Below are 53,976 nucleotides of genomic sequence, written 5' to 3' on the forward strand. Positions count from 1 at the left end.
TGCTGCGGTGCTCCGCTGAAATGGAGACCGTTTCCTGGGCCCAGCCCTAAAGTACTTAAGCGAGTCCTTTCTTCCGACCAATTCCGGAAAATCCCCAAGTGACAGTCCGCCGGAGAAGGTTCATCACGACTCTTCCAGGATGTAAAAAGTCCACTCAAGATCCGTCCTCGAGTCCTTCCCGATCTTCATCGCTGGTAAAAATGTGTCCAAAGGTAAAAAAAAAAAAAAAAAAAAGGCAAACATGATCGAGGGCCGACTCGCCCCATTATTAAGCCCCACTTTATTTCATTGGACACTCATGACCTTTACTATTTCATAAAAGGAAACCAAAAGGTAACCCTCAAACTCTGACGAATATATTCTCAAAATACCCATCTAACGTGGGCGTCGGAGAGGCTCTCGATCAACCAACCTGAAAGCCCTGCTTGCAAGTCGTGGAGCGACGGTCGGACACAAAAAAGAAGGACTCGAGAATCCTTCGTGATAGGGACAGGATTCCGATCGGAGCTTTTTTTTCCGCATCAATTAGAGTGGGAACATTAATTTGGGCTTAGGCAAAACAATGTTTGGCCCCATGGAGTAATTGAAAGATAACAAAATCGCAGAAAACATGTTGGCATTATAGAACGATGTTCATATGTTATCTATATATGTATGAATTGATGTAAGGCAAATCCTTAACTCCGTATTTGACTATTCCGATATAAAATTCAAAGAGTTCGGTCCACCTCTCTATATCAAGGGCGAGGAGTCTCCCAGACGTTCACTGTGTTCGGCCGGTCATTATGCAAGATAAAAAAAGTGATCTCTACCGGTCGAAATATCGGATATCGGACCACCAGTTGTCTGAACCTCCGATGTGAGGACCTGACCAGAGAATATACACACCTTGCTCCTTGAGAGCGCGTACAGTTGCCCCCCTTGACAATGGATCGATTGAAGGGAATCATCGTCTCTTGGGTCGACCGAAACCGAAATTCCAATTAGAAACCCAACTCAAGATGGGCTGCTGGTAATCCGCGATGCCTACATTCATGTGCTCGTCCATCAAGCAAATGTTGTTCCCCGACTCGTCCACTGCCGCATCTACAATCCTGTCCGGCTGTAAAAAGCTTTGCATGCGAAAGGTAGGTTTCTTCGCCCTATGATCTACTATGAACCAACTAAATAGTTGCTCTTTGGTATCAAAGACGAATCCCCACGAACAGATCGTTCAACTACACCATTGCAGCTTTTCCTACGATTCCGATCTACGCATCAATAGCACGTTGCAGCATCCCCGTTGACGGGTCTCAAAACTCTTACTCCAGTATCCTTTCCTGGGTCATTCGATGGAGCGCTAGAGAAAACCTCGTTATTCGAGTTCATACACAGAGCCTTGGAATTGACAGGCCGACTAGAAGACTGAAGTCTCTCCGAAACCCAATCGCCTGAATATTCCCTAGTTACCGAATTGAACAGTCCAATGTTCTTCGATGTTGATATCAGGATGTTCTGCGAATCATACCAAAGAATATCATGAACGCGGCTGTTGTTGTCGTGACGTATCGGAGGATACTCCACCATATTCCAGCCGTTGTATGTATGCACCATGTTGCCATGGGCAACACGGAAGCCCCCGATTGGGCTAGCACGAATTATATTCCCCTTTTCCGAGGCAGCTGGGCTCGTCACAAACGCAGAAAACTCCCGTCCAAATTCCCCCCTTACTGCCGCTCGGAGATGGCCCTCGAGGCCATAATATTCAGCTTCTTCATAGACCAAATCCTTCGGTATGCTATCTGGGATGTGAAGACGTCTGGTGCGGTGGAGATTTAGGAGGATACCAAAGCACACGGTAAATTCTATAATAATCTCAAAATAATCAAATCTAAATTTAAATCATAGGTAATAATAATACTCTAAGTCACAACTGACTATTGAATATCACAAGAAAGAAAAAATATTTACCATATTTTTCGACTGACTATTTTCCTTCCCGTATTCAATTCAAGTTTCTAAGTAAAATTAACAATAATTTTCTTTCTCGGCCCACTAATATCATTATGGGCCTCATCAGTTGGGCTTCGATCTGTCGATATGGCTGTATCCTAACCAGGAAACGTCGTCGTTTTCCCTTAAAAGGCGAACCGGATGCGGCCGGCCCCGGCTGCTCCGGTGGAACTATGAACAATTGATTGATTACGAGAGGGAAAACTCTGCATCTCTGAGATCTGCGAAGACGAAGATTGAAGACGACGCGTTGAGTCTCGTCTCGAATCCGCCCGCTCTCTGATCTGACTCGACTTCCGGCAATGGTTAGTGTCATCTCTCTGTTCATGAATTCTTCTTCCCGCCTGTGGCTCAAAGTTCCGTTCAAATGTTCGAGCTGTTCCGTCTCGTTTTCGCTTCATGTTGATAGCATTTCCTTGAGAATGTAACGGCAAAGTAGTTAGGCGTCTGATTTTGAGTTGAAAAGTGCCGAAAATCATGGAAGTTGAGATGCCTAGGCCTTTCAAATTTCGAAACTGCTTCCAAGTTGCTGTAGAATTACGAGATGGCGCTGCGTTGATCGTGATCTGATTCGTATTGGTAATTCTGAGCTTGGAAGATGCAAACGGTTGATCAGATCGTCTTGATCTCGTAGTGCTTTGATTCGTCGATCCGAGAAATGTGTGTCGTGATGCATTGTCGGCTTAGTTCGAAAGTAAGAGTCATTCGGCTGCGCATGATTGTGTTGCCTTTCTGCTTTTCTTGCAGATTCACTTCGTGCTTCTGATAAGTAGGCAGGGGAAAGTCAGGTTGACGAAATGGTATTCACCCTATTCCCAGAAGGAGCGTACCAAGGTACGTGTTGATGTTTCATCAATTGAGGAACAATATAATGCATCATGTGTGTGATTTGGGGTGACAAGACAATACTTCGTGTGTGCGTTTTAAGGAGAAAGATAATGGTTACCATTACTTCTATTAGCTCGTATAGATTAGGGGATGATTAGTTCAATAATTCAGTTGATATGAGATTATGATTATGAGTTGCTGGCTATCATCGAATGCGTGTTGTTTCACCGAGGGTACCTTTTCCTTTTAACTGATTACTTACTTGCATTGGCGAGTAATCTTCAGCTCATTTGGCCTAATGAGATTTCCTCAGTGGTCGTTCACGTTCTTGATATGCTTGGTGCTATTGGTTTTCAATGTTTTGTGGTGCTGCTTCTACATTGTCTGATTAGCTAATCATGGATTGTTATGCTTGAAACGAAAAGGTCATTCGGGAGCTTAGTGGTTTAATACTTACTCGAGGCCCCAAGCTTTGCAATTTTGTGGAATGGAGGGGATTGAAAGTTGTTTATAGAAGGTAAGATGGGACTCCACTGTTTTTTACTGGTGTGTTTGTCATTCATCTTCATAGAAGAGGCAATTACTTCTCATATCCAAGTATTTCTTGGAATCTTATGATTTTCACTACTCATCTTCTTCAATCATTAACATCTGCAGATATGCCAGCCTATACTTCTGCATGTGCATTGACCAGGATGACAATGAACTCGAGGTCCTCGAAATTATCCACCTCTTTGTTGAGATATTAGACCGCTACTTTGGAAGTGTGAGTTTTTCATGAGATAGCCATTAGCATTTCTGGTTACTTTGGTATCTGTTGCCCCCAGTTATTTCTACACAATACGCCAATTAATAATCTAATTTTGTCTCGGTTACAGGTTTGTGAGCTGGACTTGATCTTTAATTTCCATAAGGTACTTGAATCTAATTCACTGAAATGTTTCTTTCATGTTCCCAATGCGACGGTGTATAGTAGCTGGACATGTTTTTCCAAGAGTTGGCTGCAATGGTGTCCTGTAGCTGTTGAGACGTATCTTTAGTCCCGTACTGGCTCAGAAACTATTGACAACATTATTCGATTTCGATCATCCTGAACTAAGATCCCTTGCAATGCAAGGTTTAGTTGAATTTCCATCTGGTGCATCCTCGGTTGCCTCTTTCTTTTGAGTTTCAAATGATTCCTGACCCCAAAACCTGGAAATTTACAGGCTTATTACATATTGGATGAGCTATTGCTTGCTGGTGAACTCCAGGAGACAAGCAAGAAGACAGTTGGACGGCTTATCGCTGGACAAGTATGGACCATTCCCTTTTAAACATTAACAACATTATGAGACCAGGCGTACTAATAAATCTTGTCTGTATTGCAGGATGCGCTCGTGGAAACAGCTAAAGAGGAGGCTAATTCGATAAGCAATATGATTGCTCAGGCCACCAAATAGGAGAATTGAACCACCTGGAATCTCAATTTCATTTGTATTACTGATCTTGAGTCTTTTTGATTTGTATGTACTTGTATGTTCGATGACTGACAATTCAATTCTTATTGTATGTCAGCATTTATTATTTTTGTTACAGTGGTTGGAAGCAGATGGTTCTTTTTTTAATCGTTGTTTCTCTTGTAGAATTTTTATTGATCTTTCTAAACATCTGTTCAAGAATTATAGAGAGGTATGGCTTTACAATTATAGAATTTTAACTAAACAGATAACCGAACTGCAGTTATTTCCCAATCAATCGGAACTACATGCAACACGGAAGTTCTCAGAAAACTTCCCAAATTGCAGTGTATAAATTATGGACATGGCCAATGTCTGTGATGACATGCCGAAGCAGAAACAAAAGCGCCATCATCCAACAACGATCTGCTAAGACCCGAGCTCCGTTAATCTCTGCCTAATAGCATGAACAAGGCCCAGCTCGCCTTTAGAAGCCAAGCCCTCAACCAACATCTGCCTGACCTTGATGTACGGTATAAAGCCTCGATTAGTCATCCGCATCACGACCTTTGCAGCCAAGATGGGCTCCTTGCCCTCTAAGCAAGCTTCTGCAGCGATCTCATACACTTCAAACCCGACCGAGCATTCCTCCTTTTCCAAGAACCCAATCATATCGACACCTTTCCTGACTTCCCTGCTAGCCTTCAGCGCAGCTGCCACTTTCTCCACTGTCCCCTGCCTCGGCGTTAGCCCGGCCTTCACCATCTTCTTCAGCATCTCCAAGGCAGCAGAACACCTCCTAGCATCACACATCCTGCCGATTATCATCCCATAAGTGTCTGAATCGGGGATACACCCAGCCCCACCCATGCCCTTTAAGACCTTCATGGCCTCATCCAACCGATCAGCCGAGCTCAGAGACGATATGACATAATTGCACGTGCCAGTATCAGGACTATACCCGATCGACTTCATACCCAACATGATCTCAGCAACGGAACGAGAATCCCTGCAGTGCTTCAACCACGCTGCAGAGAGTAACACGCTTGCCTCGGGAAACGGGCTGCATCCCGAACGAAGGGAGCGTTGAACAATGGCGAGGGAGAGCGGGAAAGGGTTAGGACTTTGGAGGGTGTGGGAGAGGAGGCAGGAGTAGGCGGCCCGGTTTCGAGAGCGAGGTCTGAGAGGGATAAAAGCCTGCAGTATTTCATCGATGATATGGATCCGGGAGCTGTCAGGGAATTCTGCTAGAAACGAGAATAGGTTCGGGTTCGGGAAATGATCCCCGGCGAAGTTGAGAAGGTCGGGAATTTGCTGGTAGCTTCTGGTTCGGACTGTGACCGCCAATGCTTGCTGAAGATCTTGAAGCGAAGTGATGGAACAGCCCGAACAAGAGAACTTTCGGATGAAGAAGCGATCAGAAGGAACGGACCTTCCGAGTTTCAGTACCCGGCTGAACATCTGCTCCGTTGTTTTACAATTCAATGAGGAAATTCATCGAACAGGTTGTGCTCGTCGGAGCTGCAAGAGCAGGTACAACCACGACGAAAAGCTGAAATGCATCAGAGGATTGACGGGATCGCTCCATTGAAGAACAAGACGATCACCTTCACGAGCAATGTCAACTTGAACTTGAAGAGTTGATTTGAAGAGGATGACGCCTTCCTGCGCAGAGAGACAAAAGGCCCTGCCGTTATCTCAGACAGCTTCACGAACAGAGTCGGTGGATGTTCGCCGTCTTCTTCTAGCAGTTAAACCCTGTCTGTGGGGCCCCTGTTGACTTCAGAGAACTGACGGTTGGTGATCTCACGTGACCCGATCATATTAGTTGTTCATGTCGACCGTCCATTGAAGGTCGCTATCGCTGGCTGAATAAATGTGAATTTACCTCGAGTTAATAATTTATACCTCTCATGAACCTTCCATGGCTTGGAAAATAGCATTTTTCGATATGATTCCATCCAATGAAGAAGTCCAGAGAATGCATACCGACCCGATCAGACTGCTTCAATTAATAATTTATGTCAATCAACCTCTCATGAGCCATCCATGACTTGGAAAGTAGCATTTTTTGGTATGATTCCATCCGATGAAGAAGTCCCGAGAATGCATATCGATCAGACCACTCCAATAGTCTCGAAACTTTCCGCAAGTGAGTTCGAAACCTAAAAAATTTGACAATTCGAAAAGCTCAAAACAGTGCTAGAAGTTTACCCTGCCAACATATGAATGCGAGTGAATTTTCAGCATTACGAGTCAGGAGCCCATCCGAGGTTTCGGTACCCTATGCTTACGAGGAATTAGATACTCTTCGTGCAACAGAGACCACGAAATATTCTCATCACGACAACATGGCTGAATCTGTAAAATCGAGTGAGCCGAATATTAGCTGGGCCGAGGCTGATTGGTCCAGCTAAAGAGGCCCACCAAACCTCGACCACAAAAAGCCGCGCCATTTTGTTAACCGAAGCCGAGTGATTACGATTATGTGCGGCAGAAAAAGCCTGTCCAAGGGGAGCGCTGCGAGTACGTTAAAATATCTCGCGGGCTATTTCCTACTCGCGCTGCTGACCCCTCTGATCATCGTGCTCCTGCCCCAGTTTTCTTTGCTTTCTGGGCGGATCGCAGCGCGGTGGGCTTCGATGCAGTCCTCCACCGTCTTCTTCGCCGCCAAGCCTCTCTCTTCTCCCGCCCCGCCTGTCCGCGTGAGAGCGGTGTTCACGAACCCCACCACCGATCAAAACTCCATGGCCGCCGCTTCCGGCCCCAAGTGGGCTCAGAAGACCATCAAGCTGCCGCCCCTGAGGCGCGGCTGCCACCTCGTCACTTCGAAGGTATCGTAACAGCTCAACGCCTCCTCGTATTGATGATTCATTGTATCACTATGTGTTCTTATTTGATCGGAGCCTTCAGTGAATTTGCTCTGTTCGTCGCGAGCTCAATTTGAGCTTCTTTCTTACTTAAAGTCCCATTTTTTAAGTTTCCGACAATTCTCAGCTCTGTCGGTTTACCTGTCGGTCGGAGGTTCCGTACCCCGTTCTTGACACTGCCTGAATACCGCTGCTTACAGTGGAGAAATAATTGAAGAAAATGTCTGCAGTCACTTGTCGTCATGGGACGGATTTCTGCTGGAGCTGCCATTGTCAGCTAAATGGCGTAGTTTCATGGTATTAGAGCCATTGTTGTGCCCTCAGTTGTCGAGGAGTCTTGCCGAGTCAGAACAATTTGTCTTAAAGAAAAATGCCGTAAAATTCATCATGTTGAATGAATTTGATAGAGAAATGCTACTATGGGGTTGCACTCTGAAGCAGTTGTTCTTCGTGCCGCATATTGCTTTTTTTTTTTTGCATAATTTGAACCGCATTTGACGTGTTTCCTGGGCTATGTTGATCAGATAGTAAAGGAAATTGGAGAAGACTTGTCGGAGTTCAAGTGTGGGCTTGCACATCTGTTTCGTGAGTCTTTTGCTCTCGTTCAAGTGCTCTTTTGTGTATCATTTTACACTTAGGTTTTATTGACTGTTCAATTCTCCATGCTCCAGTCCATCACACAAGCGCTTCGCTCACTATCAATGAGAATTACGATTCAGATGTTAGGGATGATACAGAGACATTCCTCAACAAGATAGTCCCAGAGGTTAGATTTCTTTCAAATTCTTATTACTTATGGCAAGGCTCAATGCATTTTGGTGGTTGATGGATTGATTTATCCAATGACTGATTGTGTTTTCTCAGGGGAGATCTGCACCTTGGAAGCATACCCTTGAAGGTGAGAATTTTTGCTCCTACTCCTGAGCAATATTGTGATGAATCCAACTTCCATCTTCAGCTAATAACTCTTGTTTTCTTTTATTTCCTATTTGAAACTTTGGTAGCACTATTTGGGATGTCTAAATATTTATGGCATTTGCAAGAGTTAAGCTATTGACACAAGGTCAAGGTGGATAGCAATCTTGTAGAAACTTCATGCTTTCTGTTGAAACAGAGAGATAATCTTGTTATAATAAATTGGAGAAACTGCAAGTGCAAGACCAGGTGTGCCATGAAGGTATATGAACAGAACAAAGTCAAGTCATATGAGTTGGTATATTCATATGGTGTTTCCATTTCATTTTTCTTCCATTTCTTCCTACAAAATGAGTACTTAGTAGTCTACCAATTCATTGAAAAGAGACCCGTTATTTTGCCACTTGTGATGACAAAGAGAATCTCAACCCTTTGTAGTAAGATGCTGTGATTTGGAAGAATTCACGTCTTTTTTTCATTTTATCCAACTAAAATTGCAGTCTTTGGTGCATGTAGAATTTCATACCCCTTGTCATTCCTAGACACTTTTAACTGTTATTATGACAACTCCCGCTTGCCTTTGGATGTTAGCTAATGTTGAGTTTGGACCGTTTTAATTTCAGGCCCTGATGACATGCCAGCTCATATAAAATCTTCGATGTTTGGCTGCTCGCTCACGTACGATAGCTTCTGCTAGTAGTTATCATAAATATCTGTAGCCTTTTGGTTTAGCAAAATGATGAACCCTGTGTATCTTACAGGATCCCAATTACAGATGGGAAGCTCAACATGGGCACTTGGCAGGTATAAGGAGATAATGCAATTTCTTAATTTACAGATTCTTGGCTCTCATGAATTAGCCCTTTATGCTTCAAGAGATCATTGCACAATAAACGGTTTATACACGAACCTTTTAGTTGGGAAATTATGTATCTTAACAACTCGGGCCATAAGAGTTATTATTGTCCCTGAATTTATATACTCTGATTGATAGATTTGAACCAAATTGAAGAAAATATTTGGGTTCATAAGACTGTTTTTCGCCTTACAATAAGTGTATATGTGTGCACGTCCTACCTCATTTTTTCTTCAAATTGACCTTCGCCTCCCAAGGAACCGTACAGTTGCGAGATACTGACTTGAGCTGATCTGACTCCATGTAGGGAATATGGCTTTGTGAGCATCGGGATGTTGCTACATCACGAACTGTGGTGGTCACCATGAATGGAATATGACATGCGGATCATGGGAGGTGCTTCTGGCTGATTAACAGTTTCGTGAGGCAATAGCTTATGAAGCCGATTATATCTCGATATATATGTATGTCAACAGAAAGTTAAGCAAGATGCTTCATGGAATATGGCTCAACTCCAACCGGGGTGTCTCCATTTGCTTGCTTATAGTGTTAGATTTTCATAAACTGAAGGGATGGATGAAACTGCAACTATCTTGATTCTCATGCATGTACTTGTCGCTGTCTGCAATGCAGTCATTCTCCCTTTTCTTATGTTTCTCCAATGCAGTTCAGTTTCCTTGACACTGATGCTCGTGCAACCATACCAGTTCGTCATACAATACCTGTATAAGCACATTAGTATCTGGACATAGCGCTAGCCCCTATACTTTCATGTCAACTGAATATCTGATCATGAAAAGCTGTCGATGGAAGTGGTGGCAAGTGGCTGCACAGAAATGAGAAATTCCCCAAGGAAGTCTGGAATCACGACCTTCACCTAAGAGATGCAGTATAATAAGATCAGATTCATTCCTCCATCTAGCTTCTAATGCAAAAGGAAACATATCCTCAAGCACATTCCTTGACCAGAAAAATTTGTCCAGCGTTTGCCCCAAGACCACAGACATAGTAAGAAAGGGGGGAAGAAGAGAGACAAAGGGTTAAATACAGGTTAGATTTTGCCTCACCAATCAACTGATAACCCCCAAAAGACCAGAATATTAACAACCCAAAAGAAACAAGGAACATATTTTTTTATATGAACATATTGACTAGAGGCTACCATCTCTCTTGCTCTCGATCTCGACCACAACCTACCATCAGCAATTCCATGTGGATCGGCCTTTGCCTTCTCGCAAGCTTCTTCCTCTCCGATACTCAATCTCTGCGTCGGACATGGATGACTCGAGATGGTATCTTCGGCTGTTTCTGGAAGATTTCATTTTTGAGAATACATCTTCCTCTTCGTCTTCAGTCTGGACATGGATTCCAGGTGTGCTTGAACCTGAGACTTTCCCTGGTTGCCTCCATGGCTTAAGGTCTGGGACATTGAATCGCACAAAGAACAATCAATAACGGAAAGGATTTATTTCTGCGAGTATAGACATAAACAAGACTAAGCATCTGTGTATTCTATATCAGCATCCTTCCCACTTTTTCAGACACTTTTCGAATGCAAAACTATCAGAATATCAACTTTGTCGGCATCCAACAATAGAGGGAAATAAGTGAATTTCTTGGACTATAAAGAACAAGAAGCAGAAGAATGGACCTTGAAGACAGTCCTATTTTATCTAACAAAAAAAGTGAAATGGTATAGTCATTGTTACTCTCCATGACAGGAGTCTTTTCTGTTCCAAGACTCAAAATTGATTTCAAAAATGAAAACTCAGCGGCTTGAAGAACGAAAAAATTGGAAACATAAAGAGTTGTAACAATTACCTTTGTGATCATCATTGGAAGGAGGAACAGAATCAAGGCTTTTCGAAGAAACCAAACTCACAGGCTGCTTCTCTGCCTTTTCTCCTGCGCCAACCAGAGAATGTCCCCGACACTCTTCTTCTTCCAAGGGTGGGTTATTGTTAGAAGTAAAAGGTCTCATAGTGAAAGAATCCTCTGCAGCCACATTAGCAATTTCCACATACTGAGGGGTCGTGATGATCTCGTCGGCACTAAACCCGAAAGAAGCTCTATAAGCTTCTATTTCGTCTGGGTCTTGCTTGGGACTCTTGTTCTGGACCTGCCTGCTCTGGTTGCTCGTATAGACAATGTCGGAGTCCTTGGAAACACTTAACCTCCCACCAGTATGGGGAAATGGTGGGTTGTGATCCAAGTAGAATTCGGCAAAAGTGGCAGGGCAGAAGAAGTTTGTGTCATGGGACCCTCTGGTGGGACCATTACCGCTGTGTCCATATAACCTGCCTGAACCAGTTCTAGAAGACTTGTCACTCTGCGGAGAGGCAGCAGGATCCCAGTTAGGTGGGAAGTCACGCTCGGGGAAAGACGAAGATAAGCCATCGCCTGAGGCCCTTGAGATCGGTGATATGAGGCTGCTCGCAGGGCTTCCAGGGTAGAGTGAGTACGCTGAGTGGAGATCATTCGATGCCATATAATTGGTCTTATCAGCACCTTTGAGGTCCTTCGAAGAGGTTAGGAACTGAGCAAAGGGGACGTCCGGGGAAGAAGGGGTGGTCAAGTGGGCCAATTCAGGTGGTGGAGTGAAGGGTGCAGTGGAGGGCTCAGTGGTGAAAGTTGAGAAGACGGGAGGGGAGACAAGTTGGGTCTCATGTGCATATGGGCCTGTCGCAAACATTGTCGATGAAGGTCCGCCAGGTGAGTTGGCTGATAACGATAGGAAATTATTGGGAGACTGAGCAGTAGAAGGGAGAGCAGAGTGTGTGAAGGAAGCTGGTGAAGAGGGTGGTGCAAAGATGGATGGAGCAAGTGTCTGGCCCTGGTTGTGCCCATTGGGCAACCCACCTGCCTGAGGTCCATTTCTTTGGGGAACGGCAGCACTTCCATCGGGAAGTCGCGATGCGGGAACAATGCGCTTTCCGCCTTTCTGTGAACCGAAACAGGAGAAGGCGCCCCAACAGCCTCCCCATCTCTTTCGCTGTCAATGCCATTAACCAAATTAAGCTCCATGCTCTTAATATACCTCAACTAACATAATAAGGAATTAATTATAAATGAGAAAGAAACAGCCAATGCATGTCCGGGAATTCATATATTTATGTGTATATGCATGTTCCTCCCAGATCTTCCTAACTTTGAGAATCAATTGAAATGTCTTTCATATTTAAAAAGTGCAAATTCTCACTAACCCCAGGGTAATCAAGTGACTAAGTTCAAAAATTCCTATTTGACCAACTACAGGGTACTCCATCAATGTCCAGGCCACTGACAAGTAGTCGCAGATTGGAGCAACCACATTGCTGGTACGAATGATAACTTCCGTATATCGTGCACAATAAATCATGGAGAGAGCCTAAGTTTCTGATTTCCGGTCAGAGACTCCAATTTTTGCAACTTAGTCTTTACATTTCACTCTAGAAACTTGGACTTGATCACCATTTCACTTCAGGAGAACCACGAAGTAATTATGCCACTAAATATCTAAGCACCAGTGTAACCGGTTCTCTCCAATCCCATTATACAAAGATTGTTCACTAGTATTCACTCTGCCGAATTACATTACTTGACTTAACGTAGAATGCCATCAAACACTTGATTTCTGATATGCATGAAAAATCATATCTTCGGGCAGCCCATATGGTTCTCGGTTTTACATTATTTCACCCTGAACCCGAAGCAAAGATATCTTACTCTCATTTGAGTCAGATCCCTAGCACATGAAACTGAAGCTGAAGCATAATGTTTGCATTTATTTTGGGTTAAAAGGACCAGTTCCAATGATTTGCATTTCGTAGAGAACCAATTTGCATGGAAGATGAGGTATAACAGAAGCCTATACGATCTTTCGATTACTTTCCATACTCAGTCTAATGGCTGAAGTCGAAGACCAGATCTGACCCAAAATATAAAACCTTAGCCCCTATGCCAAAAAAGAAAAGGACAGAGACTAGCCCCTGAAAGCAATTCAGATCTGACCCAGTTAGCAGATAGTGGTTGAAATGTCAAGCAAAAACCCACAAAGGGCAAAGCAAATGAGCGAAACCCAACTCATGGAAACTGAGAGAGAAAACGACTGAAAGCAAAGCTCACCAGCTCCTGCCTCTGCTGCTGGGGGAATCTATTCTGCTCAGATCCCATTGCCCGCCACTCAGCTCCAACAAGCACGACTTGGGAAGATGAAAGCTCCTCCCTTTTTATCCTCTTTCAAGAAAAGGAAAGAAATTTAAGCCGCTGGCTGCTGCAAATCAAACACCATAAAGCCTTTTCCTTTCGGGCAAAAATTCACACCCAAGAAGATCTCTGCTTGAGCAGAGGCTGACAGCATGGGAAATTTTTTTTTGGGGGGGGGGGGGGGGGAGAAGATGATGCCTATGCTTCTAAATCTACTCTGCTTCTGCTGCTTCTTCTTCTCCTTCTCCTCCTTCTCCTTCTACCACTAATGCTGCTACTGCTACTGTATTTGTATGGAGTTTTGCATTGAATGAGATGCATTTATATTAGTGAAGAAAATAAAGAAATGTTTTGGGAGGGGGGGGAGAGAGGTATATTTTTTGCTTCAGGAGGACAAGGAAAGACAAAAGGGAAAAGGATTGAAGTGTGAGAGCGATTGAAAAAGAAAAAGAGACGGATAGAAAAGAGAGATATAGATAGATCTACACTTTTTTCTTTTTGTATACATATACATATATATTTCTTTTCCTATTATTGTCTATTTATTTATTATTATTTGCTTTTTCTATGATAACAATAAATATTCATAAATTTCAATAAATATTGGAAATAATTTTTTTCCAACGGAGTTATGATTAGATGCAAAGTCCTAGTTTTACAAGTCAGTCAGTCAGAAAACATGAAAAAACACCTTCTTGTTGGCAACCATAACGCACGCAAGACCGACCGAGTTAATGTCACATAATAATGTACTAAAGTACGTCTCTTTCATGAGAAACTAATATAATGAAATCTTAATAAATTCAACGATCTTATGGAATTAGTCGTAAACGAATTTTCAGAATTTCGATTTGACTCTTCTTTTTTTTTTTTTTTTGTGGCGGGATTTTCGTGAGTCCAAATAATATAATTGAAGTATATTTAATGCAAGGGTGGGGTCATGATCTCATGGGGTTTGGGGAAAGGGTGTGCTCTGAAAAGGGAAAGGGGTAATGCTAAAACAGAATTAAGAAAATATGGACTAGAGAGAGAGAGAGAGAGAGAGAGAGAGAGAGCATTAAAGTGAGAGCTGGGCCGGGGGGGTGGGGATGAGTACTAGATGTGGGCCGTGGGCCTCCGCATGGGACCATGGCATAGATGCTCCCAAAGCATGTGCAACTTTAGATTTTCACCTTTTTTATTATTATTTTTATTTAAAGTAATAAATGAAAATATAATTTTTATATCAATTTCTTATCGAGTGGCCCATACCATAAGTGAGGATAGTCCTTTCCACTGGATCAAAATTAGTACAATGACAGTATAATTTCAAAAAATCAGAAATTTTGATTTTCGTGTTATAGTGTCTTCTCAACGAGTCATGTTTTTCGGTATATAATGCAATGTCCTCCTCCCGATGACATCACACAAAAGATTCTCGTACTATGTTTTGTCTCCATCTCCATTTTCATTTCCGTACACGTCCTTATTGAGAAGAGAGGTGAAGTGAAGTGGAGCCCCTTATTAGTGATTTACCCCCTCCTGTACCTTTCATTAATTACCAAATAGCGCCTGAAGTCGTAAGCAATTAAGTTTTGCATGTATCTTATTAGAAAGTGCTTGATCTTCAGGGAAAGCGACAAATCAATACTACGGAGCAGAAACTAGGTACGATCCGGTTTGGCGGTCCGTATGATAAGAGTAATGGATGATATACGTACATCACGATTACACCATAGACATATCATATGATGAGCTTGGAGAGTCCACCTCGGCAGATATGGAACATCGGTGACGATAGGTAAAACTAATTTGATTTTTCTCCATCGAGCTTCATGCACCCGAACATTCAACTTCCCTCCGAGCCTATAACCCGAATCCGAATCAGCAGTCGCGTTGAAGGTCAGTAAAAGGCAATGAGATAACATCTTAAGTATTGGCCCAGATCGTATATTTGACAATGCAGTTTCTTCTCTCTTGGAAAAAAGGCACAAACGGGAACTGGCTGCTATGTATTTTGGTCTCTTGCTAAAATAACACCATACTATAGTCGAGTCAGTCCTTCGGCGATGACAATCGGTCTTCCGTACGCGATATCTGCTCCAGATACACTTCCAGAAGTTCAAGAGGTGTGACCACATCGGACGAGGATGATAAGCCTGCCACCTGCTCCAGCACAATGAAAGAGAGACTTGCGAGGGCATAGAGGAGACGTGAATGCATTTACTAGCAGAGAGGGATATGGCTGAATGGAAAACGGGCCTCAACTGTAGTGTTTTGGGTACAGAGTTTGCAGTACCAAGAGATCGGAAATCGCCTTATCACTTAGCATTGACAGGCTACGGATGCTGGAAACACTCGAGAAACAAACAGATCATCAGTAACCGCAGTGCCACTGGATAGGAGGTCAATTCTATCGAGTTTCCGACGAGAAAGCCTCCCCGTAAATTTGGCACAACACAAGAAGCAAGGGCCATTTGAACCATTTTGCAAGGAAGATGGCAGACACTATGCTAAGTGAGCATTTATACATGACATGTCCTTTATCACTTTTTTATTTTTATTTTTTTGGTCAGAATATGTGGTAATGTACTTTGTTTGGCAAATGGCAATTAAAACCCTCCTCCTTTGTCCGGGCTTGGGACCGGCTGTGTTTCAAAACATCAAACACAACACAGGCGGAGTTACTTGCAACTCTTCTTGTTCCCTAATCCAGCTCGAGTTCAGTATAGTTCGACATCTTCAGGTTATTCGGTCATTTAAGAACTCAGGAAGTCACAACCGAGATCGAACTGCAAAAAATACAAACCCGAATTAAACCCGAACAATCTGAGCATCCCAAACTGAATTGAATTTAACATGCATCACCTCCTCTCAACCGACACAGAAGGAAAGAATTGGCGAACAAAGCCATATGGTCATACCAAATGCCCAATTAAAACCCAATGTCATCTTGTAAATGCAACACTCGACCAACCACTTGCAAACCCAACACGTGGGAAGGGGCAGCACATTGGATAAAATTTGGAAATTAAAGGTTTTTCGTTTTTCTGCTTTTTTTTAATCCCCTTTTTTTTGTCCTGTTTAATTAATTAATTAATTTAAACCGCTAAAGCTTGAATTCCAAAAACAAGAACACTTCAAATTTGATCAAACTTTCTACACATAGTAAAGATCCAAGCTCCATCATATTTATACAACTTGACAGATATACATCAAATGACTCTATTCATTGGAGTGAAAAATTAGCTTAGAAGTCATGTAATAATACCCGATAATCATACTTTTGGGGCTTGGAAAATAATGGGGCCATCATCATACTTTCTACATCCCCAAAAGGACAAATATGCCATAACAAGTCCCATCTTGTAATGCAATCAAGAGATATGATTGAATCCTAATTTGTACTCGAGAATTTGCCTACTTTGCAATCCGACATGCGACATCTCAAGACCCCGCTCAAGCCTAGTTTCTAGAACTGACTCAATTATAACCATTGTTTGATAAAAGAGTTTTGACGACTTCTATGGTGATATTCTACATCTCACATGATTGGAGAAATGGCCATTGAAAAACTAAGGGTGGACTAATTAGAGAGCACGTCTTTCTCCTAAGCTAGAAATCCCACTCGAAAGGCCAAATTGTTAGGCCAACCCGCCAACTGCCAAGGAGTAAGGAGTCGAGAAGAGCACTACATAAATGCTGTCCACCCATAAATTTAAATCATACCATAGCCTATGGGAGCGATAGATGGCCAATTGGTCAATTCTTCGGTATATGTAAGAACACGATGGATGCGGTCGTGGACCTTTATTTGTGACACCTCTTAATCTCTCTCATCCGCAATGCTATCGGACATTGAAGGGAGATACAGCTCCGCCAAATGCCACAGGCTTGAGAAATTCTGACCGGGAACTGAGCACCACCATCTTTTCCAATTGGTATGCAGACCTTAAGCAATATGATACGACCTTAATTCCCAAGTTCAAAACTGACTAATGCCTCAAGAATGTAGTTAGATATGGCTGAAAGAACCTTGGAGATCAAAGCTTCGTTTTCTTTTACCCCCAATGTCTGGAAAGAGAAACCAAGATTTTTTCTTGTACGCGCAACCACTTTCGGCAGTTATCAAGCATCACCCGTCACTTTATGAGATGCCACCTTACAGATGGTTGGTTGCTTCAAAAGAGAATGTCAAAGAAAGGTGTGGATTAACGAGGATACATACCAGAAGGCCATCATCATCAATAGAAATGCAGCCCCTGCATTGAGGGGGAAAGTCCGTGTTGGTTCTAATATTTTCAAACCACCTGCAACCATTAAAGTTTAAAATAAAAAATAAATATAATTAAAGGATGCTCGTGAAATTCATTCTCGAAAGTATTGCTCAAAAATGAAAACTAAGATCCTGGTAGTGGGAATTTCAGAAAGAGGACAACTCTACACCCTTCAGCTGAAACGTCAAGTTAGAAGCCTCGTTGAAACCTTAAGCTTTGGCACTAGCCCAAAACTGAAGCTTTAGCATCATATCCGAGTTCCGCTACTAACAACATTCATGAATGTCCATGGGCACAAAGTCTCTCATCTAATCCTCAATCAATTGAAGCCCATAAGTAACGGAGATCATTCTAATTTTCAAATGCATGTCAAGTTAATCAACGGCCAATCAGGTTGCAGCCAACCCAGAACACGAAAAACAAAATATTTTTATAGCTTGCAGTTCATTCAACCCGCAAGACATCAAAAAAGCCGATAAAACATGTGGCCCAAAAATTCCACTTTTAAAATAACCGATGAATTTATGACCAAGAACAACCACAATCTTGTTATCTTCTTGTGACTAAATGCAAGGCACGGGCGCACAATCATCATATAGTTCAAAGGACAAAGGCGTCACATGATCATTGAAAATTTTCATTTCTCAGATAATTTTATATCATTTCTTGATAATTCTACATAAAGTAATGATCGCTATACAAAAGCTCATCTTTTCAAGGTCTCACGCAGGCGATAACATAAATGAATTTACAGAGTCAAAAAGGGAGAAACTCATCTGCAAAATAGATATCTACATGTATATATTTGAGAATCGGCGTGTCATCTCTATGAAAATCATAAGCAAGAATCTTGATCTGAAAATTCACCATAATCACGTCATTCGCACTTCCATTAGCAAGAGTGTCTGTGACCTGAGACAAAAAATCAGGTCAGTTTCCTTTACAGACATGCTAGAACATGAAAACTCCTTTTTATTTATTTTTTTCTTGGCTGGAATAATGGCCTATTCCACTTAACTGGTAAACTCCACCTACGGGTGTCGAGGATACCATCAGGGGCCATAAGCTGAAAGAATCATAAGCAAGCAGACAAGAAAGGAATTTCTCCATACCTATGGAATAAATTTTCCAACTCCACTCGCTTGAAGTCCAGAAAAAGCTGCAAAGTATACCAGACTTGCCAAAGAAATCCTAATTCAATGATCTGCGGCACCTGAAGAGAAGACAAGATAATCAAAGTTCAGTATTCATTATATTAGTAACTCAGAGGAGGGTCAGCATAAGACTGGAAATAGTCAATACTATTTCCATGCTTATCAACTTAAAATTAACTCATTTCATCAATCTCTTAAGCTGATAGAGGCAAGGCCTAAAAGATCTTAAGGTGAAAGCAAGCAACATATTCATAGAATGATGCTTGCATGCGAGTTTTGACTTACTTTTTGGAACCACAGTTGCAGGGTATCTTTTTATCCTCCAAAGGAAACTTGTAATTGTAAGTGATTTCTTCACCAACAGCTATGTGCCGTTTGGCATAGATGAAAATTTTCTTCTGACCGTCAACACTTATAATTTTCGTATAGCAATTAGGCTGCAAAAGATCATGGATACTAAGGTCAAACCAATGGAAATTCAAAGCTTTGAAATAATAAAAGAAAATCTGCAAAAGCAGCTACCTCGCAGGAATGGTTTATAAATCTGGCAATTCCACCACGCTTTGTAGCATCAACCTGAAATAGTAAAACAGAGCCCAAGTAAGCTCCTCTCCTTCATCTGATAGGGTAGACCACCTCAAACAATGGATGTTCTTAACATTGGATCAATTTTACTGACCACATAACCATCATCAAGTCTAAAAAGATAGCTGCTTCCAATTCCCATCTTCTCGTATTGGAGCTCACGAATATCAGATATCTGTATTATCAGAAATTCAACTACCTGTGTTGGATGACATGCAAAAGAAGAAAATCTCGAGGCACTCTGATCTAAAAACCAGATAAAAGACACAATTGCTGCAAATAGTAGCATTATTAAAAGCAATCAATTACCCGAGGACGAATCAATTCACCAACATATTCAATCACAAAATCTTCTGCCTCGATTGGCTCCTGAGCAACAAGACCCCAATCATGGATCTTGCTCCTCTGGAAACGCAGATGCTTCTTCCTAGCCTGGCAAATGCCGGCAGAAATATTAGAATCAAAGCCAGCATTTCCTTTAATCAACAAGCAAAGGCAGCATTAGAGTGCATTCAAAGAGGAATCACTATTCTCTTTTCTTTTCTTTTTTGATAACGAGGAGTTCATTCTCCCCGGGCCCATGAACACCCCCACAAGCCCAAAATCACTATTCATTTACCTTCAACTGGCTGCTCTTTAGCAGGTCAGCACCCTCGACAGCGGCCATGAGATTACGCATTTTCACCCGATTTGTCCTTGCAGATATACCCTTGTTGTTGGGCAATTGAAAACTATTGCTTTTGGAACCTGAATGATTAGACTGGATGTAGTTAATTCCCCTAGCGCGAGCTCTTTCAAGTGGACTTGCTGTCATCGACCACTTATGCCATTCCCACCCATCGATTGAGGACCGAGCGCAACCATCAGATTTAGGGCAAGCCATTGATGTCTTGAACTTAATGGACATGGGTTTTTTTGGCACAACCTTCTTACGAACTGACTTTTTGGAAAAACTAGTTGACACAGAAACATCTTCAGACACAGATGATCGCAGAGTTTCTTGGACCCCCTTCTTTTGCTTTGCCATCTTAGCTGCTGTTATAAAAGAACATATATGGTAACTAAATAGCAAGGTAACATATTCTTAAAGTCCACTGAATAAAAGAAACCAAAAGTCGGATGAACTACAATAAAAGAAGAAAAAGTTTATTACTTACATTTCACTATCTTCTTAGAGATACCCCCAGAGGACTCTTTCTGGAAATCAACGCCATCTCGATTTGCTCTTAATACCTTCTTCTCCACTTTTGCTTTCAAAAGCTTTGCTCTTTTTGGTCTTACATCATCGTCTATGACCTCATCACCATCATCTTGCTTCTCAACATTGCTGATATCAGCTTTTGCTTTTGAAAACTTTGCACTCTTTGGTCTGACAGCATCTTGTAAGTCCTCATTCCTAACTACTTGATTCTCCGTAGTGCTTAAGCGAGCTTTCCCTTTCAAAAGCTTTGGTCTCTTTGGTTTTACATCATCTTCTAAGGCTTCACCATCTAAGAAAATAAGAAACGATAGGATGATAAGAACATAATCAGCAAGAACTTAGAACTCCAAAAAACTAAACATCAACACATCATACTCTGTACTCTTTCAGATGCTCGTCTAACTTTTTGACCAATCGAGCTCTTTCGCGAGATGTTACTATCAGGTGAGACCCTTGCCATCACGGTTTGCCTTGACTTATCACTAACAGGCGATTTAATGTTGGGTTTAGTCAACTTTCTCTTCTTGGAAACTGATACAGCAGTTTTAACATTTGTAGGCTCAGATAAATCCTTAGAGGACTCCAGTCTTTTCAACTTCTCCAATCGCAAATTTTGTATCTTTGAGGCTGAAGGAATGCACTGAGGAGAACTGGACTTTCTTTTTTCGTTCTTTTTCTTCCGGAAATAAGTAACTTGAGCAGCATTGGCATGTCCATCACAAGAACGGACTGTGCAATCATCCTTTGAACATCCTTGAGACATAGGAACTGCACTGGATGCACCATGCTTACTGTTTGCAGTGGGCGATGAGTCCTGAAAATAGTAGAAAGATAGAATAAAGAGGAACTTCCCGTCCATAAGATAGAGAGAGATATTACCAATTTATAACATAAAATGTAACTTAAAAGCAGTAATTGGCCAAAAAATGTACAAGCTTGCATCAAATCTTGAAGCAAGTAAAGGCACATATATACATACCTTATTTTTTAATGAACGCCGTGATCTAACAAACTGATGTAGAGAATCATTAAGGAACAATGATGCCCATTCTTTAAGCACATCATCATGCAATCTCTGCCTGCACAATGCCATAGCAACATATGCTCCAATCTTGGGTATACGCTCGTCGGACCGTAAAGGTCGGAACTTACATTTACTAGGCTGAGAAAAGGTCTTATTACAGTCTTCCAATCCGGGGGGTGGAGGCTCATCATTTACTTCATCAACAAGCACATCACCAATCCCTCTATACAGCTTTTTGAATGCAGTAGCCAATATGTTAGATCCGGAGAGTTTAGTGGCGGAATGACGAACAAGCTCCATTGTTTCTGTTGTAGTTTGAGATGTATCTTCTGCTGTTTCTGCAACTTGACTTTTGTTTGGATCGGCTCCTGAATCATTAGGCAAGTTTGAAGAATTGTGTATGTGACCAGAGTCAGCACACCATGACTCGCTGTTTATCTGCATCACAAGTCCATTTTCCATAATAAGTAAGATGTAATAAAGGGACTACGTAATAACAAGAAGACACTTATTTAAAGGCTACCTTCCATTGCATGCATTATAAATAAGAGATATCACTTTACCAAGAAAGCTAGATATTTCCTAAACTGACCTCATTTAACAGATCAGAATTCAGAAATCTGACCACTTTGTCTACTTCCTCCCTTACAAAAGATTTGACATAATCTGCCAAAGAAGCCTCAGCAGACATATATAGCTCCTCTTCCACACTTTCGTGGATATGATTCATGGCATCAGATGTCACATTAAGAGATGATGCTCGATTCTTTTCAGGACTTCCCTCTGGGAAAGCAGAAGGCAATACAAGAGAAGACTCCACCCTTTTAGCTTTGCACCTGCTACTCAGGGGCATAAAATTAGCTTGACCAGACCAGATCTTTTGACTCCTCCATGAAGTACTGTAATCTGCTATCACATCATAAAATACAGCATTCCAAGTGACCTGCATGCAAAATTCATAGAGCATTCTGCAGACAGCTGAGTATGAAGCCCAATAGCTGTCAATGCTTCCAATAGTTTTGGTAACAGCAAGAGCTTGTACAGGAGCAGCATTTTTAGGTGCATCATTAGTATCTTTCTTGGAAGTTCCCATCACAAATTCAGATTCGGTAGAAGATTTACTCTGACTGGAAGCTTCAGGCTGCCAAAGTAATATTTCAAAGATTATCACTGGATATAAGAGGTTCAGTCAACAGTCAATTCAAAATTTCTGTGTGGTACCTGGCTGACATCTAGGTTACAGATCCCACTGGTCTGAGCAGCCGATTCAGGTTTTAGATGTCTCTGAGCTCTCCTGGAAGAAGCAGCCTCTGTCATGAGATTACTTATGATTTCATCAAGCAGAACCTTGCGTGCAGCTTTCATGATGCCACCATGCAATTGGCAAGAAACTACTTCAGAAATTTCAGATACAAATCCATCAGAAGTTCTGGAAACATTGCAGCTTGCATTAGCTGCAGTATCATCTCTTCTCCATTCATTTATCACTGAGAGCAATGAAAATGCTCCGAACTTGTTTTCAGAGTGATATATCTGACAACAAAACAAAAATTCAGAAGAAAAACATAATAGTCAAATAGGTGATAATTTAGTTTCGGATTATCTTCATCTATTCAAGATTGGAACAGGAAGGGAAAAAGAAAAGGTGGAGCCAAGTTTAAAATATCATTTTTTGAAAAGTCAACTTGCTCTGCATTCTGTGCCTCATCCTACGTACTTTGTCCCCAAAGCAATATTAACAATCTATGCTGACACGCTAGCACAACATATTGACTGTTCTTCTGATTAGAAGTTAATATGTATATATACGTGTGTGTGTATATATATATATATATATATACACATGTAAAAAAAAATTAAACAATGAAGATTAGACATACAACCGCCACTCTATATCCCACAAAGAAAGTACTGCCTTGCATGTCTCATGACCCAATAACACCAAATGTGACACTCCAAACACAAAATGCCAGTATTGACCTGATAGACCCACATCCAAAAAGAGAACCTGAGATTTAAACCACTTGCCACTAATAAGAGCTAAAACCCTACCGACAAGTAATATCATATGGGGCACAAAATCCTTTTGGAAGGTCCTACCGAAGTTAACTTCAATTTCAATGAGAGAGATTTCCTTTCGCACATCACAATGATAAATTTCCTACAATAAAGGGAAATTGTTCCAACCATGATAAAAACACTCATACAGCGTCGCCCATATGACGGCTAAAGTAAAGAACTTCAGCTTGCAATTAGTGTTCTCTATTACAAACGGCGTCTGCTTTATATTATTTCTAATTAGATATAACAATTTATCAACAGGAGTCTACTCCCTCGCAAACTTAAAGTCTAAGCTACAAGGATTTAGTTCAACATGCTAACAGCTAATCCAACATGATAATATCCCCCCTCAATCTCAAAGAGTGGCAATAATTTCAACTTAATCATGGCTGTTCATCGACCGTCCAGTATTTTAAATCTCATTGTTTTATTCTACTGGATTTCAGAGAAGGTAAATTAAGCCTGTAGCAATCAGCCAATTTCCAAATAAAGGAGGACAAGTTAGCACGAGGCAGCGAGAGGACCAAATGATGGGAATCCACTTCAACTTCAGATCAGCATGATGACTCAATGATAAGCAAACTAAAGCTTTTCCACCCCTGTTCCACGTGAGAATGCCTTATTAAGAGAAGAAAGAACTCTGCTAAGGATGATTTGCACCCTCTCATTCATATATATAGTCTTTCATAACCTAATCATTAAAAGTACCAAGTCAAGTTTCCATTTTCTCGTGAACATTCAATGAAACAGCATTCACAGCCATGAAATCCCCCCTCTAAGTATGACAAACGATAACAGCTAAGATGCATCTTATAGCATGTAGCACAACACCTGAGAAGGCATAAGCCTATTGAATCATCATGCTCAGTATACTCGTTGGATCAAGGGGGCAGCACGTTCAGTGGATAGGCAAATAAAGCAGCAATGTTTAGATGTGGTACAGCCAGCTAAAAGCTGTGCTTTTAAAAGGTCATACATGCACACTTAAGATGAATCCACTCTCATCTGCCAAATCTAGCAATGCTTCAGAATAATAAGATGCTAAAAAGGAAAGATATATCAAGATCACAAATTGTCAAGAGTAATCCTCCAATTAAGTGAAATTGAATCTTGTTATAGCGCAATCTCATTTATTACCAAGAACAAGATATGCAATCACCATTCTGATTATTCGTAATGATTTTTGCTACTCATAATAGAATATAAAGTATGGGTAGGAAAAAAAGAAATTAATTGTGCAACCGTGAAAGAGTCTAACCATTATGGTATCCCGTAAATAGCCATAACAATGCCAGGAGTATATCTCCCAAAGAGAATGCGGCCCTTGTTTCTTCCCATGATCATCTTCAAACAACCAACAAGCCTCACCTTTATCCTGAAAAGAAAGAGTAAAGACATAAACTAGCAATATACCCACTTCAAGCATGAAAATGACTAGAAAATGAATTACTCATCATCATGTGTTTGAACCAAACTTCAAAAAAAAAAAAAATATATATATATATATATATATATATATATATTACCAGCTGCGAGAATGCCATCTGGCCAGCTGCTCCATAGCTTGCTCCGACCTGATGGTTATATGCACTATAGTTGGGACCAGCCTGGGATGCAGCCTGTGAACTTTGATTGGGAGCAAATGAATGTGATTCTGTGTGCAATCTTGACTCAGTGCTAGGATAGATTGTCGAATTTGCTGGCATAGTCGTGCATAAGGTAGTTGTGGATAGGTACACAAAGCCAGTAGCAACATGGTCAGGGAACTGCTTGAAATACTTCAATGGTACAGGGTTAAGATATGATCCATTATTTATGGGGTACACAGGAAGCTCATCAGGCAAGAAGCCAGAAGATAGTCCTTCATATAACTGTTGCTGGAGGTAAGGTCCACACATTTGTCCTTGCTCATTTATGTACATCCATCCGCTTACAAAAGAAACTTGAGGATGCCCAGAATAACTCTTATCTTGGTACAGAGAACCGGCAGTAGTACAGGGTTCTGTAGCATCACCATTGCCATTCGATTGGCAGGTAGCATCGGATATTGAGGTCGGACCCATTCGTTCCTCGATATTGCAGCAACATGACATAAGAGGACCACTATCAGAGCACCTACAGAGCAGTACCAAGGCGAAGAAATTGATTTGGCATCAAAGAACCAAAATAAACATGCAACTAACTAACATAAAAGACAACTTCGGTCAGACTCCAGCTGTGATCACTTAGGTAAAGCAATGATGTGCAACGCTTGGAACACGAATTGTTCTATGTAAAGGGTAAGAGGCCATACTCGTGAGAAGTGGAGCAAGTTTCTGTCTTGTGCTGGTTGGGATAGGCGAAATCGCCGTAATTGCCTATACAAACTTCAAAAGCAGCACGCATCTCCTCTACTTTTGCCCTTCTCCTGAGGAAACCACGGCCATACGTCTCATCGAGGTAACCGGAAGAAGAAACCATAATTCAACTCAGCAGCTGAAACCAACCCGAACAGCAACCAGGTCAGCTGAACAAGCAGACAGCTCGCAGCTACAATGATTAGTGCAATGCCGAAAGCTTCAGGGGGAATTGGCAGCTGAGTAACGCAATCAGGGGTGCAAAGGATCTCAATCCATCAAAAAATTATCAAGAACAGCGAGCAATAGTAGTCATGCAATGCGTGCATTCAACAAATTCGGCAGCTTCATACATGAAACCTATGCGGAGCAACTGAGTTCGCCCACGGAATCAGCAAGATTTTACTACGGTCTGCGAATCCATTCGATGGGTAACTCAGGTGTTCCGGGAAGCGCGATCGGTGCTCAAAGGGTCGGAGAGGAGATAGATTAGGTTACCTAAGCAAGGACGGAGGTGCAGAGAGTCGACGGCATGCCGGTGAGGACGACAACGGCGGCGACAGGAGCGGAGAAGAAGGATTCTTCTTCGCTCTCCCTTTACTCCTCTTCAAGTCGGATAGGACACGAAAGTTTCAGCCTTGAGGCCTTTTTCAGTAATTTACTATATTTTATTTTATTTCATTAATTAATTATTAATTATATTTATATTTATTTGTATGTTAATTAAATTAAATTTTAATTAACCTAACTTTATTTCTTCTCAAATTCAATAAAATAATCATTGTTTTTTTTATTTTTTCTTTAAATTCTTTCTCATACGTTTTTTATTATTTAAATAAATTTTTATATTAAATTCTCCTAACTATTCAATATTTTTACTCAATTCAACGACATAATTATTACTCTTTTATATTTAATTTTTTTTTATATTTTTTCTAACTACTTTTATCTACATCTCCTCTAATCAAACGAAATTAAATTAAATCGGATTTAATTTCTCTACCAAACGCAATGTAAGTATGGTGATTGTCCGAATGTATATTTGTGTTGCAACTAGACTTTCGTAATTGATGATTGATCAGGTTTGCAATCTTCACTAACGAAACAATAATAATAAACAAATCATGTGAATACAATGATACGAGAAAACCATCGCCTTTCCCAAACCAATCAGTCCATTTATAAAACCAATTTGAGCATGATCGGGTTTTCGCAATTGAACACATTCACATGTAAGTAGTGGGTGGAATAGCACCGGTTTTGGACTAATGATGCCAAATTAAACCGATCCGCGTGAGCACTGACCCGAACTGATTCCAGAACGAGTCCCCACGACTACAAGGGAACCCCCTCGAGCACAGACGAGAGTCGTGCGTGAGGCAAGTCCGCTCGTCGAGCTAACGGGTTCAATGTCCGGTTCGGCTGCGAGGACCGGCTTGAGACCTCCTGGCTTCTTTTTCAAAATCTTCCAACCCTACTTTCCCTCAAAGCTGAACAGTGTCTCTCTCTCTCTCTCTTGCCTCTCACCGTCGCGCCACTCAGACACCGCACTTTGCGTCACTGACTAGCTCTGACCGCCACCGCCTCCGCATCTCCGCCGTTTTCACCGCCTTCCGCCGCCAAAGTTTCAACCTTTTTCCGTATCCTGCAATACTGTCCCCGCCGGCGGCCGCCCTGCACGATCACCAGGTATACCAACTCGAAGGTTGTCCATTTGAGTTGTCTATGCTTTCCATTCGTCTGCCGTTCCTGCTTCTGATGTATTAACCGAAGTCTGATGAGGCATAGCAATCAAAACTGTTGGTCGAAGAGCTTTGATTCGACAAATTTGTTATTCGTATTAAGTTGCGTAGTGAAAAGCTAGCAATTCTGTGGAAGTGTTGATTGTTCTGATAGGAGCTTCATAGCTGCAATGGCCACTTCGTGCTCATTCTCCGCGTGTAAGTTAACGGAGCTTCAGTACCCCCAGAAAGCTGCGAATTCCCTTCAGAGCTCATTCTCGAATAGGTTCTTTCCTGCCAAGTCAGCTCCTTTATCCTCTGGCCTGATGAAATGTATGCCAACATTGACCGGAAACCGGGGGTGTAGTGTCCGCTGCTCTGTGCTCGAGACCCGCAATCCCGTTTCAATTTCGGCGGGAAAGAACTTTCAGCTCGAAGATGTGATCGAGGCTCAGCAGTTCAACCGGGATATTCTCAGTGCTACATTCGAGGTGGCACGAGAGATGGAGAACATCGAGAAGAACTCGCTGGGTAGCCAAGTTCTCAAGGGCTATCTGATGGCTACCCTCTTCTACGAGCCCTCCACGCGAACTAGGCTCTCATTCGAGTCTGCTATGAAACGGCTGGGTGGTGAAGTGTTGACTACCGAGAATGCAAGAGAGTTTTCATCGGCTGCAAAGGGAGAAACACTTGAAGGTTCTTTTCTGATCTATCTTTCAGGAAGTAATTGGTAGATGAGATTGCCTATTTCACTTTTGCGTGATTCGGTGCCACGATTGACAGATACAATAAGAACTGTGGAGGGATACTCCGATATCATTGTTATGCGGCATTTTGAAAGTGGCGCTGCCAAAAGAGCGGCGGCTACTGCAGGAATCCCGATTATTAATGCAGGGGATGGTCCTGGGCAGCATCCAACTCAGGTAAAATGAAATAGGTACCAGGCCGTGGAGATTACTGTTCATTGCTTTTCAACATATGTCTGCAACGTTTGATGTCCGGGAAAAGGCACCAGCAATTTTGTTTGTCAATTGATGAAGTGCTTTTGTACATATGGCAAGTTAGTTCTACTCTGTTGTAATGACCAACTTTGCTTGATCCTTTGTCTTTGAATGAAATGAGTGTGAACTTTTCTCAGCCCGTATCTCAAAGCTTGCTTCTGATTATGAACTTGTGAATCAGGCTCTGCTAGATGTGTACACAATTGAAAGGGAGATCGGGCAACTAGATGGTATTAAAGTTGCACTGGTAGGAGATCTTGCTAATGGTAGGACAGTCCGCTCGCTTGCCTATTTGCTTGCCAAGTACAAGGATGTAAAGATATATTTCGTCTCTCCTGATGTTGTCAAAATGAAGGTCAGTTGTATACAACTATTCTCCTTGAGTTCATCGGCCTTCAATTGTTCAAGGGTCTTCTATCTAGTGCCCGCAACAGATCTAGAATGATCATCTCATTGTTTACGAAGTCACAATGTTATTGTTTAGGATGATATAAAAGATTATTTGACATCAATGGGAGTGGAATGGGAAGAGAGCTCTGACCTACTTGAGGTGGCTTCTAAGTGTGATGTTGTTTATCAAACTCGAATTCAACGGGAACGATTTGCAGAGAGGCCTAACCTTTATGAGGCTGCTCGGGGCAAGTATATCGTAGACAGGGGTGTTCTCAATGCAATGCAGAAGCATGCAGTGGTTATGCACCCGCTCCCAAGGCTTGACGAGGTAAAAATATTCTGTTGTTTCGTCTTGTAATCTATGCTGCTTATAACTTAGATCGTGTTCAGTAAGGAAGAAAATCCGACTCTTGCATTGGGATTGCCATTCATTTAGGTGGAGACTTCTCCCACTGCTGTGTATGAACATGATATTTTCGGTATGATGCATCCATGAGAAAATCCAAATGGACCCTTTAAGCGTACTTGGAACTTTCTGGTCTTTGATGGTACCCCATGCATATATTTACCCGTGCTGTTTTGCGATATTTTGGTAGATCACTGTGGACGTAGATGCAGACCCAAGGGCAGCCTATTTCAGACAAGCAAAGAATGGTCTGTACATAAGGATGGCTCTACTGAAGCTTCTCCTCATCGGCTGGTGAAGTATTGAATATTCGATCCATTCGAAATTTCGTCATCGATATATTCTGGAAATGGTTCTGACTATCTTTTTTTTTGCTGAATGGCTCTGACCATCTAAATATTTGTAATTGAGGCCTACTGCTAGAACTCCTGTCATATGTCAGGGAACGTCATGGAATTATTATTATTATTTATTTTATTATCATTTTTTTGCACATTTCAGACCAAACTGGATGGGCTGAGTCTGTGTAAAGCAATTTTTGATGCCCAAAGAGGCCAGTTACTTGTTTATTAAGTTTCCAAACGGGCCAAAATATGCATGAGATTGCACATCCACAATCTTATACATCGGGCCTTGGGCCATCCCCGATGGTTCAAAAGCTTGCATCGTGAGTCGAAATAGTCATAGTTTGATTTGTGAAGTTTCATCTTAGCGGACATACTACGAGGTAATGGAGCGATTCTGCTCATGAATATGCAAGTATTAATAGGAGGTCGGTGACTGAGGTCATTGCTCTCGACCTATTAAGAATGTTGCTACATTATCGTATACGTTGAACATGCGGGTCCTGGCCATTTACACCGGTGCTGTGTGGTGGTGGGCCGGTGGCAACGGCCCTATATGCAAGCGGAAGACACAGAGTCAGACGCCCATACCAGATGGCCCCGCCTTGAACTCCTTTAATTATTGCCGCTGCCTGCCCTTCTTCATGATGATGTGTGTTCCCATCAGGAAGCAATGTCTCTTCGGTTCTCCTGCCATGGAAATGCCCATTCCTTCGGAAATGGGCCATCGGGTGGGCGCAATTCGGGCCACACAACTCCGAGATTCAGGGCTCTATGTTGAATCTTCTGTGCTCTCCAGCTCTCCGGTCCCATCCTACATGAGGGGGTGTACTGTCCCCTCCTGCACGTAAGAAGATGCTGAGCTCGTATTATGACTTTTCTAAAAGTTTTATGCCTAAGAAGTATAATTAATCTAAAAAGAATGAAAATGCTTGTGCCCATAATGCGCGAGGCTTCGACTCGGACAGGTTAAGCCGTATGAGGCCAGGCGTGGCCTTAACATGGCCGAGGCTAGCCCTCCTGGACCAAATGTCTAGCAACGTGAGGCGAAAATTGACTTCCACTTGACAGATTGCGGATCCATGCAGCTTCTGCAGCCTACACTCGCCCGAAAAAATCGGAGTCAGTCGGGACGATACTTTTTGCCAAAACTATCCACATACTCAAACGTGTGCATAGAGATCTCAGATTCCTTTAGAAAGTCGATGTGTTGTAATTGATAGTACAGATACTTGGTGGTCTAATCGCATCAAATAAATCAGATACAAGGTATCCTCGATCAATAATTTCTTCGATTTAGAGTGAGGGTAACAAGTCCAAGGAACACGAGGAAGTGTCGGCAGGGCATCTTCTACTATTTCCTCCTGGGGTCTACCAAGGCTGCTACATATGCAACATCATCGACATTAAATTTTCAGCAACAAGAAAATCAAAAAGAAAAAGAGAGAGAGAGAGAGAGAATAAATTAAATGTTAACATCCAATGATAAAAAATGATTAAATGTGGCCGGCGATATAAAGGAAATCCTCCCAAATCCCTCAATTATTCATTAATATTAGCAAAAATGTCACCTCGAGAAAGTGTCCCCCAACTTCTTCGAAATATCCCATATCGAATTGCTAGGTCCCTTATTTATTCTCATTAGCTTTTTTCTTTTTTATAATTTTCATAAAAAGAAAATAAAAAGATGATGATAGGACAACAGATTTGATTATTAAAGAAGAAGTTCGTACAATATTTTTCCGATGCAAATCATGCATGTTGGCTTATGTCTGTACTTAATAGGCATATATGTTTTTTTTTTTGCTGAATATAATAGACATATGTGTATGCTTGTGTGTATATAGTCAAATTACTTTAAATGAAATGAGATTGACTGTTGCCAGGGCACATCAAGGATACTTTCCTGATTGAATTAGATGATATCCCAAAGCACCACAATCAAATAATTAGTTGAGCATGAATCATTTGAGAGATGATTAAAACATTGATAAAAGTTTATCAATTATATGCTTTGGGTAGTATAGAGGACCATGGCTTCGAGGTTGTTCCGGGATGATCTTGATCAGATGACACACTTAGCAGGTAACGCCATTCGGAGGAATAACACCATCATTTTCACTCAAATTCCTCAATCAATTTTTTTTTTGTTTTGGTCACTTAATAATTTAATGGATTGTCTTGACCCAACTTAACATGATTATATCCAAATGAAATGGGAGTTAATGGTACACATGAAATGAAATAGTTCAAAGAAATAGGGATGTATGCGTTATATTTTGAGCTTAGGGTGTCACATTTACACATATATTTAATAACAACCATCTATGATTATCGATAAATTAAGCGTTAGAACATCATTGGGGACATATGCTAAAAAATAGAGATAGTTTGAATGAACTTTCTTACATTACGAAATTAATGAAATCGATGCTCACCCAAGTCAAAACTCGACCTAACACAAGACAGTGCGGTCTCTAATAATGTTGATTTGACATCATTTTCGAATCGAATCAGAAGTTTACGTATTGAATGAACAAAGATCTCAGATGTTCTCATATCGACCAAAAACTTTCTTTAGGGACTATTTCAAAATAAAGGCAAACTATATACTCAAAATGATACGATCGAGTTGATATTTGAAAGAGAATTGTTGCACGGTCATTCTGTAAAATTTCACTGGACCTATAAGTTATCGGACCCATCTCCAATCCAAAAACTCGAGTTAATAGGTTATGGTATCCAATTTCTTATGAACCCGTGGGTTTCTCTTCAATTTTTCAGTGTGGGATAATCACTCTCAACACTAGCCCTCACGTGCCAATATGTAGTCCAGCACGTGTCACGTGGACTTAAACACCCGCCTTCAACAACTGGTAACAAGTCGAGCATTCTCTTCCGTGCTTGGATAAGGGGTGGACAAACCATACTAATTACTACGAGTTCTACACTCGGACCTGATTAACATGATGCGCACTTTTGGTTGCCTCAAAACTGAACCTGGCCACACGCCGGCCAAATACAAAGAGACATTAGACCTGACGTGGTGTGAGCCCACATGAGCGCGCGAAAGCATAACTTGCTTTGATAGCATATAAAATTTCACTGAGCCTATAAGTTATCAGGTCCATCTCTAACTTATCAGATTCAGGTTTTAAGTTTGAAATAAGTCCAATCGCTTATAGGCCCATTGGAAATTTTACACATTATCTTACATATTTATCATTATTTTGTTCATAAAAGTGAACAACTTAATTTAATGAATTCTTCAAAAACAATGATAAAATAAATTAAAATACTAAGAACCCTACAAGGCACGCACCGGAGAAAATATCGACATCCAGCGAGGACTAAATCGAAGACATCTCAACTAATTTATGTAAATTTGTCCTTTCTCTGCCGACGTTTTCTCTCATTAACCCTCCCCTTATATTTCTCCTCACAGCTCCTAATAATTCTATTTTATTTTATTTTCTCTTCGGAGAGATCCGATAAATTAGAATGTTACAGAAAAATTAACATGATCCCTGCGCAAGGTTGACGTGCACAAATCAAGAAATGCTCCCAATATATATATATAGATATATATATTACAGCGACAAGGAGGGTGTCGAGATTTCGGCTAACTGATTCTATAGTTCAAATTATTCAAAATTTTTACCACTTATCCAAAAAAAATATTTTTTTAAGAATTTCGACATTATTTGTTTCATCATTTTTTTTACTTATTAATTGAAATAGGATATATATAAGAGCAAATTACAAAAAAAAAACCCAAATTTTGTAAAAAGTATTAGTTTTGTTCTAAATTTTGTTTTGTAAAAAAAAAAACCATAAGTTTTCTAAAATGTCTCAAAAATGACATCCGTCATAATTTCCGTCAATTTTTGCTGCTGATGGTGGGTCCCTTTAACAGTCCACGTAGGTCACACATAAGTAAAAATTGACGGAAGTTATAATGGAGGTCATTTTTGAGATATTTTAGAAAATTTATGGTTTTTTCTGTTACAAAACAAAATTTATGACAAAATTGAGACATTTTACAAAATTTGGATTTTTTTTGTAATTTACCCTATATATAATTGTATATATATTTCAATATTTATAGACGTGCACAGGTCTTTTATTAATTGGTAGGGTCTCTGTTGACTCTGTCGAGGAGAATAGAAATCCACACAAACACGCACACATATATATATATATATATATATGCATGTATTTATGTCGTATAGAGTCTACAGACACAGATGAATCAATTTTTTCACGAAATATATATGAGAATGAAATGATTTTGCTAATGGCTTTCGAATTTTTGCATTGCGCAAACCCTATCTCGAATTTCTCCAAAATGAAGTTTAGTTGAACTAAGACAACAAAGTAATATTAGATCACTCATTTTTATGTTTTTTTTCTTTTTTGATAAGTGGCAATGTGATTGATATATCAAACAAAATGACGTATAAAATTATTATAATAATCTCTCTGTAACCGGATGAATTTGGGAGTTATGTTGTTGCTCAACCGGGAATCCACGATGAAAAGATCGAGGTCGATAATGCGATAAGGCTGCCATATGATCTATATATATGCAGATCAAAATTAAGCAAATGCAAACACTTTATTTAACTCATCATGAATGCAGCATCAATGATGATGACTTAGTTGTTTCAAACTCGCTCCTATGTGATTTAAATACTTCCAAGTCTCGAGTTCGAATCCATCCGAGTACATATGTTAGGGTGGACTCTTTGGCTTGGGCTCGGATGACTGGGGTAATTTTTTACTTCTGTGAACTATATTAGGTTTATGGCGGTGCTACGTTGACAGGATCAGTGTTTGCGCTGGTTGTTCAGTTCATCTAATATGTTCGTGATTAAACATGAAAGTCCGAACATTACGTAACGGTGAGCCGTAATATTACCATCATTGTTGCCCACCATTTTACTTATCAAAAACTCATCATGCATGCAAGCTGTTGGTACACGGCGAATGTATATGTATACCTTCCTTTATTCCAGTGTAAATTTATTGAGATTACATCTTCCAAAAAATTATTTATACACTAAAGTTTTGGTTGTTGACAATTAAATGAATTTCTGACCTAACACCATACCTACGTCAGATGTCCAAAAGTGACCATCCAACGAATGGTATGAACCAATTAATTTCCTATTTAGAAGGCTATATATATATATTGTCGGAATTTAGTTTACGTTATAAACAAATATAAAGCTGGCAAATAATTATCTACTGGGGTAATATTTTTTTTCCTAATTCTAACATGACCTTTTAAAAATTATCCCAGAAAAGCACAACCTTTCATTTTAGTCTCAAATCTAGCACGATATTAAATTTTTCATCAATTTTAACGGTAATGCAACGCGTCGTCACCTTACTGGATGAGTGGATTCTACTTATTTTTATTTAATAAAAAAATTCTGAAAATTAAAAAAGAAATGGAGGGATCTGCTAAAACCCGAAGGAGGAGGGGGCCGACAGTGGTGGCCACGATTGCGGCCACTGCTGCCCCAATCGAGGTCATCGACAATGACAATCGGGGTCAGCAATGATAGTAGGGGTCGCCGGCGACCCCGATTGGGGCGATCGTCGGTCCCCTCCTCCTTTGAGCCTCAGCCCGTCAGTCGACCTTTTTTTTTATTATTTCATAAACTTTTTAATTAAGCAAAAATAAGTTGGACTCATTCATTCAATAACGTGACGACACGTGACACTACAGTTAAAATTGAAGGAAAATTTAACGTCGTGCTAAATTTGAGATTAAAATGAAAAGTTGTACTTTTCTGGGTAATTTTAGAAATATTGTACTGAAATTAGAAAAAAGTGTAAAAGTTGTATTTTTTTTCTATTAAGCATTATCTACCCCACTAGCATAGATATTCTTTAAAAACCCAGACTTTTATATATCACATCTTCTTAGGAAACAAGCCTTGAACAAACTCAATCCATTAAAATAAATCGCTACACATTGATATACTTGTCACGTGACAATTTTCATCGCGTAAATTTATACTTCTCAAAAATCGAGATTTGAATAGATATAACTTGACCGTGCGTTCTGTCACAAGTGATACGTGACCCGAGGGAAAAACTTGTTCACGTCAAGGTGGAAACTTATCGATAGGCGACATATTTTTCTTTCTAATTCTAATAGTCTAGAAATGCTGTTAGAATTGCTCGATCCCATCATTTTTGTTAAGTCGAGGAGTTCTATTTTGACCATGACACCTCAACCTCTAAGGATAAATTATTTAAGGAAAGACCAATCATTTGCTCAGTCTTTGTCTAATTTATTGAGCTTCGGAGACTTACCCTTCCCGATATATTATAGAGTGAAAAATTAGGACAAAGTCAAATCTCAAATGCAATAGAAAAAATAATAATTATAGAAAAATAATAAAATTTAAATAAACGTACATGTGGGCCAGCGCCAGCGGGGTGAAAAGAGATACAGCCAGCTTTGCCTTTTTTATCGACGTGATCGAATAAACCCACATGTTCCAATTATTTAGTTATCGTTGTTTTTTCCACCAAAAATTATTTATTTTTATGCAACTCGTGCTAATATTTTTTGATTGCTAAGTAATGGTAATGCTAATCTGATTTGTTAACTGTATATATCTTTTTTGCACTTTTTGTTAATGTGTATTTCGGTGTGTACCTTAATATCAAAAACCCAACAGGTCTCAACTAATCCAGTTCGAGTTGAATCACTTATTAAAAGATAAAACTCTTCGAGTATGAATTTTCTCTATTAATAAAATTCGAATTCATTATTAGAGAAATAAAAGCAAAATCACTTTAATCAATTCATGTTGATTTTGTTAACTTTTTTTATTGTTGCAATTCATTATCTTTTTGTTTTTATTTTCTCCATTTTTTTTTGCTAGAGATTAAATTTTCATTTAGCTTTTTCTTATAATATATCACTCTTCATTCTTATTTTATATTTTCACCATAATCATTTTTGGATGCTGATCATCCATTTATTTCCATGGATCTTGTTATTAAGAAGTGTCTATGGAAGTCATTAGAAGTATGTAAACTCTATATTGAATTGTATACGTCTTATCGGATCAATTTAGCACATTTCCAATCTTTTAGTCAGGCTCGACTTGTCAGTTCAATGACTCTGTGCTTACCACTCTAGCTTTCAATTAATAATTCAGCGAAATGTCTCAAGTCTAAGCATATTCTGACATTGAGCTAAATTTCAAGCTCGTATTATCAAAATTTCTGTCTCATGATCGCATTATCGCACTAACATCTTCCTCTCTTCCATGAGAGAGCAAAGTTGTTGATCCATTCACATCATAGTTTAGTTTAAATTTCTTCTTCAAATCCTTCACTTGACTAACACTTTACAATTATGATTAGTCGCATTGATTTGTTTATTTATTTAACAAACAAATTGAGCAAGATATTTTGTCTCAATATATATTAAGGAAGATAACGCAGTACAGTGATATACGCTCTTACCTGATAATATGAAGTATTTAAATTCGATTTGTCATGGTGAAACTACTCGTATTCATTTATAAAACATCTTATTTTCTCATATTAGTCTCATAAATTTTTCTTGTAGCAGAGAGAATAGACAATATATTCTGTCGGGCTTGAGATCCTTAACTCCCGCTTAAAAAACATAAACAGTTAAAAGAAGAAAAACTTCCGACTACTGTAGCTTTTATCTTTTTTTAACTCCCAGTACATTCCCTCTCTTTCAGTAAATGGCTAGCTTTCACCCCCCAAAAACAGAGCATGAGAGAGAGAGAGAGAGAGGAGTTAACGTTAATGTGATGTCTGGCAATGGCATTAGCAGTGTCGGCGGGGATGCTGATAAGGTAAATACGGAAATGAAGAAGCTGTTAAATACAAGAAAGCGAAGGCCCCAAAGTAAGAGAGAGAGAGGGAGAGAGAAGAAACAGAGCATCAGAAAGAACAGTTAAAGATCTGCAAGAATTGCCCGCTCCCCTTTGTCTTCTCTGTCATTAGCTTCCTCCTATGTATTCACTTCGAAACTTTCACCTCTCCCATCTCTGCTGATCCCAGATTTAGAAAGTTGAAGAAGAAGAAGATTGGGGGGGAGAGAGAGAGAGGGATTCATTACTTTTATAAAAAATTGGATTTGCATTGAGTAATTTAGTCTGCTGTCTGCACAAAATCTCCCATTTCCTTCCTTCTCTCTCATTTCTTGCTGGGGATTGAAGTGGGTGTGTTGCCTTTAGGCTTTAAATTGTCAGATTGGTGTTATGTAGAAGAAGCAAGGAATGATAGGGGAGAGAGAGAGAGAGAGAGAGAGAGAGAGAGCGAGAGAAGAGAGAGAAGCATACAGAGTCTGCCATTAATAAAGAAACAGGGTAAGCAATCAACCAAACTTCTACAACTGTTGCCGTCCGTCCATCCTAATCACCCCACCCCCACTCTCATTACTCGAACCAGAGGCAGCGCCAGTTGGGTCTCCCAAGCTCCACTGTCCTCTCCTCTCTCTTTCCTCTCTCCCTCTCTGTTTCTCTGCCAATTATGATTAATGTTGTGAACAGATCTTGGGAGTAGGGAGTGCCATTGCCAGATCAGACTCAACCCCCCAGAAGGGAATTTGATCCTTTTTGGTGATTCTTTGTGTGCGAGTGTGAGTAAGGGAGCTGCCCAGCAATGGAGGCAAGCGCTGGCCTTGTTGCCGGTTCGCATAACCGTAATGAGCTCGTGGTCATTCGTAGAGATGGCGATCCTGCGGTAAGCAAATTCCCAGCCATCCGCTGTCTTCTGCTGGAAGCTATGGTTAGAATTGCCAGTGCTAGTCGGTTGACTGATGATTGTGTTTTTATGGTTACAGTTGAAGCAGTCGCAGCACTTGACGGGACAGATATGCCAGATTTGCGGAGACGACGTGGGGCTGAATGCAGACGGGGAGCTGTTCGTTGCGTGCAATGAGTGCGCGTTCCCTATTTGTCGGACTTGCTACGAGTACGAGCGTCGCGAGGGAAACCAAGCTTGTCCTCAGTGCAAGACCCGGTTCAAGCGTCTAAAGGGTACTTGCTCTTTTCCTCCTAATTTCAACATTGTGCTGTTAGAGGACAAGAATTGGCCTGTTTAATAGGGTGATACGGAATTTGGTATGTGTAGGGTGCGCAAGAGTGGCAGGAGATGAGGAGGAAGATGATATCGATGATGTAGAGAACGAATTTAATTTCGAAGGACGGATGAGGGGAAATATGCAGCAATCGCTTGCTGCTGAAGGGATGCTTCATGGGCCTGCGAATTATGGCCTTGGCTACGATCCCGATCTGCCTCAGGCCATTCATCCGTTCCAAAACAATGTTCCTCTCCTCACCAACGGCCAAATGGTATATATTTACCTCTTCGATACATGCCTAGTCATGGTGTTCCATTTGGTTATGTTTCTATTACTCGGTATAGAATCTGTTTTCTATGTCATTGAATTTTGATGGTTTTGGTTCAGGTCGATGATATTCCTCCTGATCAGCATGCTTTGGTCCCCTCGTACATGGGGGCTGGTGGTGGCGGCGGAGGCAAAAGAATCCATCCTTTACCCTTCACAGATCCCAATCTTCCCGGTAGATACTCTAATCTCTTCATCGCTGTCTCAATTCTCAGTAATTGTTGGACATTCTGGGTGTGCTAAAGTTCGAGTTTGGGACTTCCAGTATACTTATTTCAGTTCATAATGTGTAGTTCAACCAAGATCCATGGACCCATCCAAGGACTTGGCTGCTTACGGCTATGGGAGTGTAGCCTGGAAGGAGAGGATGGAGAGCTGGAAACAGAAGCAGGAGAAGCTTCAGATGATGAAAAATGAAAAAGGCGGCAAAGATTTGGACTATGATGGAGATGGTCCTGATATACCTCTGTAAGTCGCACATCGAGCCCGAAACTTACTTAATATTCTCAGAAGCCAAGATTATTAAAAAAAAAAAATGACGAGTAACCTGTGATGTTTTGTGGTGATCAGAATGGATGAGGGGAGACAGCCATTATCGAGGAAGTTGCCTGTTCCTTCAAGCCAAATCAATCCTTACCGTATGATCATCATAATCCGACTTGTCGTCCTTGGGTTCTTCTTCCACTATCGAATAACGCATCCAGTGAATGATGCTTTTGCCCTGTGGCTCATCTCTGTCATCTGTGAAATTTGGTTTGGAATCTCGTGGATTCTCGACCAGTTCCCGAAATGGCTCCCTATTGAAAGGGAAACTTACTTGGACAGACTGTCTCTGAGGTAAGCCTTTTGAGAAATCTAATTCCAAGTCTTCCTTATCTTGCATTAGTTGTTATAGTTGAAGCCATTCTCAATTTGCATCATCCGTGCATATTCCTATAAGTTTAGGCCGTAAAAAATTCGACCACTGAGGATGAAGTCCTGGCTTTGAACTTCTGGTCTAGTGTAGATCTTTTTGCATCTCTCAAGCTCCAGAACTTGTTTTGTGTCCTCTCTAGGTATGAGAAGGAAGGCCAACCTTCTCAACTCTCGTCTGTCGATATCTTTGTGAGTACGGTGGACCCATTAAAGGAACCTCCACTGGTGACTGCAAACACGGTCTTATCGATCCTTGCAGTGGACTACCCAGTAGACAAGGTCTCTTGCTATGTCTCTGATGATGGTGCTGCTATGTTAACATTCGAAGCTCTCTCAGAGACTTCGGAGTTCGCCAAGAAGTGGGTTCCTTTCTGCAAGAAGTTCAGCATCGAGCCAAGGGCACCAGAGTTCTATTTCGCCCAGAAGATAGATTACCTTCAGGACAAAGTCCAAGCCTCATTCGTGAAGGAGAGGAGGGCAATGAAGGTACTTAGCTCGCGGGCTGTTTAAGTCGGTGCCTACATTGATAGATTATTGAAATAAAGTTATGACTCTATGTTTCTTCTGTGGTTGCAGAGAGAGTATGAAGAGTTTAAGGTTCGAATCAATGCTTTAGTCGCAAAAGCCCAGAAGGTCCCTGAAGAAGGATGGACTATGCAGGATGGGACTCCTTGGCCTGGAAATAATGTCCGTGATCACCCTGGCATGATTCAGGTAATACAACTTTGCGAACCAGTAATTTTAAACTTACCAAGCTCTACTGTTATATATTTCAGGTATGAGTTGAGACTTAAAATCATCTTGTTTGCAACCTCTCTTTTAGGTCTTTCTCGGACAAAGTGGAGGGCATGACACTGATGGCAATGAGCTACCCCGCTTGGTTTATGTCTCCAGAGAAAAGAGACCCGGCTTTAACCACCACAAGAAGGCTGGAGCTATGAATGCTTTGGTGATTAAACACGGGAACTTAAACCCAAATTATGTCCTCTTGCAATTCTTTGTGCAATCTTTTTAAGGTCTAATTATTTGGCTGTAATACAGGTGCGAGTTTCTGCTGTTCTCACGAATGCACCTTACCTGCTGAATCTCGACTGTGATCACTACATCAACAATAGCAAGGCCCTGAGGGAAGCGATGTGCTTCCTGATGGATCCACTGCTTGGGAAGAGAGTTTGCTATGTGCAGTTCCCTCAAAGATTTGACGGTATTGATAGGCATGATCGATATGCCAACAGAAACACCGTGTTCTTCGATGTAAGTTCATATTATGCATGCGTGTTTCCGATCCTCTTCTAACAACTTTAAGCTTTCAATCAGTTGGACAGTTTTTTACTAACCTTTCCCTTAAACAGATTAACATGAAAGGTCTGGATGGGATTCAAGGGCCGATTTACGTCGGGACAGGGTGTGTGTTCACAAGGCAAGCGTTATACGGCATAGATGCTCCAAAAGCGAAGAAGCCGCCTACTAGGACTTGCAACTGCTTGCCAAAATGGTTGTGCTGCGGGTGCTGTTGCTCAGGAAGGAGGAAGAAGAAGACGAAGAGCAAGAACAAGTTGGAGTCGAAGAAGAAGAGCCTTAGCAGTAAGAAGGGAGAACTCTTGGCTCTGCCTGCCTTGGAAGGGATTGAAGAAGGCATTGAAGGTAACTCTCCGATTCTTAAGCATGCCTGCCTCGAGTTGCTCTCTATTCAAGTCTTATGATTCCTAGAATATCCTATCCAACCTTAACCGGCTATTCCATGCAGGAATCGAATCTGAGAGTTTGATCCCTCAGCATAAGCTGGAGAAAAAGTTTGGTCAATCTCCTGTTTTCGTGGCATCTACCCTACTTGAAGATGGCGGGACACTGAAGAGTACAAGCCCCGCATCTCTCCTTAAGGAAGCTATCCACGTTATCAGCTGTGGCTACGAAGACAAAACTGAATGGGGAAAAGAGGTAATAACTTATTAAGTTACTGAAAAGAAGTTCGAAATATTCTGTTTTGAATCTTAGGCTCATCATGATTCCGATGTAGGTTGGATGGATTTACGGCTCTGTGACAGAGGATATATTAACAGGCTTCAAGATGCACTGTCATGGGTGGCGCTCAATATACTGCATCCCTCCTCGTCCCGCATTTAAGGGGTCTGCTCCAATCAATCTCTCTGATCGTCTGCACCAAGTCCTTCGGTGGGCACTCGGTTCCATCGAGATCTTCTTGAGCCAGCACTGTCCAATTTGGTATGGGTACGGAGGTGGCCTCAAGTGGTTGGAGCGCTTGTCATACATCAATGCAACAATCTATCCATGGACATCGATTCCTTTGCTGGCATACTGTACCTTGCCTGCTGTGTGCTTGCTCACTGGAAAATTTATCACACCAGAGGTATCGAACTAGGTTTCACGGTGAATTCATCATTTTCCTGAAGTTTTAGACTCCATTTTTCTCGCTTTTAGAGTAATAAAATGCATTGAACTCTCTTTCTGTTCAAATTTTCTTGGAAACAAATATACTTGATCTAACTAACTCTTGAGGCATTTGATCTGTGAATTGCAGCTTAGCAATGTGGCGAGCTTGTGGTTTTTGTCCCTCTTCATCTGCATCTTTGCCACGAGCATCCTCGAGATGCGGTGGAGTGGGGTAGGGATTGACGAGTGGTGGAGGAACGAGCAGTTCTGGGTCATTGGAGGAGTTTCTGCCCACCTCTTTGCTGTGTTCCAAGGACTCCTGAAGGTCCTGGCTGGTGTTGACACGAACTTCACTGTGACATCAAAGGCCGGGGAAGATGAGGAGTTCTCGGAGCTCTATGCCTTCAAGTGGACCACCCTTCTCATTCCACCAACGACTCTACTCATCATAAACCTCATTGGAGTCGTGGCTGGTATCTCGAATGCCATCAACAACGGGTATGACTCGTGGGGGCCTCTATTCGGGAAGCTGTTCTTTGCTTTCTGGGTGATTGTTCATCTGTACCCCTTCCTCAAGGGTCTTCTGGGTCGGCAGAACCGGACCCCGACAATCATCATCGTGTGGTCTATTCTGCTTGCATCTATCTTCTCCCTCCTGTGGGTCAGGATCGATCCGTTCCTGGCCAAATCAGATGGACCAGTCCTGGAGGAATGCGGGTTGGATTGTAATTAACAGAGGATTCGGTGTCAAGAGTATTTACTGGTACATAATATCTCAAGTGGTTCCAACAAACAACGCCAGCATTTTGTATGTAGAGCCCTGCAGGCTCTGCTCAATCCTCAGCTTCTCATTGTCTCGGTTTCGGAAGCTCAGGAGAAACGAGCGACCAAACCACAAGGGCTGTTGCTGTTTGCAATCTTTTTCGGTTTTGAAAGGATCGTTGCTGAGTGGAACTACAACCTTTGGTTTTTGATTCTTTATATCTTCGATATTTATTATCTATATATACAGGTAAATCCGAAAAAAAAAAAGGAAGGGTGCCGAGTCGAACATCTGATGTGTAATTCGTGCCTCCCCTTCCGTCCTTTTTTTTTTTTCTTCCTTCCTTTTCTTCTCATGATTTTGGAATAATGTTGGCGGTGCACTGGATCCCGCAATCTGTAACTATAAGGAAGAATTCTTGGATGGGGAGGGATGTTTTATGTTGTTGTGTTGGCCTGTAATGTTGTTAGGTGATTGTATTGTTGCTGCTGCTGAAAGTGGCTCTTCCATGTACAAGATGAATGGGAAAAGGGGGAAAGTTGAATTTGTGTTGTCCAACAGAGATATGTGTTCAAAAATTTGCTCCATCTATATGTCCCATTTATGATTGTCATTTCCTCCCTTTCCTTGTGCTCTTCTTTTGCCCTTTTGGGTCTTTTGAAGCTACGATACCTTTCTTTGGACATTCCAACATGTTTTCACAAAAGTATCGAAGCCGATAACAGGATGTTAGGATGTTTCGACTCAACTCATGTTCGATCTCGACCTATTTTCTTGAAAAGACTGATTAGTCCCATCGTCCTCCAGTGTTCCTTTTGATATTCAAATACAGTTCTAAAGACGGTGGCTGAATGCCACGATGCAATGACTTGCATTTTTTTTTTTTTAGTAATGAGAATTTTATAAACGAGTACGAGACAAAGTATCCAATAGATTACACGAACAAGAAACATTGAAGGGATCCTCCATAATAATTGCAAAGGAAAATCCATACGAAGAGACTTCAAAAGTGACGAATAATGTAGTTGTAGTTGACCCGCCAGTCACCTCACGACCCTACCGTTCTACCATGATTTGCAATTCAATTGACCACATGTTTGGGCTAAAAACGTGATGATTAGTTGGAAAAGAAGGGGCTAAAAAAAATTATATAAATGTGTTGGGGTCGTGAAAAATCGAGTCCTAATCACATGCAAGTCACGAGCCTTGAGCTTCCATGAATCTCACACGATCAACCTGCAAAAGAGGAGATCAAGAGGGAATCTCGATTTTCTTATCCGATGCTTAAATGAAAGTGTGTACTAGAAAGAATAGAAAATTGAACTTAGAGTTTTGGGTACATGGAGAGGTATTTATAGAGATACATGAGATATCCGTATCAAGATATTGTAATTTGTATCAAATATTCAATTGCATAGAAGTAGATATACAATTTGGGTATATCAAGGTAGGCTCAGAATAGTAATTCGAACCGGACGGGGCAGGTCAATTTTTTAATTCCTAACATAGCCCCCTACTCCCGTGAGCTAGAGAGATCGCGGGAAGTGGATCAATCCATAACTGTCATTATCGCATCGTAAGTGATGTCATGCCGCGAAGGTAGATTTTGTATCACTCGTTCAATTTGTGAAAAGAAAATCCGCCCTTGGTTATCGAATGTTGTCGCTTCCGCAAAGGAAGAATCTATTCTTGATTATCAAACGTTAATGCTTCCACAAAAGGAAAGCCTCTCTCCTGGTTATCAAGCATTATTGCTTCCGCGAGGGTGGTTATCGAGCGTTGTTGCTTCCGCAAGGGAAGACTCCACTCTTGGTTATTGAGCGTTGTTTGTCTCTTGGTTATTGGGATACAATCCTTGGTTATAGGACTTAGCCTTTGGTTATCAAGCGTCTCTCCTCATTGGTTATCATATGTTATTCATCCCTTGGTTACCGAGATATAGTCATTAGTTATCGAACTCAATCGAGACCCTTGGTTATCGAGCATAATCATTGTTAGGAGCGTAGCCCCCCAGCGAACATTGCCAGAAGCATAGCCCCACAGCGAAGGGAGATGTTTAAATGCGTCGTTTTGCTATCCATAAAGAGTTACTGAATCATAACACAAGTATCGTAATTGAAATAAGTATTCATCAATCAAAACAAATTAATAACCATAAGACATTCATCCCAAAATAGCTTAATAGCCTTAATTAATTACTCATTGCAAGGTATCTTCGCGCGCGTCCCTTTGCCGGCGATCATGAAGGGGTCCTTTACTTTGGACAAAGGACTTGAGGTATCCCTACTGAACCAGCTTCTCGATTTCAAATTTGAGCGCGTGACAACGCTCAGTGTCATGTCCCCATGTCTTGTGAAACATGAAATATTGATATAGTTTCTTACCCAAAGACTTAATCTTTTTCTAGCGGAGGGGGTTCGCTAGACCAAGTCGCTTCATCTCTTAGAGGATAACTGCCTTAGGTGCATTGAGGGTTGTCAACTCTCAAATTGGAAGAGTGGTCGCTTTTCATTGGACTTGTTGTCATGAGGTTCCTTTCTTTTTTCACCAATGTGCTCCTTCTTCTTCCATGTTAAGATGGACTCCTCGACGGTCATGAAATCTCGTGCACAAATAGAGATGTCAACGAAGCTACTAGGTGGTGTGATGATTGAGCTTTTCACGAGGTCTTCATTTCTCAAACCCCTTTGGAAGGTAGTCATTGCCTCGCACTGCTTCAATCATTCCACCTTAGTCGAAGCCTTGAAAAATCGAGCATACTAGTCACGAAGGGATTCCTTCTCCCTTTGCTCCCTAGAAAACTACTCAATAATGCCCTTCTTCGCCTGTTGCATGCTCGTGAACCGTTGCAGGAACAACTCCTTCAGCTGCTTGAAACTTTTTATAGAGCCAGGTTGCAAATAATGGAACAATCTGTCACGGCTCCACTAAGAGTCCTTAGGACCAGGAGACATTGCACTTGTTCTAACACTCCCCTTCCCAAGAGCCAAGCTGTGCGGCGGCGAACCAATCTTCCCATCATACAAAGTAATATAAGGAGGAGTGAACTTGTAGGGCATTGTAGCGTGAAGAATCTCCTTGCAGAGAGGCGACTCGGAATCATCTTCAATAGAGGGAAGTCCCTGTTATTGCTGCTATGCATAATGATTACATATTCTGCCACCAAACGTTGAATATCCTCCAGAGAAAGAGCTATAGCTGGTCTAGAATGAATTGTTATCAGCGAAGGATTTCACCGGGCAGCTTCTTAGAGCCCATTTCGCGGGGGGATTTAAGCTGACGCTTGGAAGAGATAGCATCATTTTCAAGTCAGTTTGTCACTGTACGATCTTCCAAGTTAACCCGAGTGGTATGGGAGGTGCGATGATTGCCTCCACCGTTGCTCGAACATATGGTGCTAGTTGATCCAGTCGAACCACGTTCGGGTTGTGTTGTGGCGGTGGCAAATTTGGACGAGTCGACTATACCTGGTTGTTTGTTGCAACCTGTTGCGAAGGGTCAGGAGTCCCTGGAGACTTGTCACTCCCAGCTTGGGAGTTTGCCACACTTTGGGTTGAATTCATAATTTCTTCTCGGTGGTAAAAAAAAGTGAATGCATATGACTTTTCGTGTTGTTTCCCACAGATTGCATCAATGTTGAGATCGTGAAAAATCGAGTTTTGATCACGTGCAAGCCACGAGCCTCAATCTTCCACGAATCCCACATGATCAACCTGCAAAAGGGGAGATCGAGAGTGAATCTTGATTTTTCTCTCCGATGCTTAAATGAGAGTGTGCACCAAAAATGAGAGTGTGTACCAGAAAGAATAGAGAATTGAACTGGGGGTTTATGGGTACATAGAGAGATATTTATAGAGATATACGGGATATTCGTATTAGGATATTGTAATCGGTATCAAATACTCATTTGCATACGATAAGTAAATATACAATTTGGGTGTATTAAGGTGAGCCCAAAATAGTAAGTTAAATTGGACGGGTCAGGTCAATTTTTTGATCCCTAATAAAATGAAAAAAAAAATCAATATGAAAAGAACTTTGCAAGTTAGAGGCCCAAAACACAACATCTATCCCAAATTGACAAGCCCAATGAGAACTATGAGTAAGAAGTGATTCTTTATCGTATCTATATACAATATATAACAATATGGATAATTATTATTTTTGTTATAAAGGAGGTTCAATACTTAATATAATAAAAAATAAATTTTAAATAATTAATTAAGGGACATTGATAGTCTCATTAGGTATCGAATATGCGATTTCTATGTTGACAAGTGAAAGTGTGTATCACTACGCTACACCCTTTTTTGATATTCCGGGATAATTTTTTTCGAAGGTGCAATGAAAGACAAACTCTCCCTCTATGACCTTTTCTTTTTCTGGGAATTCTAATTGCATAGCCTTTCAATTTACTCTCCCTCCAATTGTATGACCTTTTGTTTTGCTGGAAATTCTAATTCCATAACCTTTCAATTGATAAATAATAAATGGCGGGAAATCATGGTACCGTATCATAAAAGTGCAAAAATCCAAAAATCAATTGTGTAACTGAAGATCTAATGTGGAAAATAATTTCACTACTTGAAATTTCTCAATTAATAATTACTAGGTTATACTGAAATTCAAAAAGAATTTTTTGAATCAGTTCAAAGCATTTCCTAGCTACCATTATCTTCTTCATTATTTATTTCCTCTCTCTAAGACCAAGTTTGGCTGAAAGGATCTAATAATATATGAAGAAGAGGAAGTAGTTGTGAGCAACATTTGTTGAGACGAGAAGAGATTGATGATCAATGACTTTACTGGTGGCAGCAATCAGGGACTTTAGTGAGTCAACAACGCTAATATTATCTTTTAACTTTTGATCGTTTTATTATATGGATAAATTGCACTGGTAGTTTAAAAAATTTTATAAATATATGGTATAAAAAGTTTTTTTTGCTACTTGATGATACAAAATGTTTCAAAGTTGTTCTAGTATAGTACAAACTATCACCGTCAAGCCAATGCTAATAGTGCAAAATCGGTTTTTGTGGGACATTACATGATGGTGCAAAATATTTTGAAGTTATAACTTAATAGTATAAAATGTTTTACGTAAGTTATATGATAGTACAAAATTTACAGATCTTGTAAAGGACGGTTTAACGGCGTCAATAGCGAGATGATGGTTTGTACTATACTGAAACAACTTTGAAAAATTTTGTACCATCAAGTAGCCAAAAAAAACTTTTTATACCATATTGAAATATTTGTAAAACTTTTTAGACCACCAATGTAATTTACCCTTTATTATATTTTTTAAATGTGAGTTTTATAATTTATTAGATCATCACATTGGACAAATGTTAACGAGAGGGAACACTGTATATGAAGGTTCTACATAATTGACCAACATTTTGCTTGAAATGATCACATTGAAATGATCGACCATTAGATTCCAAATTATATATTTCTAAAAGAAAAATGAAGGGAAGGGAAGGCCTCACATGGATGAGGAATCAATGCGACCATATAAGCATAAGTGGATTAGTTATGGTTTCTTGCCTTGCGTTCTCATTGGCACCGCCTTCTCTCGGATCCCATTTTCCTAGCAATTTCTATTTTCTTATATGACTCTTTCTTTTCTTATTACTTTTCTAAAACATTAAAATAATAATTAAAAGATAAAGTTATCTAATTCGAAAAGGTCTAATTACACTGGCCCTTAACGTGGTTCGACTCTTACATGTTAATGAGATTCCCTTTTTTTTCTCCCTTGAATAGAAAAAAGAAAAGAAAATTAAAGTTGTCGTGTACAAGATCCTTTAGAATTGGACTTTCTACACTTTTTTTTATTGCTCGTCAATAATTTCATAATTCTAATTCTACTAAGTACACACGATAAGGCGGAGGCACCGATATATTTGATAATTAGTAGCAACATGTAAACGTGTAATTATCCCTAAATGAGTCAAATTATGCCATTGAATAATATCTAAAATGAGTTAAAGACTATCTGACTAACCCAAAAGAGGGAAAAAAGAAGAAGAGATGAGACTTTCATGACTTTTATTATTAGAAGTGATAAGTTTAGTATTATAGAGAATGATAAACAATTTATTGTTTATTGGATAGAAATATTTTTTTTTTCGAACTATTTGTATTTAGAGAGTTCACACTACTTGATTGTACTTTGACTTTTGGCTAATATGTACAATATATATGTAAATATGTATACACACACACATCACATATACAGTTGGTTCGTATATGTATACCGGCGTGTATAAATTTTTGTATCTGCCATGGACAGGAAAAGCTTTTTAAGAGCACAAGTTTCTTATATTCCAAATGTATAAAACATTGAATGAATGGACGCCACATCGTTTGATACCATATGACAATGACATAGAAATACAACAAGAACAACCATAAATCAAGAATATGATAATTAACATTATTCATTTGGTCTTTGAAATTATTTGGAACAGTGAAGAAAAGATAACTTTAATTTCCTTGCGCCCTTCAAAGCAGATATTCCACCGGTCATAGATTTAGAAGTTGATTAGGTTTGCAGGACATGTAAGATGACTTTTGGCAGATAAAACTATGGAAATTAGGGAGTGATGATGTTAGGGTAAAAAAGAGATGAACTTGACCATTCTAGAAATTTATGCATTGATGCCGGGTCATGTGGCGTGGCATGCGGGCTTTTCGTGTAGGGATGGATAACATATCCGACGTTAATATTCATTCTATAGCTACAATATTGCCACGCCCCGTAGATTGGCTCCTAGATATATTGCTTTAGACGACATTGATATCACTCACATTGAGGTGGAGTTAGATTCTAATTAAGATGCTATACACTTTTGATATGGTGTCCGCGGAAGTTAACATTTAGTTGTTTATAGGAAAGAACGTTAAGATTTAATTATGACTATATAATCGTGCCTCTTTATGACATGACAGGACTGATTTGTCAGAGAGAAATTTGGTTATGTTTTCGGCAGTAAATGAGGAATTTGATTATCTTTTAACAATTCAATTCAAAAAAATAAAATAAAATAAAATAAAATATTATTTATTGCAGTATTATCATAATCGGACCAGACATCGAACCGGTCGAGCTATGAGTTCATGGGTTCAACCGGAAATTTGATGGATCGGACCGCAAATTTAATTATAAAATAAATAAATATTTATTATTTTAAGAAAATAATATAAAATACAAAAAAAATAGTAATATAAACTAAGAGTATAGCTTATAGCTAGGGAAAAAAACCAAAAGATGGACCACCTCCCCATTTCCTCCGCATAATGAACTTCTAAAAGCAGTACAACAAACTGAGATCTTCACCTACATTGATGCTGATTCCAATTACCTGAAAAACAACCACCTCTTAGACAGCAGTTGACAATTGACAAAGATAGGGACTCACCACAAACTTCGGCTCCATTGAGGCACCAGCGCAGATAGCGACATGAAAGCTGTATGAGAAACCTTAAGATACTCAAAGAGACACAGACCTCTCTTCCTTCAGCTTGGACGCTCGAAGCTCACACCACGACCACGACCACGACCACGACCACGACAACAATACTCCCTTTCAAATCTCTCACAAAAGTAACTCTCGTCCTCCCCGGCACATGAAACCGACAACACCTCTTTCTCACATGGTCATTTCATCAGATACGTACCAAACCAAATTCACCATTGCTTCCATCCCTGTCGATCCAATTCGTTTGCCAACTACAGCTCAAAACAAAGTTAAGGGCAGAATTAAAAGATGAAATTTCTCCGATAAATCACTTGTTCACTGACCTTTTTCTTTCCGATTGATCGATCAATCGATCTCTCTCTCGCCCTCTCTCTCTCTCTCTCTGTCTCTCAAACTCGCGATCGCCCTTCCCTTCCCCCTCTTAAATTTGTCCCAGTCATTCATCTCAAGCACCCTTTTGCCCTAGTCACCGCAAGCAAAGCTCACCTTTCAGATCAAGATGTGCCTCAAAGGAGGAGGAAGAGGAAGCTCCGCTGCATCTGGACTCTGGCTCCCTACCATTTCAGGGAGGAATATGCACCCGGATCGTCGCCCTGGGTCGTCTGCGTTTGTGTTTCAGGGAGGAATCCGCCCCCAAGTTATCAGCGTCTGGACTCTGCCTCTGCCAGTGAGGAATCCGCACCCCAGTCGTCGCTCTGCTGCGTCTGGACGAGGAGAAGCCTAGAAGAGACAGAAGGAGAAGAGGAAGCTCGAACCTGTTGCAATCTTGCGATGCTCGAGCTCGAAGGAGAAGAGGAAGCTCAGCCTCCAGCAGAAGTCACTGACTGATGATGGGCGACGATGACTGAAGACTGGAGTAAAGATGAAGAAGAAGACGACTAGGGTTTCATTCAAGTTTCACCATTTCAATCGATTTGGATTTGATTCAGTTGAGCTTTTCGGTTTCGGGTCGGGGGATTCAGGTTTCCTTTAAAAATTTCGAACCCATATAACCGGCCGATTTGAATGGGTTTGATGGGTTTATTTTAAAATCGGCCGGTTTTTTGGAGTCACTGGTTTTTTTGTGCATTTTCGATTTTTAAACTAATTGGACCGGATAACCGGTCCGATTTTCGATCCGCCCGGTCCGATTCGGTTCTGATAACACTGATTTATTGAACTCAGAGTAATGATTGAAATTTACACAATTCCGTAAGATATTTAATGTCCATCTTCCAATACTTAAATTGAATTTTTATACGAGTATTACCTCCTAGTAATAATATAATGAACTTTATTATTTTAAAAAATAAGCATAGCAAATCACTGAAATATAACAAAATAGATACCATGAGCGCCGATAATTTCTCAACTAACATGATTGAATTTGAAAAATTGAAAGTATTTATGCTCGGTAGTAAATAAAAAATAAATTTTATTTTATTATACTAAGTTCATTAACTTTTTTTTTTTAATAAAAAAAGTTAAAAAATGTATGCACGGACTAACTAAATAATTATACGCTCTTGCTCCCAAAGAATTCATAAATTCAGTAATCCCTCTCCTGGGCTCGATTTCCCATCATTTGATTATATTATAGGGTTATCATGCCTCATTCTTGTATTGCATGATTAACTTTAATGCACTTGAGTCTCCGCCATTTATTTCACCAAAAGAAAAAACAAGACAAGAGTACACGTTTTTCCTAGTTCTGTCTAGGTTTCATCTGTTTTTCTTTCTTGGTGATTTTTTATTCAATTTATACATAGAATATCAATAGACTATTCCCGGAACACGCCTCCTATAATAATGCTATAAATATATGTGCTTACACATTTAAAAAAAACGAGCATCTGAACAGACTAAACTCAACTCAAACCTCCACAGAGGCACAATATGATCAGACTTCTCAAGAAGGTGTTCGGATGCGGAGCCAGGAGCTTCAGCGAAAAGGAAGTCCCTGAAGGCAGCGTTCGAGTTTACGTGGGCAAAGGGGACTGCGACTTGTGCAAGTTCGAGTTGGAAGTGAATTTCCTGAACCACCCGCTGTTCGAGAACCTACTACAGATCTCCGGGGAAGAGTTCGGGTACTCCTACGAGGGAGCCCTGAGAATAGCTTGCAAGGTCGACCTGTTCCAGTACCTCGTTCATCTCCTCAAGAGCAGCGACCCGAGCGCTCACTACATGGAGCTCCCGCAGCTCGTCGACAAGTTCCATAGCACGAATGCCCCACACAAGATAATGCCATTATAAGTAGCTCTCTCTTCTTCCTCCCCTCCTTAATGTGAGACCGGACACATAAATACAGACACTACATGTATAGGTATATATGCTAACCTGCCGATCGAGCTCGATTTTACCATGCGATAAATATCCGTTATATGTTGTTTCAACAGCAGTGAATATATCATCTGTAATTATTTTAAGTATCTGTTCTTAATGTTCGACTGTTATGACAAGTTCACTGAACTTGCATCCCGATAATAGAAGTGAGTTATCCCGCCAGTTAGGTATGATATTCCGATATGGTGCACGAAAGTTTGCCAATGTGTAATTCAAGTAATTCAGTCCTGACTCAATTTTCCTTTCTATAAAAGATTCGATTGATCAGTAATATAGATCGCTAGACACGTAAATATATATCGCTGTCGACCGATATTCGGTGACCACAAGGAGATGGTTTCGATTTCAATGCTTACAGCTAGCTAGCTGATCCGTGAGAGGGCGACGCAGTACAGTTTTACAGATCATCATCCACATGCTCAAGTCTCTCGTCTCACATTTTCTTTTTCAAATTCTTTTCATTTATTTTTGGGGAAATTGTAGTATTTTCTGAGATTACAAATTTCCACATTCACACGAATTTAATCCAAATTTGAGAAACTAAAAATAATTAATATTCCACCAAATAGGTGCTTAGTGCAGATTTTCAAATTTAAATTTCATAAATGAACAAAATTCATGACTAAAACAACTTAATTGTTAATGGACCTATCTGGACTACGTAGTTAGGATTTATTAGATTTTCAGATATAAGACATGTTGAACAATGGATAGTACTCGTGATCTTAGAACAAGCATAATATAATATGATATATATAGTTATATATACATATATATATATAACGATCAATATATCTATATAGATATGAGATCAAGCTGTTCAATGAAAACATACAATATTCGGCAAGAAAATAGACTCCGTACATGCGCAGCAACACCGTGTATTTGTGAAAAAAAAAACATTAGATATGTTCAACAATGGATCATACTAGGGTTATTAGTAAACTCTTTCGAGCCGTAAAGGCACAAAGGAAATTAAAATGGTCGGTTCAATATAATTAATTCAGTTGAGCTCGAACACATGGTCAGATTAGACCTTCTCATCTCAAAATCTACGCAACGGATTTCCTGCACTGAACCGCAAAACTGATCAGTGTCCAAGGTCAAACA

At 40.5% G+C, this 53,976-nt stretch overlaps 8 protein-coding genes, 1 long non-coding RNA gene and 1 other non-coding gene across 25 annotated transcripts; 6 read left to right on the top strand and 4 right to left on the bottom strand.

Moving 5' to 3' along the window:
• The first annotated feature begins 2,130 nt into the window (after positions 1–2,130).
• LOC116213242 (AP-1 complex subunit sigma-2-like) lies at positions 2,131–4,425 on the top strand. The gene is made up of 7 exons (XM_031548110.1): positions 2,131–2,297; positions 2,740–2,826; positions 3,246–3,337; positions 3,478–3,586; positions 3,699–3,734; positions 4,029–4,115; positions 4,191–4,425. Exons 1-7 carry the CDS (start codon positions 2,295–2,297, stop codon positions 4,260–4,262), a joined length of 486 nt encoding a protein of 161 aa, XP_031403970.1. The 5' UTR covers positions 2,131–2,294; the 3' UTR covers positions 4,263–4,425.
• Positions 4,426–4,520: 95 nt separating this feature from the next.
• On the bottom strand, positions 4,521–6,135 carry LOC116213240 (pentatricopeptide repeat-containing protein At1g06270). The gene has a single exon (XM_031548108.1). It carries the CDS (start codon positions 5,718–5,720, stop codon positions 4,689–4,691), a length of 1,032 nt encoding a protein of 343 aa, XP_031403968.1. The 5' UTR covers positions 5,721–6,135; the 3' UTR covers positions 4,521–4,688.
• A 595-nt stretch (positions 6,136–6,730) lies between these two features.
• LOC116213241 (UPF0047 protein C4A8.02c) lies at positions 6,731–9,555 on the top strand. The gene is made up of 7 exons (XM_031548109.1): positions 6,731–7,093; positions 7,654–7,714; positions 7,801–7,895; positions 7,994–8,027; positions 8,668–8,722; positions 8,806–8,848; positions 9,208–9,555. Exons 1-7 carry the CDS (start codon positions 6,746–6,748, stop codon positions 9,277–9,279), a joined length of 708 nt encoding a protein of 235 aa, XP_031403969.1. The 5' UTR covers positions 6,731–6,745; the 3' UTR covers positions 9,280–9,555.
• A 73-nt stretch (positions 9,556–9,628) lies between these two features.
• On the bottom strand, positions 9,629–13,511 carry LOC116213239 (uncharacterized protein At1g76660-like). Of its 2 annotated transcripts, XM_031548107.1 has the most exons (4): positions 13,005–13,511; positions 10,722–11,892; positions 10,098–10,320; positions 9,629–9,777 (listed from the first exon to the last, which is right to left on the bottom strand). In XM_031548107.1, exons 1-3 carry the CDS (start codon positions 13,050–13,052, stop codon positions 10,100–10,102), a joined length of 1,440 nt encoding a protein of 479 aa, XP_031403967.1. In that variant the 5' UTR covers positions 13,053–13,511; the 3' UTR covers positions 9,629–9,777; positions 10,098–10,099. The 2 variants fall into 2 exon arrangements, with proteins under 2 accessions (XP_031403967.1, XP_031403966.1); XM_031548106.1 differs by lacking the exon at positions 9,629–9,777 and having other exon boundaries at positions 9,791–10,320; positions 13,005–13,510.
• Positions 13,512–14,940: 1,429 nt separating this feature from the next.
• On the bottom strand, positions 14,941–26,332 carry LOC116213406 (histone-lysine N-methyltransferase ATXR7). Of its 14 annotated transcripts, none has more exons than XM_031548307.1 (19): positions 26,201–26,332; positions 25,660–25,841; positions 24,893–25,481; positions 24,625–24,741; positions 22,527–22,838; positions 21,898–22,446; positions 21,261–21,743; positions 20,657–21,095; positions 20,238–20,570; positions 19,700–20,115; positions 19,390–19,512; positions 19,175–19,255; positions 19,018–19,071; positions 18,781–18,932; positions 18,454–18,554; positions 18,137–18,253; positions 17,100–17,374; positions 16,794–17,015; positions 14,941–15,856 (listed from the first exon to the last, which is right to left on the bottom strand). In XM_031548307.1, exons 2-15 carry the CDS (start codon positions 25,824–25,826, stop codon positions 18,533–18,535), a joined length of 3,837 nt encoding a protein of 1,278 aa, XP_031404167.1. In that variant the 5' UTR covers positions 25,827–25,841; positions 26,201–26,332; the 3' UTR covers positions 14,941–15,856; positions 16,794–17,015; positions 17,100–17,374; positions 18,137–18,253; positions 18,454–18,532. The 14 variants fall into 14 exon arrangements, with proteins under 14 accessions (XP_031404167.1, XP_031404178.1, XP_031404175.1 ...); XM_031548316.1 differs by lacking the exon at positions 14,941–15,856 and having other exon boundaries at positions 16,236–17,015; positions 17,100–17,179; positions 17,293–17,374; positions 18,209–18,253; XM_031548311.1 differs by lacking the exon at positions 14,941–15,856 and having other exon boundaries at positions 16,236–17,015; positions 17,100–17,179; positions 17,293–17,374.
• A 688-nt stretch (positions 26,333–27,020) lies between these two features.
• On the top strand, positions 27,021–29,796 carry LOC116215468 (aspartate carbamoyltransferase, chloroplastic-like). 2 transcript variants are annotated; one of them, XM_031551186.1, is made up of 6 exons: positions 27,021–27,391; positions 27,581–28,119; positions 28,207–28,346; positions 28,606–28,779; positions 28,909–29,145; positions 29,414–29,796. In XM_031551186.1, exons 2-6 carry the CDS (start codon positions 27,615–27,617, stop codon positions 29,519–29,521), a joined length of 1,164 nt encoding a protein of 387 aa, XP_031407046.1. In that variant the 5' UTR covers positions 27,021–27,391; positions 27,581–27,614; the 3' UTR covers positions 29,522–29,796. The 2 variants fall into 2 exon arrangements, with proteins under 2 accessions (XP_031407046.1, XP_031407045.1); XM_031551185.1 differs by having other exon boundaries at positions 27,024–27,391; positions 27,599–28,119.
• Positions 29,797–33,039: 3,243 nt separating this feature from the next.
• On the top strand, positions 33,040–33,140 carry LOC116215754. The gene has a single exon (XR_004158554.1). It is a non-coding gene; the product is annotated as a U6 spliceosomal RNA (small nuclear RNA).
• A 4,357-nt stretch (positions 33,141–37,497) lies between these two features.
• LOC116213739 (probable cellulose synthase A catalytic subunit 5 [UDP-forming]) lies at positions 37,498–43,648 on the top strand. Its single transcript, XM_031548782.1, has 15 exons — positions 37,498–37,945; positions 38,129–38,321; positions 38,422–38,617; positions 38,712–38,932; positions 39,049–39,163; positions 39,282–39,456; positions 39,559–39,825; positions 40,044–40,389; positions 40,480–40,617; positions 40,727–40,852; positions 40,945–41,157; positions 41,256–41,547; positions 41,651–41,841; positions 41,921–42,271; positions 42,443–43,648. Exons 2-15 carry the CDS (start codon positions 38,241–38,243, stop codon positions 43,025–43,027), a joined length of 3,297 nt encoding a protein of 1,098 aa, XP_031404642.1. The 5' UTR covers positions 37,498–37,945; positions 38,129–38,240; the 3' UTR covers positions 43,028–43,648.
• Positions 43,649–50,210: 6,562 nt separating this feature from the next.
• On the bottom strand, positions 50,211–51,507 carry LOC116215650. The gene is made up of 2 exons (XR_004158507.1): positions 51,031–51,507; positions 50,211–50,795 (listed from the first exon to the last, which is right to left on the bottom strand). It is a non-coding gene; the product is annotated as an uncharacterized LOC116215650 (long non-coding RNA).
• Positions 51,508–52,262: 755 nt separating this feature from the next.
• LOC116215401 (indole-3-acetic acid-induced protein ARG7-like) lies at positions 52,263–53,020 on the top strand. The gene has a single exon (XM_031551100.1). The coding sequence runs from the start codon at positions 52,420–52,422 to the stop codon at positions 52,774–52,776; it is 357 nt and encodes a 118-aa protein (XP_031406960.1). The 5' UTR covers positions 52,263–52,419; the 3' UTR covers positions 52,777–53,020.
• Positions 53,021–53,976: the final 956 nt, after the last annotated feature.

This window comes from Punica granatum, chromosome 7 (genome assembly GCF_007655135.1).
Source record: "Punica granatum isolate Tunisia-2019 chromosome 7, ASM765513v2, whole genome shotgun sequence".
Classification (NCBI taxonomy): Eukaryota; Viridiplantae; Streptophyta; class Magnoliopsida; order Myrtales; family Lythraceae; genus Punica; species Punica granatum.

Coding starts and splice junctions, on each gene's coding strand:
- LOC116213242 (XM_031548110.1), top strand. Junction 3,338..3,477: donor TTGAAAGTTGTTTATAGAAG/GTAAGATGGGAC, acceptor TAACATCTGCAG/ATATGCCAGCCTATACTTCT. Junction 3,735..4,028: donor TGATCTTTAATTTCCATAAG/GTACTTGAATCT, acceptor GGAAATTTACAG/GCTTATTACATATTGGATGA.
- LOC116213241 (XM_031548109.1), top strand. CDS start 6,746: ATGTGCGGCAGAAAAAGCCTGTCCAAGGGGAGCGCTGCGAGTACGTTA. Junction 7,896..7,993: donor TCAACAAGATAGTCCCAGAG/GTTAGATTTCTT, acceptor GTGTTTTCTCAG/GGGAGATCTGCACCTTGGAA. Junction 8,028..8,667: donor TTGGAAGCATACCCTTGAAG/GTGAGAATTTTT, acceptor TTTTAATTTCAG/GCCCTGATGACATGCCAGCT.
- LOC116215468 (XM_031551186.1), top strand. CDS start 27,615: ATGGCCACTTCGTGCTCATTCTCCGCGTGTAAGTTAACGGAGCTTCAG. Junction 28,120..28,206: donor AAAGGGAGAAACACTTGAAG/GTTCTTTTCTGA, acceptor CACGATTGACAG/ATACAATAAGAACTGTGGAG. Junction 28,347..28,605: donor CTGGGCAGCATCCAACTCAG/GTAAAATGAAAT, acceptor CTTGTGAATCAG/GCTCTGCTAGATGTGTACAC.
- LOC116213406 (XM_031548318.1), bottom strand. CDS start 25,826: ATGGTTTCTTCTTCCGGTTACCTCGATGAGACGTATGGCCGTGGTTTC. Junction 22,839..24,624: donor ATTTACGGGATACCATAATG/GTTAGACTCTTT, acceptor TTTTGTTGTCAG/ATATATCACTCTGAAAACAA. Junction 19,513..19,699: donor TAAAGAGCAGCCAGTTGAAG/GTAAATGAATAG, acceptor GGCATTTGCCAG/GCTAGGAAGAAGCATCTGCG.
- LOC116213739 (XM_031548782.1), top strand. CDS start 38,241: ATGGAGGCAAGCGCTGGCCTTGTTGCCGGTTCGCATAACCGTAATGAG. Junction 38,322..38,421: donor GTAGAGATGGCGATCCTGCG/GTAAGCAAATTC, acceptor TTATGGTTACAG/TTGAAGCAGTCGCAGCACTT. Junction 41,158..41,255: donor GAAACACCGTGTTCTTCGAT/GTAAGTTCATAT, acceptor TCCCTTAAACAG/ATTAACATGAAAGGTCTGGA.
- LOC116213240 (XM_031548108.1), bottom strand. CDS start 5,720: ATGTTCAGCCGGGTACTGAAACTCGGAAGGTCCGTTCCTTCTGATCGC.
- LOC116215401 (XM_031551100.1), top strand. CDS start 52,420: ATGATCAGACTTCTCAAGAAGGTGTTCGGATGCGGAGCCAGGAGCTTC.
- LOC116213239 (XM_031548107.1), bottom strand. CDS start 13,052: ATGGGATCTGAGCAGAATAGATTCCCCCAGCAGCAGAGGCAGGAGCTG. Junction 11,893..13,004: donor AGCAGCAGAGGCAGGAGCTG/GTGAGCTTTGCT, acceptor TGGCATTGACAG/CGAAAGAGATGGGGAGGCTG. Junction 10,321..10,721: donor TTCCAATGATGATCACAAAG/GTAATTGTTACA, acceptor TCAATGTCCCAG/ACCTTAAGCCATGGAGGCAA.